The sequence below is a fragment of the Bos javanicus genome, chromosome 8 (assembly GCF_032452875.1).
Source record: "Bos javanicus breed banteng chromosome 8, ARS-OSU_banteng_1.0, whole genome shotgun sequence".
Taxonomy (NCBI): Eukaryota; Metazoa; Chordata; class Mammalia; order Artiodactyla; family Bovidae; genus Bos; species Bos javanicus.
The window spans coordinates 62,011,011-62,071,958 of NC_083875.1; the positions used below are offsets into that span (position 1 = coordinate 62,011,011).

Below are 60,948 nucleotides of genomic sequence, written 5' to 3' on the forward strand. Positions count from 1 at the left end.
GCAATGGTACCCTACTCCAGTACTCTTGCCTGGAAAATCCCATGGATGGAGGAGCCTGGTAGGCTGCAGTCCATAGGGTCGCAAAGAGTCGGACACGACTGAGTGACTTCACTTTCACTTTTCACTTTCCTGCATTGGAGAAGGAAATGGCAGCCCACTCCAGTGTTTTTGCCTGGAGAATCCCAGGGACGTGGAGGGGGGGCGGGGTGGGCCTCATGGTCTGCTGTCTCTGGGGTCGCACAGAATTGGACATGACTGAAGCAACTTAGCAGCAGCAGCAGCAGCTGGCAACTCCAGGAGACTGGCTTGAGGGGGATGGAGAGAAGGGAAGTGGGGTCATGTAAAGAGATGGGAGTTCCCACTAATAACACACCGCCCTCCCTGGGCTGCCCCTCATCAACATTTCTCTGCCCTCTGGGCCCAGGCCTGATGTCCACCTCACCTGGGGCCTGGAGCTCTTGTTGGCAGAGCCTCTTGGGGCCTAGATCAAGGCCAGTGACTCATTTCTGAACATTTTTGGCTGAATAAGACAGTTCTACCTCTCCCCTAAGCTATTTGTCCCTCCTCGTCACAGTTCAGGGTTTTGGCCACAAACAGTGGCAAATGAGAGAGGGATTTCCGGAGGTGGTTCATGGGACTTCTGCTGAAATAGCTGAGTGTACTTCACCTGCAGCCGGCAGGGAGATGCGCCGTCCCTCCAGCTCCACACTCTTTCTTGGCTTTAGTCGCTTAGTCGTGTTTGACTCTTTGCAACCCCGTGGACTATAGCCCACCAGGCTCCTCTGTCCATGGGCTTCTCCAGGCAAGAATACTGGAGTGGGTAGCCATTCCCTTCCCCAGGGATTCGTCCCAACCCAGGGACGGAACCCAGGTCTCCCACATTGCAGGTAGATTCTTTACTGTCTGAGCCACCAGGGATATAGTTAACACTCTTCCTTGGCTTGTCCTAACCATGGCCACCCTGGCCTTCCGGCAGTATGCCTGAGCTCCTCTCTGGCATCCCCCTCAAGCCCTTTTCCTCAGCAGGAGGAACACCTGGGCAAGGACAGGGTAGGATCCAAGCTTTTTGTGAGACCTCAAGACCCAGCTGGGGGGACACTCAGTAAACATCTTCTCAGTGAGGGAACCCCTGCAAGGGTGGACACCACCCCCATTTTTCAAATGGGAATACTGAGGGTCAGTAGGTGACAGTGACCTGCCTGGGCCAGAACCTACACATCCTGTTCCACATCACAGGGCAAGGCCACACCTCCTCCTCCAGGAAGCTGTACTCAGGTCTCCTTGGATGGTGCAAACTGATGGTTGCAGGGAACATGGAAGCCCAGCTCCCTTGCCTGGGCTTTTGAGAACCCTGACGTGTAACTTACACTCCAGGGCCCGCTGGGATCAGACTGAAGTTACCTTCTGCTGGGGGAGACCAGAAATGGCACCACATATGATGGACAGGGAAGCCTGGCATGCTGCAATCCATGGGGTCACAAAGAGTCTGACGCGACTGAGTGACTGAATTGAACTGAACTGGTCTTCTCCCTCCTCCCCACCTCCACCCCTCCTGGATCCCAGTCCTTTCCAGGCTCATTCTGGGAATACTTCCTGGATAAATCACTTGCATTGGAATCCTCAGCCAAGAGCTTGCTTCTGGGTAACCCCACGCTCAGCCCTGCCACACCCAAGTTTTGCTGCCGCCAACCGTGCAGCTGCCCTGGGCCTCCACGGCTCCATCTGTATAAAGGTGGTGCCCGGCTCCAGCCCTGTGTGAGCACTGCTGCTCTTCTGGTCCTGGATCCCTGCCTCCCAACCCTCCCCCACCCCTTGCCACAACTGAATTCAGTCATCAAGGAAAGAGGAGCCCTCCTCATGTAAGAATGAACAGTTCTCAGCTCACAGAACCAAGTATTCGGGCTGTTACAGCTCATTACTAAACCCCAGCCATGCCCTGAGAAAGATTACAGAAACGGCTCTGGTAGAAATCCCCAGCAGAAATAACCTGCTCCTGCCACAGGGAGCCCTGCAAATCTGTGGTCATTCCCCTGCTCATCTCCACCCAAGCACGTACAGGTGTTTGCAAGTCAGCGGGCTCGCAGCATCTGAGGGATGGTGCCCGCTTTTGGGTCCACGTGTAGGACTTTGCAGGCTTCCCTGGTGGTTCAGATGATAAAGAATCCACCTGCAATGCAGGAGACCCGGGTTCGATCCCTGGGTTGGAAAGATCCCCTGGAGAAGGGAATGGAAACCCACTCCAGTATTCTTGCCTGGAGAATGCTATAGACAGAGGAGCCTGGTGGGCTACGGTCCATGGGGTTGCAAAGAGTCAGACATGACTGAGTGACTCACACACACACACACACAGGACTTGGTACAGCTGCTGGGGGACTTCAAGCCAGATTGTCCAATGGAGGGAACCTGAGTCTGGGCAGCAAGAGGCCCAGGTTGGTCAGTGCTCTGCTTGGAGTCTGCTGGTGGCCCAAGCAGGTCACCGCCCCTGCTGACCCTCAGTTTGAAAAACGGGGATGGTGTCCACCCTTGCAGGGGTTCCCTCACTCATGGGGAAGATGTTTATTGAGTGTCCCCGCTGGCTGGGTCCTGAAGTCTTACAAAAGGCTTGGATCCTACCCTGTCCTTGCCCTGGTGTTCCTCCTGGTTTGTGGGGACAATGGGCAGGGAAGGCGAATGATGCAGGTCAGAGGGAGAAGTGGAGTCTGTTGGGCAGAGTCAAGTTAGCACATGGAGGGGCTGGCTGGTGGCTTGGGTCAGAGGAGTTGTGGATGTTGTGGTCAAATGCTGTGGTGTCACTCTGTCTTGGGTTTGAGGGCAACTTATGACCTTGGGCGAGTCCTTCTGCCTCTCTGAGCCTCCGTTTTCTTGAGGAATCCTAACAGCGCCACTGCCAGGCCTGTGTGGTGGTGAAGTTTACCTTGTTTCAAATCTGACATAGAGCTGAGCTCAGTGTGGATGGAAGTGACTTCCCTATACCCCAGGCTGGGGTCCTCTGCTCCCCAGAAGAGCAGGCCGAGGGACTGAGAAAGGGGCAGGAGGATTCCTTTGCTGGGAGCAGAGCTACAGCAGGGCTGAAAGTCTAGGGGCGATCGAGGTTTGCTGAGAGAACTGGGTCACCCCCATCCCTCCCTGTGCTCTGGTGAGTCCAGTCCCTGGAAAGCCTGTGGGGCAGGTCCTGCTAAGCTTCCCTCCCTTTCCCCCAGCCTGTAGCTCCACACACTCACCTCATCCCCCAGACACACCTCACTGGGAACTGAAACTCAAACACATTATCCAAGGGCCTGGGCTGGTCAAGAGGGCTGAAATGGGCCCTTTGCTTCCTCTCTACCGAGGGCTCAGGCCCATATGGCCATATCAGCTTCCAGCGATCAGATGCGAATCCACGCAGAGGCCAAGATGGAAGCCACACTAAGCCTAGCTTGGTGTGTATCATCAGGGGACTTCTTGTCCGTCTCTTGGCCTCAGTTTCCATATCTATATAATGGGCAAGTAAGAGATCTCTGAGATCCTTTCACCAGTCATTAGAGTCATTGTACCCTCTGGCCCAGAGAGGTAAAGGGAGCCCAGACTAGAACCCAGGCATCGTGCCCCCAGACCAGGGCTCTAGGACCATGAGCGTGAGCAGAGGGAGGCTCCCAGGTTATGGAGCTGTCAGGCCTTGAGATGATGTGGAGGAGCTAACTGCCCAGGCCTCTGGGTGACTGGAACCCCAGCTCCTAGCTTCCTACATATGCCCCATCACCATACACCCACTTCAAGCCCAAATCAGGGGTAGGCACTCCCCTCAGGGAGGAAAGGATCAGATGATCTCAATTCATTTCTGCCCTTTATCAGGTGTGTGACCTTGGACAAGTCACTTCACCCATCTAGGCCTCAGTTTCCTCGTATGTAAAGTGGGGGTGCTAAAATCTGCCTCAGTGGACTCTGCAGAGATTAAAAGATCTCATGCATATGAAATGCCTGGCATGGATCAAACACGAAGTGGAAGTTTCCTTTCCCTGGGGCCTCTTCCCTTCCTCCTGTGTCTTATTTGGCTCACCTTCCCCTTCCCATCTCAGCTGCTTGTACTTCTCTTCCCCTTGGCACACGCCCAAGCTTTCCACCTCTAGGCCCCTCCTCATGCTAATCCTTCTCCCAGGAATCCTTTCCTCCCTCTCATTGCCACCATTCTTAATCATATTGCTTTCGTTGTTCAGTTCAAATGCTGCCTCCTCCAGGAAGGCTCTCCTCCTCCGAGCTCTGTACTAGCAGACAAGGACACAGATACAGTGGCATCAGAAGGGACAGATCTCCGCCTGCAGTGGCTTAGGGTACCTCCTGCTTGGGTCAGTCACACGTGTGGAGCATTGTTCTCCCCTGCCCCGCAGTACACAAAAGTGTCCACTAGGTGGTGATAGAATGACAAAGTCGCAGCGGAGATGCGCAAGAAGGGAGGCCAACAAGGACTTGTGTCTTCATTCATTTCTTCAACAAATATTTCTGAACACCTGCCATGTGCAAGACTGTCGGATGACAGTGGCAAACAGAGGAACGAAGTCCTTGCTCTCAAGGCGCTTATGTTCTTGTGACAGGAGGTGAGAGAGCAGAAACAAAAAGCCAGGATAGGGGTGAAGGCTGTACAAAAAACACTGGGACACACTTGTGTTCAGACTTTTGAATGAGCATTTCTTCAGTGAACAGCAGAATCAAAGCACCACTTAGGGTCTCTGAGTGGCTGAGCTGGAACATTCCCCATCCCCTTGTTCTCTTAAGCATCACTTGACCTTACAGGAAATGCAGCTACATTACCTACATCTACTGAATCAGAATCTGCGTTTTAACAAGACCCCCAGGTAATTCATGTGCACATTACAGTGAGAAGCTCTGCTCCAGCCAGAGGTCAGGGGGTGACCTGCAGCCAGGGGCCAGATCTGGCCACCTATTTTTGTACTATGCCCAGGCAAAAATGAGTCTTGCTTAAAAAAATGAAATCTAGGAATTTTATGACACAAGAAAATTATATGTACAGTACTTCAAAGTTCAATGTTCATACGTAAAGTTGTATTAGCACACAGCCATGTCCATTTGCTGACGTGTTGTCTGTGGCGGCTTTCAGGCTATGATGGCCACAGCTGAGTAATGCAACAGTAATGTATGGCCCACAGAGTCTAAAATATTTACAATTGGGCCCTTTGCAGAAAAATTTTGCCGATCTCTGCTCTAGTTCTCTTTGAAGAATCAGGGCCCAGCGAGGGGCAGTACCTTGTCAGAGCTCATAGGAGCCCAGTTTATATTTCCATATTCCACGTAAGGTCTTGTTTGCACAGCCTCTGGTTTGGGCAGTTGAATTGCCTTTGTCTTTTCTGGTTGTGGAGTGATAACCTCACTAGAAAAGGTTCATGACTGATTTATGATATAATAAAGACATTTCAATGAAATTTCCATTTCAGATGAAGCTTGGTTTGGAGCCCAGAATGAGATGTGGGTACTCATGGAAACTGGGTTCTTTTTAGTAGAGTGTGCATGACTGATATGAGCCTTTTGTTGAGAAGGGAGGGAACCCTGGGCTCCTGAGAAAAGGAGAGGGCTTCAGGGGTCAGCGCAGGGAGCTGGAAGGAGACTTTCCGGCCATAACCCACCCACAGAGTGAGTGGTCCTGACCCTATGGGGTGCTCTGAGGCTTTGGGACGGGCCAGCAGTTGAGACTTTTCTTAAGTCACCAAGTACTTGCCTTCTGCATCTCCAGTAGGAGTTTAGGGGTCTTGCAAGGGTGTGGGTACAGAGAGGACACAGCAGAGAGGACAGTGGTCAAGGTCTGGACTCTGGGTAAAGAAGCAGCCGACTCTGCTGCATCCATGATTCCCACTGTCCTCATGCTTGAGGGCAAAGCTCAGCCTGCCGCAGCCCCTCCCTACTCGGACCAGCTGCCCAGAGCAGCTTGCAGCTCCCCTTTGGGGCCGTACCTCCCACATCAGGACCTTTGCTCCTGCTAGAGCCAGCCAATGACCGCAGTGCCTCCCTCTGTCCCCAGCTGCCTCTCCAAATCCTCCCCGTGATTCAGGGCCCCGCTCAAAGTCTGCTCCTAAAAAAACTTTCTGGTTTCTCCCAAGTTAGTTTCTCTGCCTCCTTCAGCACCTTGAACCTTTCTCAAAATTAGGAACACCATTTCTCTATCTCTTCTCAGCTGCTGGTTGGAGAACAGAGGGAATAAGAGCACAACCCACAGTCATATATACTTAGATTTAAACATCATCTCATCCACTTATTAGTTGTGAATGCTTGGGCAAGTTTCTTAACATTTATGAAACTGTTTCCTCATCTGCAAAATGTGAATAATAACAGCACCCACCACAGAGGGTTGCTGTGAAAATTAAATGAGATAATACATGTAAAGGACAGCCATGGACACACGGCTGGCACTCAGTAAATGTTAGCTCTCATAGCATGTTGGAATAATATTATTACTAGTTGTTTGTTGAATGAACAGCTTAGTGGCATTAATTCTGAATCAGAGATCTGATCAGCACCCATGGACACCTGTGCTGCACCCAGTACCGGTGGGCACTTTTCTATGTGGTGCCTCTTGCAGACCCTCACTGTGGCCTCTGAGGCAGCCACTCTCCCTGCCTCCCAGCCTGCAGCTGTCCCCGCGCTGTTTGGTATTCAGGTGTCTCTGGAATAATGCCAGGCTGTGTCCCTCTATGCCTGAGTGGGTGTGGGGAGGGCTAGGTTACAAGGTCAGCCCTGGGGTGCTACAATGGGACTCCAGCCCAGAGGACCAAGGCTGGACTCTAACCATGGCTGGGGGGAACAGTGGAGGAGGGAGGGAGACATGCCCCCAGGCCAGCTGGGCAGGGCTCAGGAGGGTCACTGGGTTGGCTCAGGCCCTTAAAGTTCCAGGTTCCAGAAGGCAGGAATAGGGACCAGCCTCAGAAACTGGGCAGCACAGAACAGAGGCCCAAGAGCCAAGTAGACCTCTCAGCCAGGCTGACCTGATCCAAGACCCCTGGGCTCTCTGCATCCCCTGACCAAGGGTAGGAGGGGTCCAGGGCTGGAGCAGGGGAAGGAGCTGCAGGGGGCGCGTGCCACAGCTGTGGGGAGTGAAGCCCCTGAGGACAGGGAGGCAGACAGTGGACATGGGCATGGCTGGGGCCCATTTTCTTCCGCTGGCCAAAGAGTGAGGATGAACTTTGGTCCAATTTATCAGCATTTCCCGCGCACCTCCGAGGCCCTGGCCCTGGGTTCAGCACACACCAACCACCATGACAGGGAATGGCTGTCCCCATTCTGTGGTTTGGAAACCAAAGGTCAGACAGAAGCGCTTTGCCTGATGCCACCTGGCCAGTACGCTGCCAAAGCAGATCTTGTGAGCCAGCCTTGTTCTCACAGAGCCTCACACACAGGCCTGACTCTCTGCTTCTAGGCCGTCAGGGGTGTCCTCACCCAGCCTTGGGTACGAGGCTGCATAACATGACTGCAAACCTAGTGGTTTCCAGCAACAACACCCCTTGACTATCTCACAGATGGCCAGTCACATACAACTACTTAGAAAGTTCCACAGAGCAGGGGATCCAATTCAGAAATAGACCCTAGAAGACCAACATTTACTATATGATAGAAAACGATGGTTTATTTCATAAAAGGTGTTGAACAATTTGCTAGCTATCTGAAAAAAAATGTGGATCAAAATTTCAGTAAAAAATTAAACCGCAAAGGTACCAAGCCTAGTATGTGTGTATATATAAATATATATAAAACTCCATGTGAAAAAGATTTTTTTGTGAAAAGGCAACTTTAAAACATAGCCCCCCAACTCTTCCATACTCTTCCCATCAAGAGGTGGGGTCTGTGTCACCTCCTGATTCTGGGCTCAGCGACTGTGTGGCCCAGAGAATATGGCAGAAGTGAGGCTCGGGCCTCAAGTGCCTGAGAGCTCCCTCTTCTGTCTCTTGGAATGGCCCAGGCTCCAGGCTGTGAGAACGTGCAGGCCACAGGCCGGGGGCCCTGCAGAGGGCCCAACTGATGGCCAGCCGCAACAGCCAGGCACTTGAGTGAGGAAACCTTCAGCTGCCTGCGGCCCAGCCACCACCCAACTTCTCAGGAAAAAGCAACCTGAACGAGACTCTCTTACTGAGCCCAGCCAACCTCCAAAACCATCAGAGATAATAAGGGAATGATTGTTGTTGCTTTAAGCCACTATGTTTTTAGATAATTTATTATGCAGCAATAGATACACTGTGATACACAGTGTGTGACAAAACCTAGAAGCCACAAGAATAAAAATGTCTTCATTAAAAATAATTAACAAAATCACATGACAAACAAACAAAAAAAAAAAACTGGGGGAAAGACCATATTTGCAACTCATTATAGACAAAGGGCTGATTTCCTAATGTACAAATAGTACCTACAAATCACTAAGGCAAAGATGCCCAGCTCACCTGAGTAGGCAAAAAATATCCATAGTTTATGGAAAAGGAAATGGCTCTTAAATGTATGAAAAGTGCTTGCTGCTGCTGCTGCTGCTGAGTCGCTTCAGTCGTGTCCGACTCTGTGCGACCCCATAGACGGCAGCCCACTTGGCTCCCCCGTCCCTGGGATTCTCCAGGCAAGAACACTGGAGTGGGTTGCCATTTCCTTCTCCAATGCGTGAAAGTGAAAAGTCAAAGTGAAGTTGCTCAATTAAAATTACAATAAGATACCATTAAAAATAATACGCTGAAGAAATAGGTGCTTTCCTATGTTACTGATAGGAGTGTAAATTGAACAACTTCTCTGAAAAGTCTTTTATCAGTATCTATCAGAATTTACAGCGCACATATTGTTTGACCCAGTACTTCTGCTTCTAGGAATTTTTCTTACAGATGTAATTACCCATCAGCAAAATGGCATTTGTGAAAGGCTCTTTTTGGTGGCACTGTAACAGCAAAGATGGGAAGCATCCTAAATGTCCATTAGGAGAGGACTGTTCATTGAGGTTCACTCCTACAGTGAAATAGTCCACATCCCTAAAAAGAATGAAGCGCCTCTGTGAGTCCAGATTCACAACAATCTCTAGGATACGCTGTTCAGTTGGAAACAAACAGGGTGAGGCAGAGGGTGTTTGCTACCATTTATCTGAAAGCTATATGCATATTACTGATGTGTTAAACACCTCTGGAAAGATGTGCCTGCCTCTGTGGAGACGATCTGAGTGGTGGGGGACAGGGTAGGAATAGGCAGTTTTCACGTTACACCTTTGTGTACCTTTGGGGATTTGTATCTTGCATTTATTGGGTTGGCCAAAATGTTTGTTTGGGTTTTTCTGTAAGATGTTATGGAAAAACCCAAATGAAATTTTTGGTCAACCCAGTATTCTCTATTCCAAAACTAAATAAAAATACTCATTTAAAAATAGTACTTGAATAACTGGCTAATCCTTTGAAAAAACAAAGGAGGAGAACCCCCCTCAAACTGTAAATACAAAATGTTCCAAATGTATTCAAGATTCAAATGCAAAAGTGAATTTATAAAAGTTTTACAAAAACTTCCTTTCTTACTGTCATTTTGAATTTTTGCATGTCCCAAATTCCCATCCCCCTGCTGGAGCTGTGGCCCTGACCCCCAGACCCTCAATACCCTCAGTACCCTCAGGCCCTGATACCTTTCCTGGGTATCTCCCAGGCTGTTGGAACTAACTAAGAGCTCCACGAATCTTAGCTGCCTGTTAGTTTGTTTTACCCTTGAAGCCTGGGAGAAAGAGAGCAGTGCAGAATGAGCTCAGTCAGTGAAGACTCTGCTTGCCAGAATGTCTTCTGGGGGAGGGTACCTCCTGAACCCTGAGGGATGGAGGAGGGTTTAACAGCTGAAGTTAGTACACTAGGTGAAGAGGACAAACAGGGGTGCAGGGAAACTCGACTCTGAGGAGTGAATTCACCACCTCCATGGTCCTGAGGGGCTTCCCTGGTGGCTCAGTGTAAAGAATCCACCTGCCAGTGCAGGAGACATGGGTTCGATCCTGGCTGGGGAAGATTCCCTGGAGAAGGAAATGGCATCCCACCCCAGTGTTCTTGCCTGGAAATCCCACGGACAGGGGAGCCTGGTGAGCTATGATCCACGGGGTCACAAAAGAGTCGGACACGACTGAGAGAATAAACAACAACCCATGAACTCAGGTCAGGTAAGCCCTGATCCCTCTCCAATTCTGATCCATCCTTTCCCAATTACTTCATCTCATGCGCCCTCAGTTGGCTCCATCCCCTGGCTCCCTAGCCACCATCCGGTAACCCTTACTGAGCATCAGTGGGTACTTTGCCTTGGAGGAAGGGCCCATTGACATGTCACAGCCCCTCCTGCCTCTGGTGGACAGACTTGCCCAGTGTCCTTGCCTGTCCTGGTGTGAGGGAGGAGCTGGACCCGGGTATCACCATTGATTAACGGATGATAGAGCCACAGGGCCAGAAGCCCTGACCTGAGGAAAGAAAAACACCTTGTTTCAGTGTTTGAGGTATTTCAGAAGTTGTCCTCGAGGTGGCCTAGCACTGCAGATAGCAGTCTGTGGGTAAGACATTGATATGTTACTTACAGGGGGAGATGGCAGGACAGAGCACGGTTCAGGGACCCAGGTGACCCAAGGATCCAGCTCTGGCCCCTTTAGTGACTTCTGTGCGAACTCAGGCCGGAGATGTCACCTCTCTGGGCCTGTGTCTCCTTCCTATCTGGGCCTTGAGGAGGCAGATTGGATTCAGATTAACATCCACAGAGAAGAGACCAACATGTAGGGCTTTGCCTTCTAGGAGCTCCCAAGCCTGGAAGCAAGTGTGTGCATAGCCTGTGGTAGAGACGAGCCGGCAGAGCTGAGGGGCAGGTCTGGGCACCTCTCACTGATTTACTCAGCGTGTGCATCTCTGACCAGCTGCTGTTGCTGGGGTGTGGGTTTCCTTGAATGTGTTACTATTTATTAAGCACTTGTGACATGTGTTACCTTGTGTGGTTAGGCCACTCACGGTGGCTAGTCTTTCTCTGTATATCTGCTGCTGTATATCTGGTCCCTGCTTCACTCACATGACTATCCAATCCTCTTAATTAGAGGGCTTAATTAGTCCCTGGTAATTGATGAGCCCACCTGATGCCAATTCCCTCCTGCAAACGGTTGCCTTCTCCCTTGGGTAGTAAAGACTGTTGCAATGTCCTGCAAGCATCTGTTTGGCAAGGTGTGGTTCCAGGACCCTTTGTGTATGATCCCCTGTCAAATAAACTACTGACGCCTCTGTCTCCAGGCTCTTTCTTCAGTTTCGAAGCTGGACAACTACAAGGCGTGTAGGCCTGAGGGGTGCAGCCCAACTATCTGCTGTTTGTAAGTACTGTACATAGTCATCCTCTCAACAAGCCATGAGGCAGGTAAGTACTATTACACCTATTTTACAGACGAGGAAACTGAGGCATGTAGAAGGTTAAGACTCGTCCTCAATGGGTCACAGAGCTGCGATTTAAACCCAGGCAATCTGGCTCCAGAGCCTGAACTCCTCACCTCTCATGGCCTCGGTGCTTGGTGACTATCAAACATGGCCCAGGGCCCATGCAAGTGTTGCCTGCTTAATAATCACAATAACCCTCAAAGGTAAGTGCTCATCACCCCATCTTGAAGCTGAAGAAACAGCCTTAGGAAGAGGATGTGAACGGACCAAGACTACATTGCTGGTAAGTGACAGAGCTGGGAGTCAGACCCTGTCCACCTGACTGCAATCCCAGTCTCTGCCCATTACCCCATGGTCCCGCATGGCTCCAGCATCTTGGCCCTGACCCCATGCCTGACCTGCTTTCGGCCAGTCAGCAGGTGTCCAGCAAACTGGGTGGCTTTAACTGTGGGCTTCTTATGGGAAATTGCACCAAGTATTAAGGAGGTCATTCTGGGATTCAGTCTGCCCTGGTCCAGGCTCCTGTGTTTGCACAATAGGCCAGGCTCAGAGTCCAGTCTGTGTGGCTAAAGACCACTGCCTGGAACATTGTGACCATGATGGGCAGACCTAGAGAAGATGGTCAAGGCACAGCAGACCCTGGGAATGGGGATGACCCTTGACCACACCCTTCTCCCCCAGCACAGGCAGCATACTCACAGCTGTAGGCACCTTTACAGGTACCCACACACATTCACACAGGACTCTTCCATGGCTGCCCCTTTACCTATCCCAACCCCTAAGACCGACCGGAGGCTCTGAGGCAGTGAGTACTCAGAGGTAGGCCCTGGGAGCCAAGGGCACGAGCCTGCCACCAGCTTCAGAGCCACTCTGTTTCATTAAAGCTTGATCACACAAACACAGAAATGCACAAGGCGCACACTCGGAGCCCGAGTAGCCCCCGCTCCGGAGCCAATCCACACCCTCGCCCCGCCTGCTCCGGCTCCGCCCCTCCCGAGACCCCTCCCCCTTTCCGGCCCGCCCCCTCTGGGCCCAATATCCGGCGGCTGTGGGGTCAATGAGGCCAGTGAGACTCATGAAGGTGTTCATCACACGCAGGATCCCCCCCGAGGGCAGCGCCGCGCTCGCCCGGGCCGCAGAGTAAGAGCCCGGCGCCCCCGGACCTCTCCGCGCGCCGATTCCCCTCCCTCCGGGCGCGCGTTCGGTGGGTGGCGTCGCGGGAAGGGGTTGCGGAGCCCGGGGCACCGCTCCTAGACCTCGGGCAGCCTGCACGTGGGGTGACTCAGCGTCTCCGGGCGGGCCGTGGGGCGGCCTCCCGCCACCCACTTCTTTTTGGTGGGGCGGACACGGCGGTCCGTGGGGCCAGAGAGAACTGGGATCCTGCGCTTGGGCCTTCGCCGAACTTTCGAACCCGTGCCTGGCTGGAACGGTTTTGGAGTTTGGGGAACCTTAGAGAAAGTGCTCAGGGGCCAAGCTTTCTCCAGGCCCGTTGCTGTGCCGCTGGGACCCGCAGTTCCCGTGGCACTTGCAGTGGGGGTGGGGTGAAGGCTGGAGCCTTCCCCAGTCGTGGGCGTGGGAAGAGGGGAGACTGCTCATGTCACAAGGTCTGAGCGACCTCTGAGGCCGCTTGGACGGGTCAGGGGCCTTGGCAGTCACTGGTCTGGTCCCTTTGGACGGTTAGCAGGGGGCCTCTGGTAGCACTTCTTAAACTGAACTCTGCACCTTGCCAGGTGCTTCTTGTAAGTGAACTCTTAATTCTTCAACGCTGTGAAATCAGTGCTGTGATTCCCACTTTACAGAGAAACTGGGAGAGGTCAAGTACCTTCACCAACCTCTATAGGTGGCACAGCTGGGATTAGAAATCTGCTCTGCGGCAGTCTGAGCACTGCAAGTATGCAGGTTTTCACTTCCCATGTCAGACGAGGAGAAGGTGGACCTAGCCTTAGAAACAAGTGCTAGGGGAAAATGAAATTTGTTTCTTTTGTTCAGTGCAATCAAAGTTTTGCTGAAGACTTGCCCTGTGCTAGGCATTGACGGGGAGGGAGGAAGGCAAAGACAGCAAGAACACTAGTACCAGCGCTCACACTGCTGCAGCCTGGGCCACTGTCCAGGAAAGGCGGCTGCGAGGAGGCCGGCGCCTGGGCAGGGCGTTGTGGAAAGCGCCAGCAGCTCTGTGTCTTGCACATGTAGATTTTCCCTACGTTTTAGCTGCACTGAATTAAATGTCATGGGCCAGAGGTTGAGCAGCACTGCTGGGAAATGTGCCTGGGGCCCAACAGCCGCTCTGGAAGCGCCCCCTGAAACTCCTCCCTGTTGAACTGCTTTGGTCTTGTCCATGGCTCAGATGGTAAAGAATCCACCTGCAATGCGCGAGACCTGGGTTCGATCTCTGGGTCGGGAAGATCCCCTGGAGAAGGGCATGGCAACCCACACCAGTATTCTTGTGTGGAGAATCCCCATGGACAGAAGAGCCTGGTGGGCTACAGTCCCTGGGGTCGCAAAGAGTCAGACACGATTGAGCGACTAAGCAGAGCACAGCATATGTACAAAGTCAAGAACAAGAGTTACTCCTTTCACTGACTCACAGGAGAAGATGCATAACCGGACAAGGGATCCAAGCCCGGCTGCTGCCAGGACCCCCCACCTGGCCTTCTCAATAGGCAGCCTGGCCCGGGAGCTTGCTGCCTGTGAGGCCTCCTGTGGGGATAAGAAAGCTCTTCTTGTGTTGAGCTGAGAATGGTCCCCGTGACTTTCTCCTTTCAGCTTGGGCCCTTTTCAGTCTTTGTTGGAGAGCTCTGCTCTGTGACAGCCTTCACCCTTCAGCCACCCTCTCAGGACAATTCTGAGGCCGCCCACACCTAACCTTGACTCCCCTCAGCCAGCCCCAGGCAGCTTGAGGCCAGGGCAAGCAGAAAACGATGTTTCCCACTCTGACAGGGTCTGTGGATGTGGCCGGAGAGCTTTGCGGGCCTGTGGGCACCTATGGGGCTGCCCCACTTCTGACTGGTCTTCCCTTTGTCTTCAGCTGTGAGGTGGAGCAGTGGGATTCTGATGAGCCCATCCCCAGAGAGGACCTGGAACAGAGAATGGCTGGGGCCCAGGGCCTGCTCTGCCTCCTCTCGGACCGCATAGACAAGAAGCTCCTGGACGCTGCAGGTGTGTGCGCTGTGCAGGCCTGGGCAGGGTTCCTGGGGTATCTTGGCCTGCTGCTGCTGGTTCACAAGCAGGTTTTTAGTGATTTCAGCGAGCTCTGAGGGTGTTCACCGTGGTCCTAGACCACAGCTTCATGTGGCACACACTTTGCCCCTCTCTGTTGGCTGTGAGTCCCTGGAGGGAGGCCTTAAGAGGGCAAAGACCGGGATGTAGAGGAGAGCCAGGGCCCTGGGCCCTTGTCCCGCTCTGTTCAGGCTTGGTTTATGACCTTCAGCAGGGCCCTCCGTTTCCCGGACTCGTCTATATATGTGGGAAGGCCTTGAATCCTTTGAGGAAAGATACAAATAATGCTTTTTATGCCCAACAGGAGCTAATCTCAAAGTTATTAGCACAATGTCTGTAGGTGTCGACCACTTGGCTTTGGATGAAATCAAGAAGCGGTAAGTGCAACTTGGGCTCTAGAGTAAAGGGTGACTACCAGAGAGGGAAAAAGAGGAGCTGAGTATCTATCTGTTTTTTCTTCATATCCCTTGACCATTTGGTGAAAATGTAAGGTAGCCAATGATAAAATCTGCCCACGTGTGCACAGGTCAGTTAAGTCCAAGCAGTCAGAAACAGTGGGTAACAATGTCCAGGTAATATCCTTTCTCATTCATTCTTTTTTTTTTTGACCCTCACATCAACCCCTTCAAGTAGAAAAGGCAAGTGTTATTATTTCCCTCTTTAGATGAGGAAATTCAGAAAGATTAAGTAATCATAGTTACTGGAGCTCCACACATTGGAGCCTGATCTTCCATCTTATATCCTTCTCAAAATGGGAGATGGTCAAGAGGGGATTGAGGGCTGGCCATTCCTGGGGGCCCACTTACAGCTCTGAGCTTCCCAACAGGCAGCGCAGAAGGAGCAAAGCCGCATCACAGCAGTGTCCCTGCAGTATAAATTGGGAAGGTGCTTGAAGCCGTTGTTACCACCAGCTCTTTGGTTCATAGTGGGATCCGTGTGGGCTACACTCCGGGTGTCCTGACAGACGCCACGGCCGAGCTCGCCGTCTCCCTGCTGCTTACCACTTGTCGCCGGTTGCCGGAGGCCATCGAGGAGGTGAAGAAGTGAGTGAAGAACGCCCAGCGGGGACGTTGGCTCTGCTCAGCACTTGCGCACTCAGTGCTGCCCCTGGCCCAGAGGTGACCCCAGCTAGTGAGGGCGACAGACTCAGGCAAGATACTAAGGTGCACAGCAGAGCCGAAACAAACAGGGCATGAAGGGAACTTGTGGGGTGCAGTGTGGACCAGGGAAGGCTTTGTAGGAGAGGTAGCTGAGTAGCTGGTGGGCACCCTCAAAGGGCCCTGTCCACCATCATGTGGATCCAGAAGGCTCTGAAGACTGAAGGTCGTTCCATGTCGCTGCAGATGCACTGATGTGTTTGATGCTGTCGAGTGTGTTATGTAGAATACAGCATATATACTTTACCCCCTTTCTAAAATCTGAAAATTAAAAAAATTTGACCTGGGAGTTTCAGATCGAGATGGGGGCCGTACATCCAGAATCAGGGAAAGCACTCAAGGTGGGGGGGACTGACCCGAGCAAAGCCCAGGAGGCATGTGGATGCAGGCGCTCAGAGAATGTGGACCAGGAGAGGGGCTTCGTGGTGGGGGTGTGGCAGGGGCGAGGCTGTGTGGGACTGAGGAGACACAGTGCTGAGGGTCCCTCCCACCCTCCTGTCCAGGGAGTTGGCCCCTTCGTCGGAGGTGACTCAAGATAGGCTGTGTTCCCCCGTCGGTCCAGGGCAGCAGGGGTGGGCCTGTGTTTTCCCTGGAGCACTGAGAACATTGGTTTTGGAATCCCACGTTCCAGGTTTGGTTTTGGAATCCCACGTTCCAGGTTTGCAACCTGCTGCTCTGCCCTGGCTATGTGACCTCACACAAGTTGCCCTTTCTGATCTCAGCCTCCCTGTCTGCAGAAAGGGAGGAGAACTTCTAAGGAGCTTTCCAGCCCTCAGATTCTGTGTCCCCAGTTGCTTTAAAAGAAGAGTCATTCCCACTGCTTATCCGCAGTGCCGAGTGGCTGTAGGTGTAACTTGTGGTCTCCTCCATCCTTAACTGAAGGGTGAGGTCTGTCCCTTGGACCACAGCCCTTGCCTGGGAGTGTGGGGTCTGTGCAGCAGCCCTCATCTTTGCCCAAAGCCAGGGCCTCTCACCCGCCCCTCCTCCCTCCCTGCAGCGGTGGTTGGACCTCATGGAAACCCCTGTGGATGTGTGGCCACGGCCTTTCACAGAGCACCGTCGGCATCGTTGGCCTGGGGCGCATAGGTGAGGCTCCGTCTACCCATTTGGCTTCCTGGCTCACGTGTCTTGGTTAGAATCTCCAGCACCCTGTGTCTGGATGTTGACAGTCCTTCTTTGGGAAGGGTCACCACACCTGTGTGCAGTAGGGATCTCTCCAGCGAGAAGACACAGCATTGTAAAAGATAGGCCAAAAAATAAAATGAGTTCCTTAAGAAGTCACTAAGTAATAGATGTGAGTTGTAAGAGCCAGGGTTCTTTATGATTATAGCTCCGTACAGAGCAGATGAAGCAGTGATGGCTGAGGGGTTGGGGAGCCCTGCTCCCCAAGGCCTGGTTTCTAGAAGGTATTTGACTTCTGAAGCCTTAACATAGAAACCAGAGGGTCCAGTGGTTACCAGGTAATCCAGAGCTTACCTGTGATTCTGAGACAGGGCAGAGCTATTTTTCTTCCAGTGGCCCCAGCAGTGGAGAAGTCTGGCATCCTGCCTGGAGCAGAGGCGAGGGTGAGGGTGGAAGTGGGCATAACTTGTCTGGTAGCTGGCAGCCCTGCCTCCCACACTAGGGAGTTGCTTGGAGGATCCCAGCAGCTTTGGGGCATGTTCTGAGTCAGAAAACCCAGCTGCCCAAGCCCGTCTTGGCAGCAGCGTATGTGGAAAGGTGTTAGAGGTGGGGCGAGTTGGCCGTGCCATCAAAAAGTCATTTGGGGTCGGTGGCTGCATTAACAGAAGCAGAGGGTCCAGAGGAGGCAGGGGACCGCATGGTCAGACCTTTCTTGGGCTGCCAGGTCCATGCGGTGCTCAGGGAACGTTAGAAAGTGGCCCTCAAGATGGCCAGAACCATGTGAGGACAGCCCAGGCCAGTCACAGCCACACAGAAGCTGTGGTCCCTGAAGGATGGACCCCTGAGCTGAGGGCAGTGTGGGGTGGTGGGGGCTGGGTGCACTGTGGCAGGATTAGTTAACCTAGGAAGGGACCTTGCCCCCCAGCCCTTCCCCCAGGGGCTCCCTGGGCACTGTTCCCGCCCTCGCCCTCTGAGGGCTTGGGAACAAGCGCTGACTCTTGACTCTTGCCACCAGGCCAGGCCATTGCTCGGCGTCTGAAACCATTCGGTGTCCGGAGATTTCTATACACAGGGCGCCAGCCCAGGCCTCAGGAAGCAGCGGAATTCCAGGCAGAGTTTGGTAAGTAAAACCTGGATTTCCGCAGGGGCCCCTTGGGCTTGGCCTGGTGGTTCTCCGTTTGCCATAATGGCAGCACTTTGGGGCAGAATGAAGGAGCTCCACAGGCCCGTGACGTGCCCTAGGCTTTATCTGACTTCCCTGCCCTGCCTGCAGAGGCCTATTCGGGCAGCGCAGGGACTCAGCCAGGCGACACCGAGTCCCCTCAGTATCAGAGACTCGGGGCTCCTGTCCTGCAAGGTCCCTTCTCACTGTTGTCCACGTACACAGAGCAGTAGCGATGGTGGTAACGTGTAGCGAATCCTCCGTGTAAGGGTGATACATGTAAGGAAGTGCTGGGAACTTTGGCTCACAGTTTCCATAATAAACTGGTGAGCGCTGACCCTCAGCCTTGCCTCTGGGTGAATCCAGTCCCCTGGCAGGTGCATATCTTGGTGAGCAGAAGCCAAGCTGGATTTCAGCCACTCCACCCTGTTGGCGCATTGGGCCTTGACAGAGGTGAAAGCAGTGTGGCCTAGATCCCGCTGTGTGACCCCGAATAAGCTTCTGCTCCTCTCTGGCCTCGGTTTCCCCACCTTTAGAGCAGGGGGCTGACTGAAGGATGTAACACCCCAGGATCCCGTGAGTGGCCACTGACTGTGCAGTTATCAGAGCTGTCCGGGTGGGGACACTGCCTTTAGGAAGCATCTTGGGAGTGTCCATTGAGGGAGGGAGGGAGGGGTCAGGTTTCCCACCCTCTAGCTGTCCTTGACCCGGGACACAGCACCTGACAGAGCCCTGCGCACCCCCAGTGTCCACCCCCGAGCTGGCCGCCGAGTCCGATTTCATCGTTGTGGCCTGCTCCTTAACACCGGCGACCAGGGGGCTCTGCAACAAGGACTTCTTCCAGTGGATGAAGAAAACAGCTGTGTTTGTCAACATCAGCAGGTACCCTGGGTCACCGGGTGAGCCTGGAGAGGGGCTGCCCCTGCTGTTGTGATCCCCACAGGCTGTCGATGAGACTCAGGCTGAGTCTACTGCCCTCCATAAACCAACCAACCACTCAAGTCAGGACAGTAAGGGCCCGAGAGCACGTCCCAGCTGCTCAGAGCAGGGCCTGGTCTGGTTCCCAGCAGTACCTTGACCTTGCTCAGGAAGTGAAGGCACCATGGCAGCAAATTAGGTAACTTTGTTCCTCTAACCACAAATGGTTGGACTTGACAGTCTTTACAGCCTGTTAGAGGCCAGCCTTCATGGCCCTGAGCCTGGGTTTGTCTGTGTGAGTCAGTGAGCTTAAACTCACACACTTCCGGAAAGACAGACCCAAAACCCAGGTTGTCTTGAGTCCTCAAAAATGTCCGCAGGGTGCCTCTAGTCCACTGAGCATGTTATGGGAGACCTTCCCTCCCAGCCACTCCAATCCCTTCTTAGTTGTTAATAGTGCTTCAGGACACCCCCTGTCATTCCTAGGGGAGAAGTGGTAGACCAGGATGACCTGTACCAGGCCCTGGCCAGCGGTCAGATTGCAGCTGCCGGACTGGACGTGACGACCCCAGAACCACTGCCTACCAACCACCCTCTCCTGACCCTGAAGAACTGTGGTAAGAACCGCCCTTTGCCAGAAACACTTCTCCCGGCAGTGGCTCTTCCCATCGCAGCTGATGAAGCCGGGTGGCAGTTCTCCCAGACACTCGGGTTAGGCACTGTGCCCCTCTGAGCCACAAGCCACAGCCATCTGAGGCAGGAGGCAAGCTCCAGAGGCCCTCCCTCAGTCTTCTGAGTTTTAACCACCCCATCCTCTCTAGCTCAGTGGGTAAAGAATCCACCTGCGATGCAGGAGACCCCGGTTCGATTCCTGGGTGGGGAAGATTCACTGGAGAAAGGGATAGGCTAGGCACTCCAGTATTGTTGGGCTTCCCTTTTGGCTCAGCTAGTAAAGAATCCTCCTGCAATGCGGGAGACCTGGGTTGGGAAGATCCCCCAGAGAAGTTAAAGGGTACCCACTCCAGGATTCTGGCCTGGAGAATTCCATGGACTGTATAGTCCATGGAGTCCAAAGAGTCGGACACGACTGAACGACTTTCACTTCCCTTCCCTCCTCTCCCCCATCCCCTAGCCCCAGGGGAGGTTCGGCATTGCTACCCCCGTGATACCTTATGCAGTGGTTCTCAACTTCTATGCTATCGGTCACCTGGAGGGACTGACCAAATGCATGGTGCCGGGCCCCCTGGGCATCCACCCCAGTAGGTCTCGGGTGGGGTCTGACAACATGTGTCTAACATCTCACACGTGGCTGCTACTCGGCCCAGGAGCACTGTGAGAACCACTTAGAGTTCCTCTTTAGCTTCCTCAGTTACTGTTAACAATTCCGTGCTGAGTTGACAATTCTCTGTATTACGTTCTGTCTATTCAGGTAGGTGGTTTGGTTTCCGTCTCCAGACTAATACGTAACTGTTACGGCCATAGGCCGTCTGGGCCAGTCCTGCCCTTTGCTCACCCTCTGGAATGGAAAACCACAGAGAAGGCCTGTAGGCTGCCTTCCCCTCCTTAAATGCTCCTGTTACCACAGCCCTTGGAGGCACTACCATCCCCACCCTGTGCCTGTGTGAAGGGAGCACTGGCTGTGATGGCCAGGCTGTTGCCCAGAGCTGGGGAAACTGTCCCATTCCCGAGGCCTGGCACTGGGCGCAGTGCCCTGGGGATTGCTTTCAGAAGGCACTCTCTGGGAACCGTTGAACCTACATGCTCTGCAGTGGGGTCAGAGGGCACTGTGCTGTCCAGCCTCTCATCTGTTATTTTGGGAGATCAGAGGCCTGGGGCCTTCGTGGGGGCCCATGGTGTGGACGAGCTGGTAAACTGGCACCTCATGTCGCTGTCTGGATTCTGAAGGGTGGGTCTAGAGAGGCTCCGGGACCCCTTCTGGCCCTGACACTCATGCTCAGGATGCCTATTTGTCACCCTTAAGTCTGGGTTTGGTGGCCCCGGGGAGAGGAGTGCTTTGAGACAGGAGGGAAGGCAAATCGAGAAGTGAGGGAGGTTCTCCTTATTCTTTTTCCTGGCAAACACAGCCCAAGGTAAGGCTCTTGAACCACCCTTCTCATTTCCCGTCCTTCCTCTCCTTTCCAGTGATCCTGCCCCACATTGGCAGTGCCACCCACAGGACCCGAAACATCATGTCTGTCTTGGCAGCTGACAACCTGCTGGCTGGCCTGCGAGGGGAGCCGATGCCCAGTGAACTCAAGCTGTAGGCACACGGGGACTCTGGGGGCCAGAGGAAAGTCTGATCTGTACCCATTCTGTGGAGGGAAGACTGGTACTAACAGATGTGCTGCACTTTTGTGGTTGGAAGCATCTGAGCCCCAAGTGTGTAATTTTATTAAATAATTCTCAGAGACGACTGGGCATGTAACCAGAAGAAACTGACAAAAGCATCTGCTTGGGTTTCCTAAGCCAGGGCCTCTAGTGACTTCAGGTTCTGCTTCCAACCCCCATCCCCACCCCCGAGCATTTGAATTCCTAGAACCTGTCCAAGCCACCTTCAGTTCAGTTGCTCAGTCATGTCCAACTCTTTGCAACCCCATGAATTGCGGCACACCAGGCCTCCCTGTCCATCACCAACTTCCAGAATTCACCCAAACTCATGTGCATCAAGTCAGTGATGCCATCCAGCCATCTCATCCTCTGTCGTCCCCTTCTCCTCCTGCCCCCAATCCCTCCCAGCATCAGAGTCTTTTCCAATGAGTTAACTCTTTGCATGAGGTGGCCAAAGTATTGGAGTTTCAGCCTCAGTATCAGTCCTTCCAATGAACACCCAGGACTGATCTCCTTTAGGATGGACTGGTTGGATCTCCTTGCAGTCCAAGGGACTCTCAAGAGTCTTCTCCAACACCACAGTTCAAAAGCATCAATTCTTCCGCACTCAGCTTTCTTCACAGTCCAATTCTCACATCCATACATGACCACTGGAAAAACCATAGCCTTGACTAGACGGACCTTTGTTGGCAAAGTAATGTCTCTGCTTTTTAATATGCTATCTAGGTTGGTCATAACGTTCCTTCCAAGGAGTAAGCGTCTTTTAATTTCAAGGCTGCAGTCACTATCTGCAGTGATTTTGGAGCCCCAAAAATAAAGTCTGACACTGTTTCCCCATCTATTTGCCATGAATGATGGGACCAGATGCCAAGCCACCTTAGCCTCAGCCAAAAGGCCTCCAAGTTTCCCTCACTGAGGACAGGACAGTCACAGCCCAGTGGTGACCACAGTAATGGGACCTGCTACCTAGACTGTCAAGCAAATTAAATACATGTGGCAAAGTGAACTAGATAAGGTCACAATACTCACTTTTTGGTCAAGAATAATCAGGGTAGGTAGGCTTGTTTTTTTTTTTTGGTAGGTTTCTTTCATTTTAACTTAGTTTTAGCCCCTCCCCTCCCCTCCCACTCCCAGGTGGGTGCCCTTCACTAAGCACCTCCTCACTCCTCAGGCCTGGCTGCCAGTAGTGCCAAAGCCCTGCGCCTGCTGAGGGACTCGGCTCCAGCTTTTCCCCGCAGCCAAGCCAGACTGAAGAGTGGGGTTTCTCCCCTAGGAGGCAGGTAAGGGAGCAGCAGAAAGTACACAATTTGGCAAGCCCTCTAGGAGGACACCGCCTCACCCCCATCCACAGCACAGAGGGAAAAACAACCAATACTTGTTACTGACAGCATCAGAGTATTTTCTAAGATGCCTGGTTTAAAACAGAGTACTGGTAACAGCAGGGTTAGCATAAAAAGCAATACTACTTCACTCTTTTGTTCAACCTTAATAACCCAAGGTGAAGAAAAAGAACACACAGTTAGTTAGAGGCATTAATATGACAAAGCTTTTATTTCAGAGTCTCAAATTTTGACCAGCATAGCACCACTGACCCAGGTGCCCTGATAGAACTTAATGATTTGGTCACCAGAAATGATTATGCCAAGCTATAATTAAGGCTAACCAATCAAAATCCAGGTACCCAATACCAGTTAAAATTCAGGTAGAAACTACCAGTTGTAGGAACCCTGGGACTGGTCTTCCAGGGAACCTCTGAATTATTTAAGTGCTACAGCATGTACAAGGACACTGGCCCACAGGCTTGCTTCTCACACACAGAAACTGATTGACTAAGAGGTAGATGAGAGATTCCAGATTCCACTGGGCAGTGGAGAGGCGGGGCTCCAGCCACTGTGTCAGTCCCCGAGGCAAGTCCACTGAAGCCTGAGCTCACGTCGGGGGCCACCTCCTGGCACCTCTTCCTCAAGGTGGAAGGGGAGGAGGGCGACTGCTGTTATGTGCCGCCAGCTCCTCTTCCCAGGCCAGGCAGGGCCTCTCCTCCTCCAGGCTGACCCACGTGCCTCCCAGGGTTGATCTCACAAGTCACTGGTTCCACAGAGGGGTGGACGTAGAGCCTCATCACTTTGTCAGAACATGACTACTAACAATTTTCCACACATACCAAACTTCACAGGTGATCCCATGGCCTCCACCCGCCTCCCCACCTCTCCCCTCCCCTTTCAGGAGACGGACCAGAGGCTTCCCTTTTGGTTTTCCTCCCTGGGAATCAGTTCATACGAGATGCTAAATCTGACAGTGAGCATTATGAGTTTATCCACAGACAGACTTGTAACTGCATATGCTAGATTAAGAGAAGACACATGATGACTACTTTCCTAAACACAAGAACTGAAGGATTTTGCTCAATTATGCACAGTGGTTTGGGGTGTCTCAAATAAACTGTATAAAAAAATGAACTCATGTTCATGTATGAATTAAACTGACTTCATGAGCTCTACAGAGACATATTAACCTGTGCTGTTCCCCTGGAAGCTCTCAAGGCAGGGCTCAGCCTAACAGATGCTGCCCAAAGGGTTGGAAGGCCACAGGGATGGCCCAGAGAAGGCCAGGTCAGTCACCCAGGGGTCTCCTCAGACTGTCTCAGATGCTACCTGGTGGCTTCTATGCTCTGGGCTACCCAATCCTCTTATAGAGATGGGAAAATATTCACCCATGAACACTGCTGTGTCTGGATTTTAAACCTTCAGTATTGGGCTGGGGCAACAACAGAAGCTCAGGGTCTGTACTTTAAAACCACAGAATAGAACAGTAATAAAGCCCACGATGGAGGGGGGTCGACTTCACTTTTGGTTAGTTTTTTACCTGAAAACAGTAATCTAGGCCCAGGAAAGATGCTGTAAGTGGCATGAAAGTGTGAAGAAGCGAAGCAGAAAACGGGCTTGTTGTTGGGTGAGATGTGTCAGGCTGGACCGGCCCCCGAAATCTGCACGGAACAAAGGGTAAACGCGCCGTAGAAGACCCCACTAAACAGGACTGCACGTCATCAGAACAAAGACGACACTAGCTCTTCTGACTTCCAAACTGTAACGTGTAATACAAGTTGGTTAAAATACCGCTAAAACAGCACATACAGAAACAACACCTTACTTGTCGCTCCCTATTCATAAGTACACACTCCTTTTACAACTTTGTCTTTAAAACTGGGAAAAATTGTTAAAACATCTATCTAACAATGATGTTTTCAAAAGTATATACACACCTGTTAGTCCAGAGAATGCTCGCTCTGGACCCAGTGTCAGCACCATCAAAGTGCAGCATCTGTGACTGCAAATCAGACAAAAAAAATACAGTACTTTCTGAAGCCTAGAACCAGCTCATGATAAACTTTAAAGCATTTCTGGCAGACAGGCGTGTCCTCAAGGGTGTTCCTTTTAGACAGGCACAAAGTTGCCACTGGTTACACGTAAGTGCGTTTTGCATCACTGTATACAAGTATATAATATTCTCATCAGAAGGTATATAGGAAATTTAATTAAATGCTTCAGTTTTACAAAAATTGCTAAAAAATGTTTTTGCACTTCAACGTTTAATTTTTCAATGTGCCACTTCTAACATCAATTACAGACTACTTTCCGACTGCATTACTCAACCCTAAGGAAGAACGTGGTTTCAGGGACTGGATCCCTTCTCTGAATGTGTGCACTGCACTCAGAAATGCAGCAGCACAAGCACTACACCTATGAACTCTCCACTTACTAGTCTTCGAAATCTGCAAGAGCCACTCACAGCCTGCAGTCTTAAACCCCATGGCATTAACCACCAACCAACCAGAGATTTTAGTTCCAGTCCTACAACTGGCATCGGCATTATCTCGAGGTCAGGCTAGAGCAAAGTGCTGGGGAGGTTGCTGCTCTGCCAGCGCAGGCAGGTGGTCTTCGAGTGTTTGTACAGGTGGCTGGACTGACTGAACCTCTTGCCGCACTTCAGGCAGGCATAGGGTTTTTCACCTGTGTGGACACGGATGTGCTTCTTGCAATCTGTCAAGGTCAAGAAAGTCTTGCAGCAGATTTTGCAGGCGTACTTGCGAGCCCCCTCTACAACCAAGACATTGTGCTCCGATAAGGCCTTCTTGCACTTTGACAAGACATCAGCAGATGCCCTCGTCAGCTGCGGGGGGCCGGGCTGGGAAGGGAGGCCGTTTTCAAATGAGGATGTGGCAGCATTCATCATTAGCTGGGAACTGGCAGAATTCTCTGGGATCTGTGAACTCCTGACAGAAGTTACCACTGGCATTTTGGGAGCTATGCGGCGGTAGTATGGAAAGTTACTGGCTCCTCCTCGAGGGGAACCCATCATTACCCTGGAGAAGGAGGAGTGCAATCCCAAACCGGACCTGGAAAAATCCATCCCAAACTGTTCTCCTCCTTGGTAGCCTGAGGTCTGCACACACGGTAGGCCCATCACATCCTGCATGGGCCTGACAAAGTGGGAGTCCGCGGGCTCGCTGAATGGGTTCTCCACATGAGCACCAGGGGCCGAGGAGGGCCCGCTCGCAGGCCCAGCCTCTGGACTCAACAAATAAGGGGCCTCCCCCTCCAGCCTGCAGTCACTGGTTGTGTTTGGGAGATTATCGTCATTGTTCTGATTGGTACTAAAGTTACTTCCTCTGCTCTTGTTAAGAAAATTTGAAATACTAAAGGTGGATTTATGTTCGAGGTTATTGGTGACTTCCAAAATGTGGATGTCCCCTACCCGGTCAGTGCTAGACTGGGGATCTGAAAAACTCCGGTCGCTGCTCTCTGGGCTGAGGTCTATCTTCTCAGCACTGACCACCACCCCCTCCACCTCTACCGACTCGCTGCCTTCCGCTTGGGAGGTCACATCACTCACTTCGTCCTGAGGCTCAGGAGAGCTCAGGGGCTCAGATTTGACCACCACCCTCATGTGCTCCTTCTCACCAAGGCCCACCTCCGGGTTTTCACACTGAAAAGCACTCTTCTCAGCTGTGGTTTCCTGCTCAAAACTAGTCTCGACCTGAGTGGCACGGGAGGCCATGGAGAGCTGGGCCATGTTGCTGGCGCTGTTGTCGGACTGGCTGGGCACCTGGGCATCTTCTTGAGCGCCGAAAGACTGGTCAAACATGATGGTGCTGTCGTCTGGGTTGTCGGCCATCCCATCCGCCTTAGGGTTGTCCACGATTTTCAGAGAATCTGGAGAAAAGAACTCCTCCCGGGAATGAACCCCCGGCCCGTTCTCTGGCGTCACGTCGGAGATGGCAGACTCGTCCAGGGTGGGTCGGAGGCGCTGTCTGGCCCGCTCCTCCGCAGACTGCTTACGCTTGTGCAGGCGGCGCATGGGGAAGGGTGTCCGCTGGTCCAGGTTACCGCGCAGCGAGGAGCTCATGGGGGCTGGCTGCTCCTCACCGCTCTGGCTGGAACTGAGGGCGGAGCTCACAATGCTCAGTCCCAGCTGCTGCAGCATAAAGGAGCGCTGCATGCGGGCACTCTGCTCCTGAACACGCTCGCTGGGGGGAGACATGGGCAGCGTCCGTGTCGTCAGGTAATGTTTACATGCCTTAACAACAGAGTTCAGGTGCAGGTGAGAGGCTGCCAATAAGACATCCATGACATTGCTCTCCCCCAGCATGAGAGTGGAGGTGTACATCATGTCAATCAGTGCGGCGAAGGCCTCTGCTGTCACCACTTCGCTATCCAACTGGATCATGTTCATGGTCTGATCTCCCTCTGCCACTGAGAACAGGGCTCGGAAATGCGTGCTGCATGCTGCTAGTACTGAGCGGTGGGCTTTGAAATGTCTGTTCCCCACTACAATGACACAGTCACAGAGCTGGCCATGAAGTCTCTGATAGTTCAGCTGCTGGAAGATCTGTTCAAAGTGACCAGGAAAATCCATGATCCTACAATACAAAGAAAAAAAGAATTAACATGCAGAACAGCTTAAGTCAAAGTCAGAGCACAGAGCGGGCACTGACCAGAGAGGCATGAATGGCCAAGCGTGGACCTTTCAAAGCTTGTGGTGTTTCTGATGGGGGCACACGACTAAATACCTGTCCAATAAGGAGCAAATGCTGACTCAGCTAACAGCCTCGGAAATCTACATGGACACGCGCAGATCAGCAACTGGCTGTTTACAGGTTTCCCTTCATCTTAAATGACCCACTTTTAACACTTGGGGCCATTGTTAGAAAAGACCAATATGTGGGTGACGCAGCATCTATACCTGAGAAGTCAAGAGTTCTGCATTCCTGAGAACAACAAACTCCAAGAAACTCTAAACTGAGACTTTTGGCGACCTTAAACGATGAAAAGTGCAAATCAACATTAGTGGGAAGATGTCCAGTTCCAAATGGTAGTAGACTGCACACATGCATTTACCCTCTCCACCCCATACATACTCCTGAAACCCCATTAAAAAGACACCAATGTTTCTTGATTTGTTGTTGTTTTAAAGGTAAAAACTCACAAGAAAAAAAGAATGGGAAAGAGGTATTAATGGCATTTTGGAAACTGGTGAGCAGTTAAACAAATGTGTGCTGACTTAGCACACCCAGAAAACTGAACCCTAAGTTACAGTCCATGGAGTCACAAAAGAGTCGGACATGACTTAGAGACTAAACAACAACAATTAAAACTGGCAGTGGTTAAATCTGACTTATATATATAAGTCCCCAGCCACCCAGAGGCTCAGAACTGGCTGCCACGGTGCCAGAGGAAGTGCAGCAAAAATGATGCCAAGACAAAAGGACTGGCTAGAAGTCTACTCAAAAAAAAAACAAAAACGGAGGTTCCACACTGCGGCACAGAAAAGGTAAACGCACAGATACAGAGAATAGATTAATGGCTCTCTGGGGCTGGGCTCAGGGCAGGCCTGCAATAAGTGACTTTCAGGGACATGATGGAAATGTTCTAATATGATGATTACGCATCAAATTTTCTAAAAATACTTGATCTGTACACCTAAAATGGGGAATTTTAAGTCGCTCAGTTCAGTTGCTCAGTATGTCTGACTCTGCAACGCCATGAATCACAGTACGCCAGGCCTCCTTGTCCATCACCAACTCCCGGAGTTCACTCAAACTCACGTCCACCGAGTCGGTGATGCCACCCAGCCATCTCATCCTCTGTCGTCCCCTTCTCCTCCTGCCCCCCATCCCTTCCAGCATCAGAGTCTTTTCCAATGAGTCAACTCTTCGCATGAGGTGGCCAAAGTACTGGAGTTTCAGCTTTAGCATCATTCCTTCCAAAGAACACCCAGGGCTGATCTCCTTTGGATTGGACTGGTTGGATCTCCTTGCAGTCCAAGGGACTCTCAAGAGTCTCCTCCAACACCACAGTTCAAAAGCATCAATTCTTCAGCACTCAGCTTTCTTTATAGTCCAACTCTCACATCCATACATGACTACTGGAAAAACCATAGCCTTGACTAGACAGACCTTTGTTGGCAAAGTAATGTCTCTGCTTTTGAATATGCTATCTAGATTGGTCATAACTTTCCGTATTATACCACAGTAAAACTCAATTAATTAAACTTCAAAAAAAAAAAACGCGGAAAGAAAAACAGGAGATGAGCAAGGTCTAAAACCACCATTTCAGACTACGTTTTGAACTTTAGGGCTTCTCTAAAACCAACGAGGGGCTTCCTTGGTGGTCCAGGTGGTCCGTGCTCCCAATACAGGGGGCCTGGGTTCACTCTCAGGTCAGGGAACTAGATCCCACATGCCACAACTAAGACAGTGCAGCCAAATAAATAAATATATATATTTTTTAAAAAGACGAAAATAAAACCAAACAGAGTGCTTAGAACATCACATATATCTTTGATAATACTATGGAATTACTAGGTTTTTTTTTTTTTACCCCTTATGTGTGATAATGGCATTCTGATTTTTTTCCCCAAAGGAATAGTTTTTAAAGAGAAAACACTAGAATATTTACAGATGAAATGACATGACGTCTGGCATTTGTTTCAAAGTTTATTTTTCATACATTGGAAAATTTTCATAAACGTTAAAAGGAAAAAAGAGATCACATCACTAAGTAGAAAAATTTCCAAAGCTGAGTTTGGAATCATTAAATATCTGGACATTTTCATCTCCTGGACTCATTAGAAACAAGAATTTGTTCTCTCCTAAGAAATTGGTATACTTCCCAGGAACTACGTGTCTGCTGATTCAAAGTCTGTGTCCCCGATGCGTGCTCAGGACACACACTCACTGTGTGGTTAGAAAACAGGGTCAATATCCCCAAAGAGGCGTCTGCGCCCTCTGCCCACAGACTCTGTAGAAGCTGAAGGAGCCACAAAGTTTAAAACCCTGTTTCATCCTCTCCAAAGAAGGACCCTCTGGTCTTCTGGGAGGGGGTGAAGCAGAATCTAGTGGTTAAACTCCAGAATCCAAGCACATGCAGACAGAGCACCTAGTGTGCCTGGTACTAGAGATAAAATGATCGACGAAACAGATGGGATCTCTACCCTCAGGGAGTAGAGACTAATCAATGTTCAAATACAATAGAGTACTGCAAGTGCTAAGGTGGAAAGCATGAAGAGGCCCCTGCTCTGCCAGGGGATGTGGAAAGGCGTCTGCAGGGAAGAAGCCTGCAGACCCCTGCTGGGCTTGTGTGGCTGAACCAGAGAAACTGTACTCAGGACAGCATGTGCTTGCGAGGCTGGGACCAGCTGCTACATCCACAAGTGGGCATGAAGTTAAAGTCGGCATCAGAAGGCAAGACGCTTCCCCTCACCCCTCTCCCCACCAACAGAAGACTAGCAGCTGGGTTCATATGCCCGGGAAGTCCCTCCAATAGCTGAACACTTGGGACCCCATCAAACTTCCTCACGGTGAAGCCTCCAGTCCTCAAGGCCTATTAACTCAGCTTCCAGTTACTCAGGAACACCACAAACTGGAGGGGGGGAACTTCTAACATGAAAAACAAAGTTCTAAACAAACAGAAACACATCTGGAAGAAACAGAACTAAGAAAGAAAAGCACCTATAATTAACATCCTCAGAGAGCTAAGATACTATATCCACAAAACAAGAAGAGAAAGTTTTTAATTTTTTAAAAAACATTTATTTAGCTGTGCTGGGTCTTAGTTGTGGGATCTTTAATTGTGGCATGTGGGATCTAGTTTCCTGACCAGGGATCAAAATCGGCCCCCCTGCATTGGGAATATGGAGTCCTAGCCATTGGACCACCAGGGAAGCTCCTGTTTTTAATTTTTTTTTTAAAGAGATATTCCAGAAACAAAATTATTGGAAATTTAAAGTTGCAAAAAAATTTTGTTGTTGTTGTTACTAGAAGGGCTGGAAGATTATATGGCTGGAGAAATGTGGCAGACGAGGCAAAGGAGAAATAAAAATGAATGAACAAGGGAAAAAAAGAATTAATGAAGTCCAATGTCTGAATACAAAAAGAGAAAAGACAGAAAGGACAGTGATAATCAGCAAAGAATAATTCCCAGAACTGAAGAAGTTACTTATTCAAACTAGAAAGTTCCACCAGGTACTCAGCAATATGAGTACAATGGACAAATCCCCACGTTTGGTGCATCACAGTAATGTTTTAAAACACTTAGGATAAAGATCTGGAAAGTTTGGAGTGGGGGAGTTAACAAAGAATCAGGAATAAAACTGGCATTAGACTTTTCAAAAGCAATATTGGAAGGTAAAAGGTGATAGTTCCATTAAAATTCTCCAAGAAAATTATTTCCAACTTAGACCATACCCAGTCAAACTATCAATTAATTATGAGGGTAGGCTAAGGCATATTCAGACAAACAGGAACCCCAAAGTTTACCTCTCACATACCTTTCTCCGGAAGCTATTAAAGGTTGTGCTTAAGGAAGCTGAGAATAAACCAAGAAAAGGAAGACAATACAGAAAGTTGAGACCCATCCTGGAAAACAGGCAAAGAGAATTTTTAAAGATGCTGCTGAAGCCCAAGGTAACAGGTAGGCAGCAGGGCAGGGGAGCAGACTGGAGCAGGAAGCTGAGACCAGAGTCCCCCGCAAGGGAAGAGGGGGCAGGCAGATCACATGACACGGCTGAGGGTGCTAACAAGTTAACAGTTCTGTAACAATGTGAAGACATCATATAAAACAAGAATTTCAAATGCTGCTGCTAAGTCACTTCAGTCGTGTCCGACTCTGTGTGACCCCAGAGACAGCAGCCACCAGGCTCCCCGTCCCTGGGATTCTCCAGGCAAGAACACTGGAGTGGGTTGCCATTCCCTTCTCCAATGCATGAAAGTGAAAAATGAAACTGAAAATGGGACAATTTAAAAACTTAATGGTTGTTTAGTTGCAATACCCTGTGTAGTCTGTTTACAGAGTCCTAATGATGTGAACACAGAGCCACATTTGAGATACTGGAAGCATAAGAGAAGGCCAGTGTGCTTGTGGGCCAGGGCAGAGGAAAGCAAGTTAAACTGCCACCTTCCCTGTTAGTCAAGAAATACTATCTCAAATACTACCTCAAGAAACAGTAATATAAGAATGTTATTTGGAAATACGTAAGTCGGTAGTGGGAAAACAAACTGAAACAAGTGAAAGTGGTTGCCTCTGAGGAGGGGAATTTGGAGGGAAAAGGTCGGGATGGAAGACTGCTATTTTTAGCTCTAAACTTTATGGAACTATGTGCCTTCTAAAATATAAATATATACACACACACAATAACTTTTATAAAATGCATTCTTTTTTTTTTTTTTGGCCAACCAAGGATTGAACCTGACCCCTGGCAGCAAAAGTGTGGAGTCCTGACTACTGGATCACCCAGGAATTCCCAATATAAAATGAAATTTTAAAAAACATGGTAGATCCTTGACATTCTAAAGGCACGCACCCTGAGATCTTTGCACATCTCCAAATTCACAGATACCGTTATGGCACTTTGCAAGGATTACTGCAAGCAGAAGGCAACATGGATGCCAAGCTGCACACCAGGCTTGCCCACTTGCTCTAGTGGCCCAGCACCACAGAGCAGGCCAAGTCTTCTTGATTGAGCGAAATGACAAGTAACCAGAGAACACACACCCTAAGATCCTTGGGAAGTAACAAAAATGACAAACTCTAAATCCATCAGAACCAAGGGTCTACAGTGCCATGGGAGTATTAAGCCACAGGCCTTTGCTGTACCTTGAAAATTGCTAATGGTAAAATGCCTCAAAGCAGTGGCCATGAGTTGGCCATATTCATTGTTGAGTGAAGGGTCAACAACGGTAAGCGCAGCACACGTGCTCATACCCCTACTCAATCAATCAGGGACCAGAGAGCTCAAGGCTTTGGGGAGATTAGTTAGACAAAAAGCCATCACTGCTCACAAGTTGACAGCCCCTGACTTGGAAAGTAAACACGTATACTAATAAGTGTCAAGTTCCAAGGAGGTGATTATTTTATAGCAGTAACAGGGAAGAAACATTCTGGTTCAAGTTTATTCAAAAGAAATAAAACAGGGAGTTGTCTTAGGAAGCTGCACTGGCCTCAGAGTCACTCTGAGAGTTTAACTGAGACCATGTCGACTGGGGCCCTGTTAGGTGAGAGCAGGCAGCACCAGACACTGAGCTTACTGCTTTCTCTCCTAATATGGAGACCAGAACCAATGCTGTAGTAACTGCTGAAGTGCCATCTTAAGTACTTTTCACTTATTTTATCTCTAATCTTCAAAACAACCCTGCCAGGTACGGCTTATTAATCTGACTTAACAGATGAGGGGAACATAAAAGACTAACTCCCCAAGTAAGTGGTATTTGGATGCAGCATATCAGTTTGAAAGAATAATGATATTCTGTCCAATGCCTTTCTTTTCAACAAGCAGCAGAAATATAACTATCTGAGGAAAAATAGCCTCCTTATTTTTTGAAATGTCAGTTACCTTGAGTATAACAAGAAACCACCACTCTTTTCCACAAAAGGTCATTCACTAAAATGTCAAACACTTAATGTTCAATCCCCTTTCTATAGAAATGGCGTAAGTAGGAAGGAAACTGTAGTCTCAAAAGTACCATTCTGAGGAAATTCCGAGGGCTCAGAAACCTATGTGAAGAGACTATTGAGGTGGCTAAACATGCCCTGGAAAAAAAGCCAGAGATTTAAATAATGTTGGAAAATAGGTAAACAGTCCATATAACTTGATATCACTTAGAGATTGTCAGCCCTACACTAGATGCCCCAACAAACAGTCCTTGAAATCAACTTGAGTACTCCAGGCTCTTCTCAAAGCACCTTAGGGACAGAACTATAATGTTCTGCTGTGCCTTACTGTCAGGGCAATACAGGATTCCTTACTTCCTCCTCCTCTTCTTTAAATTAAATTTTTTTTTTTTTTTGATGCGAACCATTTTTTAAAGTCTTTATTGAATTTGTTACAATATTGTTTCTGTTTCATTTTTTGGTCAAGAGGCATGTGGAATCTTAGCTCCCCAACCAAGGATCGAACCTGCAACCCCTGGATTGGAAAGCAGAGTCTTAACCACAGGACCACCAGGGAAGACCCAGGGCTCCTATCTTCTTAAGGGGCTCTAGAAGTTGTGAAACTAAATCGTGACATTAGAGATGATCAAAACCTGGAGAAACACTCATTCTCTATAAATTAATAACTGTGTTGAATTGCCCATTTAGAGATAACTCCAAACTAATTTCTCCTTAATGATAATATTCTTTTATCTCAATATCATGTAATCAGTCAATTTATGATCATTTAGATTAGCAATAGAAATCAAATCCACTACGATAAAAGCTAATTTTAGCCATAAAACTGGCCAATTAAATTATTCTACTGTTCTTTCCAGTATCTAGAGTGTCAGGAAGCACTTCAGGATAACTCAGAGCTCTTAACTGAATACAATAAGTTCATTCAACTGATTTAAGGAGAAGGGGATTTATGATTAAAGGATGTCAGGAAGCTCACAAAATCTCCAGGAGGGTGCGAGAGCAGTACTGGAATGAAGCAGAGCGTCCAACCACATTATGGAAATCATTATTGCCACGGCCACTCGAACTTTGCATGGACCCTGCTCTGGATTAGCTGCTCAGAAAAGTAGCCGCCACTGCACCTTCTAGACTAGCACTATCCAGTAAAACTTTCTACAGTGATGGAAATCACCAGCATAGTTGCTGTGCTGTCCACTAGTCACTGGCGGCTACAGAGCACCTGAAATGTGGCTAGTGTAACTGAGGAAATGAGCTTTTAATTTTATTTAATTTTAACTAATCAAATGTCTCCTGGATGGGCCAGAGTAATTCTAAATGCTCAAATCATTCCATATTGCTCACATCTGCATCCAGACCCCACTCAGGTATCTATGACCAAGGGAACCTAGTTCTCCTATCTGCACTGTAACTATGATTCTACCTCGGAAAATGGGACTCACGATTTACAGCCTATCCAGATGTAAAGGCTGGGGTGTTCAAGGCTCTGGACAGCGGCTACTCTAGCATTCCTCTGACAGTCTGAGCCCCTATCCACGCGTGCCATGTGCAGGTGACTTTGTAACACACTGCTCTACACGCAGTGGGGTGAGGTGATCAACCTGAAAACGAGAGAAGAAAAGTAACAGAAAGTCAAAAGAGCTGGTGTCACAGCACACGTGCACAGACAGCGCAGACATCTTTAACCAGCATTATCTTTTTATATTTTTTTGCTGCCCTTGGTCTTAGTTGCAGCATTCGGGATCTAGATCCCCAGTTAGGGGTCAAACCCACTGGGAGCACAGAGACCCAAACACCAGACCACCAGGGTAGTCCAACTAGCATTTACTGAGCCATTCCATAGGCCATGATAAGGAAATAAAGCTCTAGGGAATTTAAAAACTGAGGCTACTTAAAAACACGTATTTCTAAATTAATTTTAAAATAACAGTATATAATTACATATTAATTTATGAAAAATAGTATCTCCCACCAAAAAAAATGAGAGGAATTGTTTTACATTTTTGCATTAACAGAAGACAGCTAGATTCTCATATATGCTTTTGCATTCAGGCTTTTGCAACATCACACACAAGTGTACACTCATGAAAGATGTTATACTGCAGCCTGGATGAGAGAGGGGGTTTGGGGAGAACAGATACAAGTATATGTATGGCTGAGTTCCTTCACCGTTCACCTGAAACTATCACAATACTGTTAATCAGCTATACCCCAATACCAAATAAAAAGTTTTAAAAGATAAAATAAACAGTAAATTAAATAATAATGAGGAGAGAGGCATTGTTTTACATTTTTGCACTAACTGAAGACAGCTGGATGCTCATATTGCTTCTGCAATCAGGCTTTTGCAATATCACACACAAGTGTACACTCATGAAAGAATGACAGTGAAAAAAGTAAGTTTTTGTATCATTATGAAAATAGTTTTAACCTCACAGACTCCTTGAAAAACTCTCAGGGGCCCCTATTGGTCCTTGGACTATACTTTGAGAACTGCTGATCTAATGAAAATTCTAAGTATAGTGGGCGATGGAGGAATGGGGAGTGAGCACTGAAATGCACAGGGCAAAACTAGTAGGAGAAATTATAAGGAGAAATTATAAGGAGAAATTAACAGACTCATAAAAAGACAAATTCTTATCTCTAACCAGGGGAAGTCAATAGACTATGTTTAAACTGAAAAACTGAGTAGATCCAAGCATAGCTTTTCATACATGTATATAAATATCAAAAGAATTAGCTAAGAGTTGAAAGTGGGAGTCTTGGGGAAGAGGAAATGGGATGCAGGGGGGCCAAGGCCTAGTACTTAACAAATCTTGTTGGATTATTTGACTTATGTGTATGTACTTAGCAAATTACTGAGACATATATATATATCTTTAGTAAAATTTATTTTTAAAACTATAAAAAGAGCCTGAAGAGACCACAATTACCCCCACCCTAACACACACAATTAGAAAAAAGTTGCAAAAGAATTCAGTTCAGTCGCTCAGTTGAGTTCAACTCTTTGCGACCCCATGGACCGCAGCATGCCAGGCCTCCCCGTCCATCACCAACTCCTGGAGCTTACTCAAACTCATGTTCATTAAGTCAGTGATGCCATTCAACCATCTCATCCTCTGTTGTCCCCTTCTCCTCCCGCCTTCAATTTTTCCTAGCATCAGGGTCTTTTCAAATGAGTCAGTTCTTCGTATTAGGTGGCCACAAGTATTGGAGTTTCAGCTTCAACATCAGTCCTTCCAATGAACACCCAGGACTGATTTCCTTTAGGATTGACTGGCTGAATCTCCTTGCAGTCCCAAGGGACTCTGACGAGTCTTCACCAACACCACAGTTCATAAGCACCAATTCTTCAGTGCTCAGCTTTCTTTATAGTCCAACTCTCACATCCATACATGACCATAGCCTGGAAAAACCATAGCCTTGACTAGAAGGACCTTTGTTGGCAAAGTAATGTCTCTGCTTTTTAATATGCTGTCTAGGTTGGTCATAACTTTCCTTCCAAGGAGCAAGTGTCTTTTAATTTCATGGCTGCAATCACCATCTGCAGTGATTTTGGATCCCCAAAAAGTAAAGTCAGCCACTGTTTCCACTCTTTCCCCACTTATTTGCCATGAAGTGATGGGACTGGATGCCATGATCTTAGTTTTCTGAATGTTGAGCTTTAAGCCAACTTTTTCGCTCTCCTCTTTCACTTTCATCAAGTTCAGTTCAGTCGCTCAATCGTGTCCGACTCTTCGCGACCCCATGAATTGCAGCACACCAGGCCTCCCTGTCCATCACCAACTCCTGGAGTTCACTCAAACTCATGTCCATCCAGTCAGTGATGCCATCCAGCCATCTCATCCTCTGTCATCCCCTTCTCCTCCTGCCCCCAATCCCTCCCAGCATCAGAGTCTTTTCCACTGAGCAAGCTCTTCACATGAGGTGGCCAAAGTACTGGAGTTTCAGCTTTAGCATCATTCCTTCCAAAAAACACCCAGGGCTGATCTCCTTTAGAATGGACTGGTTGGATCTCCTTGCAGTCCAAGGGACTCTCAAGAGTCTTTTTCATCAAGAGGCTCTTTAGTTCTTCTTCACTTTCTGCCATAAGGGTGGTGTCATCTGCATATCTCAGGTTATTGATATTTCTCCCAGCAATCTTGATTCCAGCTTTTGCCTCATCCAACCCAGCGTTTCTCATGATGTACTCTGCATACAAGTTAAATAAGCAGGGTGACAGTATACAGCCTTGACATACTCCTTTTCCTATTTGGAACCAGTCTGTTGTTCCATGACCAGTTCTAACTGTTGCTTCCTGACCTGCATACAGGTTTCTCAAGAGGCAGCTCAGGTGGTCTGGTATTCCCATCACTTTCAGAATTTTCCACAGTTTATTGTGATCCACACAGTCAAAGGCTTTGGCATAGTGAATAAAGCAGAAATAGATGTTTTTCTGGAACTCTCTTGCTTTTTCAGTGATCCAGCGGATGTTGGCAATTTGATCTCTGGTTCCTCTGCCTTTTCTAAATCCAGCTTGAACATCTGGAAGTTCATGGTTCACGTATTGCTGAAGCCTGGTTTGGAGAATTTTGACCATTACTTGACTAGAGTGTGAGATGAGTGCAATTGTGCAGTAGTTTGAGCATTCTTTGGCATTTCCTTTCTTTGGGATTGGAATGAAAACTGACCTTTTGCAGTCCTGTGCCCACTGCTGAGTTTTCCAAATTTGCTGGCATATTGAGTGCAGCACTTTCACAGCATCATCTTTTAGGATCCGAAATAGCTCAACTAGAATTCCATCACCTCCACTAGCTTTGTTCACAGTGATGCTTCCTAAGGCCCACTTGACTTCACATTCCAGGATGTCTGGCTCTAGGTCAGTGATCACACCATCGTGATTATTTGGGTCGTGAAGATCTTTTTTGTACAGTTCTTGTGTGTTATTCTTGCCACCTCTTCTTAGTATCTTCTGCTTCTGTTAGGTCCATACCATTTTGGTCCTTTATTGAGCCCATCTTTGCATGAAATGTTCCCTTGGTATCTTTAATTTTCTTGAAGAGATCTCTAGTCTTTCCCATTCTATTGTTTACCTCTGTTTCTTTGCATTGATTGCTGAGGAAGGCTTTCTTATCCCTCCTTGCTATTCTTTGGAACTCTGCATTCAGATGTTCATATCTTTCCTTTTCTCCTTTGCTTTTGGCTTCTCTTCTTTTCACAGCTATTTGTAAGGCCTCCTCAGACAGCCATTTTGCTTTCTGCATTTCTTTTTCTTGGGGATGGTCTTTGATTTGTTACACAGCAATAAATAACTGAAACAGTGTGAAACTTTGCATCTCCCAACAAATCAATATTCAAATACAATCCCCAAAGGACACTTTTATTAATATCTGGGGGGGAGGGGTGTCTGTCTATTAAAATCTTTGGGGAAAATCACTTTTAAACCATTCTTAGTCCACATGGAACAGATGAATGCCCCCAAACCTCTGAGTTCCAGAAGATCCAGGGAGGTCTGGCTAATTTGGTAACCACTTCTCTTGACTACAGTGATTGTTTCAGAGATGGATATGTGACCCAAGCCATACCAGAATTAGAGTCTGTCCTGGGGACTTCTGCTGGTACCATTAAAAAAAAAAAACAGATATTCTTGTGCTTGCTTTGGCAGCACACATACTAAAACTGGAACCATACAGAGAAGATTAGCATGGGCCCTGTGCAAGGATGACACACAAATTCATTAAGCATTTCATATTTTTCACTCACTGGGATCCTTTTTTTGGGGGAAGGGGGGGCTGTGCCGCATGGAATTCTGGATCTTAGTTCTCAAACAAGGGATCAAACCCACACTCTCTGCACTCAGAGTGGGTTAACCACTGGATCTCCGGGCAAGTCCCTCACTGAGATCCTTATCAATGCCAGTGTTAGAGAAGAGAAAAAGGAAGGACTATCTCAAAAAAAATGAGAAAGAGAGAGGAAAAGAAAGAGATATTCTCTTCACTCAGACTGCAAGCTGTAAGGGAGATGTAAGTCTAACACTGATGGTGTCGATTTTTGCCTATTTGAGAATGAAGCCAACACAGAAGGAAGCAATTCCAAAGACAATGTACTGATGACATCAAGACCCTGGGATCCAGCCATGACAGTAGTTGGTATGATTCTAGGACTTTCTATTTCATGAGCCAACAAACTCCCCTTTTACCTTAACCAGGTTCATGTTGGATCTCTGTCACACAGTAAAGCTCAAATCATAATCTTTATAAAAAATATAAATAACATGGCTATATTGAAACATTTTTGGATCTAAAAAGAGTATTTTAAAACTTCAGTCAGTTTGGGAGGTGTGAAATGTGATGGAAAGGAGTCATGAATCAAGATCATGCTTATTCAAAACTCAGAAGCATCTCTAACAAACTCAGAGATCCAGTCTAAAAGCTATAAAAGAGCTCATGCTAAGAAGATAAGTGTTCTATGAAAAGTTGCCTGTCTGAAGCCTTAAAACCAAGGAAAAAAGCTTCATATCTTTTTAAAAGATTTCAAAACATGACTGCGTTTATATGGCAGCAGATACCGCAAATAATTTACCAATTTCTAAGATAGAAGGAGGGAGGAGAAGGGGACAACAGAGGATGAGATGGTTGGATGGCATCACCGACTCGATGGACATGAGTTTGAGTAAACCCCAGGAGTTGGTGATGGACAGGAAGGCCTGGCGTGCTGCAGTCCATGGGATCGCAAAGAGTTGGGCACAAGTGAGCAAATAAACTGAACTGTGTTTGACCCGAAGCAAGTGTACACTACAATATTTATCTGTAGGAACAGATTGTTAGTAACCTCCAAACTAAATATAATTAAGAAAATACACTTATACCACTGCTTATTACATTAGCATGATCAAGAGCTAACTGTTTTCTCAGTAGATTCCCTTTCCTAATAGTGCTTTACTTAGACTAATAAAAAAAACTTCATTTGTGTTCTAGGAGAACAAGCCAGTTAATAGCACATTTTAAACTATCTGATTTATATACTGACCTACCCACATGCTTTTCAACAATATACTTAGTTTGTAAAGAAAAGTACACCCATACTCAAACATCATCTACCACACAGCAAGCGATCTGCTGCCCATCTGCCAGGGAGGACCTGCAAGGCTCCACCACTAAGAAGCATCTTAACATTCTAAGAACTCTTATGTTCAGTATCCCTAATCTAGATAAAACCCTAGCAGAAATATAAACAGAACTTTCCCTCTACTTGTAGAGATGACAAAAGTGAAAATGAATGTATAAGAGTACAAAACAGGCAAGGTCCCAGTCAAGCAGGCTAGAATTTTGATGGGGTTCCAAGTCCTGGAATCCTACAATTCATCCATATTCTGATCTGACCAACTGAGTGAGACTAGCCAGGCACGCAGGTGCCCAATCAGCCTACTTTCTTTCTTTCAGTTTGGCTGTGCTGGGTCTTTGTTGCTGGGCATGGGTTTTCTGTAGTTGCAGCAAGCAGATTTCTCATTGTGGTGTCTTCTCTTGTTGGAGAGCACACGCTCTAGGCGTGCAGGCTTCTCTAGCCTGCGTGCAGGCTTCAGGGATGCAGCCCTGCATGTGGGCTCAGCAGTCATGTAGCAAGGGCTCAGTTGTGCCACAGCATGTGGGATCTCCCTGGGTCAGGGATCAAACCTATGTTCCCTGCATTAGCAGACTGATTCTTAACCACTGGATATGACTAATTTCATGGTATCTCTGGTTCTGTTGTGTCAGGGCTGGTTCAGAAATTGGACTTGTGTGCTAAGACTTTTCAGTCATGTCCGACTCTTTGTGACCCTATGGATTGTAGCCTGCCAGGCTCCTCTGTCCATGGGATACTCTAGGCAAGAATATTGGAATGGGTTGCCATGCCCTCCACCAGGGTATCTTTCCAACCCAGGGATCTCTCCAACCCAAACTCGTGTCTCTTATGTCTCCTGCATTGGCAGGTGGATTCTTTACCACTAGCACCACCTGGGAAGCTGAAATTGGACAGATTAAGTCTATTAAAAAGGAAGTCCATAAATAACTGAACATGAGCATGACTGGGGATGTCAAGCTAATGCCAGAAGCCCTTACCATCTCACCCTACTCTTCAATGCTCCCACTTCACCACCTTGTTTTCCAGTGGAAAACCCCTAGGAATTAGCTGACCTAGAACTTTATAATTCAGTCTGAATAAGTTATTAGCACCCTACTTATACTCCAGTGCAAAGTCAAAATGCTTCTGCTAAAACCACCTGTGGAGGCCAGGGACTATATTTCCTCTCTCTCTCCCAAAGTGCCTGATATAAACTCAATGAAGTATTTGTAAAGTAATTTTAGATATTTTATTGGCCCCTCATGCAGCATGTGGGATCTTACTTCCCCGACTAGGGATCAAACCTGTGCCCCCTGCATTGGACGTAAGGCATTTTAACCACTGGAATTTTGTATATAGATGAAATATAACACCATATTACCCAACAAGTCATTTTCCTGAGAATCACAACTATCCCTAAAATCAGCCAGAAGTCAGAAAGAAGAAATCTCAGAAATCCAAAACAAAGATCAAAGCCTACACATATATGAAAGATTTCCTCACAGGGAAGTTCTGAAGCCCTCACAATAGTCTTTTGTTTCAAACAAACAAAATTCAAGTTTTTCTAGTTTTCTAATTAACTGAAGACAGGCACAAAAAATTCTAGAATGAGAACCAGAGGCGGCTGCATGCTGACAGCTGCAAAAAGGGACAGCTGACCCACTAAGGGGGAAAAGGGGCCCAGCAGCATGTACTAGAGAGGCTATTAAACCTAAAGATCTTAAAAGCCAAGGAAGGTGCTTGTGAATTTGATTTACAAATTCATTCATCTAACATTTTAAAGCTCCTACTTTGTTTAAGATTAAGCACTGTGGATCAGAGAATTTCTAGGGCACAGTCAGTCTTTACTGTCACAGGGGCTTAGTGGGCAACAAGACATACACAGATAACCATAGCTCAAAGAGAAAAGCATTAAGTGCCACCAAGAGATGATGGTACTCAGGAGCTCAGAGAAGGCAAAGGGTATTTTCAGCTTCATGGTGGTTCTGATACCAGAGCTAGGAATTATTGGTTTGGATTTGGATAAACTGTAGATATAAAGTACATTCTAGACAGAGGTAAAGGCAGGGAAAGGTTTGAGGTGGGGGAAGCAATGCATTCACTCTGGCTGCAAACTAGGTTAGGCTAGAAAGACAGGTACTGGAGAGTGAATGCTCATAACTGATATTAATGATTACCGTGAGTCATCAGAAAAGCGAACCATGAGAGGCACACAATTTTGAACTAAAGACTATTATCATTTTTTCAGATAACTTTTGTAAAAAGCACTTTTTTTTTTTTATGTATTGTTCACAGTATGTCAGGGCTCTGGGTTGCAGCATAAAAGTAAGTTGCTGAGAGGTTACTGGTCTGCTCACAGAACTGATGGGAAGGCTGGCCATCTAAGCTTGAACTGGGCAGCAGGAACCACCTGGCCAGAACGCAGTCTCTGTCTGTGTTGGACAAGCCACTAGCACAAGGAAGCTGACTCTACAGGGTATCTGATCTCCCTTTCCCTTCTTCTATCACTAATTTTTATTCTTGAACAGGTTTTTTTTTTTTTTTTAAGAATACATGGGATGAAATGTGAAGTGCACTTGAAGCAATTGTAGTGCATACTGAAATACGTTGTCTCAAGGAAAACTACTTGTGTAATTTTTGAGACATAAGCTGAACTGTTTTCTTCAAATACCATTTTTACTTGGAAGAACAAACAACAGACAAACTATGGTTATTCAGACTTGAGTATCTGCCAGACATTTTCTTAAAAATGAAATGAGCCTGTCATTTCAATGAAAACAATCTACGGTATTTGCTGCCTATGATAAAATTTGAGCTTTCAGGTGAAAACAAACCTTTTGGAAAATTTGTGTTTGCCACCATAGGCTTCAAAGCATCCCAAAACTCAAAGTCTTCTGACAAGACCATTGGTAATGTTAATGTCATGTGATTTTTAAAATACTGTATAACAAGTGGGTCAACATTTGAAAGATCTGCATAACTCAGTGAAACAATATTTTCCAAACATCCAATGTTGTAATCATATCACAAAATAATGTATGGGTAAAAAAATTCAAAGTGCAAGATATAAACTAATATATTTTAATGCAACCATATGATATGGCTTCACATCCTACAGCAACTAAACACTCAAGAAAATTATATCTGTCAAGTTTGTTACAGTATCAGAAGAGAATATCCAAGTTCATCTGAAAAAGCTACTAAAATACTCTTCCTTCTAACTACACATTTGTGAGATGCTTGATTTTTCTTTCAGGCTTTAATCAAGAGTATAACACAAGGGACTTCCTTGATAGTCCAGTGGTGAAGACTCTGCACTCCCAAGGCAGGGGGCACAGGTTTGATCCCTGACTGGGGAACTAAGATCCTGCATACCGCACAGTGCAGCCAAAAATAAAAATAAATATATCACATCAATTAGAATATTAGAAGTATGAGAATCCACCTGTCTTCTATTAAAGAGATTTGCAAAAAATGTAAAATACTGCCATTCCAAGCACTCTTGGTACCTAGAACTTGGTTTCAAATACAATTCTCTAAAAAAAGAAACCAGGGCTCCTTGAAGAAGTGGATAGTTCTAGGACTGGGGCAGGAAATATACAAAATAAGCCTGCAGCATCTCACAGTACTAAAGTGTAAGGAAGTACTTCAAGCAAACAAACATGATAATGGAAGTAGGTGAAAGCTCTTACCCAACAGGAGTAAGAGCTCTCAAAGACCAAAGTTGGAACAATTGAACAAAAAGATAAATAGTACTGGATTATAACCCAAAATATAAATATCCAGAGGTCAATATTGATATAAATGAGAGAGGACACAGATCTGCTGTGCAGACAAATTCCAAATAATTTATGTAGCTACTCTGCCCTTAAAGGGGCTGGAACATAACTCTCCACTCCTTAGTGTGACTTCCTCCCAGGGTAAGGGATGGAAAGGGAGGGGAGGGGAGGGGAGCGAAGGGACGTAACAGTGGAGAAATCCGACCAACACTGTCTCGGCCAGGTGACCAAAGGCAACATCAACGGTGATAAATTATGTTGATAGTCTCCATCTTGGTATGTACCATATGTTCCTGTCATGAGGATGGTCTTCCCCGAAGACACCCATAACCTCCGTCTAACTGTGGGAAAAATCAGACAAATCCCAACTGAGGGATATCCTACAAAGTATCTGACTGGTACTCCTCAAAACTATCAGAGTCACTGAAAACAAAGAAAAGTATGAGAAACTGTCACAGCCAGGAGCTTAAGGTGACAAAATGACTAAATGTAATGTCATTATATTTAGCAATGAGATCTTGCAACAGAAAATTGACAGGAGGTAAACAACTAAGAAAGCTTGAATGAAGAATGGACTTTAATTAATAATAAAGTATTGATAATGGTTCATTAATTATAACCAATGTACCATACTAATGTTAGATGTTAATAATAGGGAAGCAGGGTGTGGGTTTATATTTATGGGGACTCTGTACTATCTTCACATTCTATACATCAAAAACTGTTCTAAAAAATAAAAAAAAATTTTTTTTAATGCCACTCTTTTCACTAGATATTTGTTTTGGAAAACAGTTTTCATAAAAATATGTTATTTATGTTAACATGTAATAGGTTTATTTTTAATGAACACTTAAAATTTTCCCTCAATATTAATTTCTAATATGTTAAATATCATAGCTATAACTCACAAACTCTTTGGAGTCATCAACAATTTTTAAATGCGTAAAGGAATTCTAAGGAATTCAAAAAGTTTGAAATAGCACTGAAATAGGCTAAGTTTCACATATGTGGAAAATGCATATATGTGGAATCTCACTTTAAAAAATAGAATAAATGGAACTTTAGTGTAAAGGTAGCCTTCAATTTATACATATATTGTGCTACTCAAATTTACAAAACAAATTACTTAGCATTTTCTCAGCAATATTACCTTCCAAGTTCACTCATGAAGTATGCCTTTTAACCTGTTATGATGGTAGAAAACAGTCAAAGCATTTGTGCAATTTAAGTAACACTGCACTACACTTACCACTATACTTCAATTAGTTGGATGAAAGGGTGGAATGCCTACTAAGAGCCAGGTCCTGTGGGTACATATTCTCTCCTATGGATGGATGGTCAAGCAGTGACTGTCATCCCCATGTCTAGGGCCAACAACACCTGACTAGTACAGTAAGTGAAGGAGAAGAGGTATGAACCTAGGTCCAACCACAAAACTTCAGCCACCAGGAAGACACAGGCCCAGTGGCTGATAAGAGAATATCCAGAGAGACAGTACACAATTATTAATACTAGTGTGACTCGCTAGTAAAGTAATGCTCAAAATTCTCCAAGCCAGGCTTCAGCAATATGTGAACCGTGAACTTCCAGATGTTCAAGCTGGATTTAGAAAAGGCAGAGGAAACAGAGATCAAATTGCCAACATCCGCTGGATCATGGAAAAAGCAAGAGAGTTCCAGAAAATCATCTATTTCTGCTTTACTGACTATGCCAAAGCCTTTGACTGTGTGGATCACCACAAACTGTGGAAAATTCTTCAAGAGATGGGAATACCAGACCACCTGACCTGCCTCTTGAGAAATCTGTATGCAGGTCAGGAAGCAACAGTTAGAAATGGACATGGAACAACAGACTGGTTCCAAATCAGGAAAGGAGTACATCAAGGCTGTATATTGTCACCCTGCTTATTTAACTTATATGCAGAGTACACCATGAGAAACACTAGACTGGAGAAGCACAAGCTGGAATCAAGATTGCCAGGAGAAATATCAATAACCTCAGATACGCAAATGACACCACCCTTACAGCAGAAGGCAAAGAAGAACTAAAGAGCCTCTTGATGAAAGTGAAAAAGGCAAGTGAAAAAGTTGGCTTAAAGCTCAATGTTCAGAAAACTAAGATCACAGCATCTGGTCCCATCACTTCATGGCAAATAGATGGGGAAACAGTGGAAACAGTGTCAGACTTTATTTTTCTGGGCTCCAAAATCACTGCAGATGGTGACTGCAGCCATGAAATGAAAAGATGCTTGCTCCTTGGAAGAAAAGTTATGACCAACCTAGACAGCATATTAAAAAGCTGAGACATTACTTTGCCAACAAAGGTCCGTCTAGTCAAGGCTATGGTTTTTCCAGTAGTCATGTATGGATGTGAGAGTTGGACTGTAAAGAAAGCTAAGCGCTGAAGAATTGATGCTTTTGAATTGTAGTGTTGGAAAAGACTCTTGAGAGTCCCTTGAACTGCAAGGAGATCCAACCAGTCCATCCTAAAGGAAATCAGTCCTGAATACTCATTGGAAGGACTGATGAACTCCAATACTTTGGCCACCTGATGTGAAGAAATGACTCATTTGAAAAGACTCTGATGCTGGGAAAGATTGAAGGTGGGAGAAGGAGACAACAGAGGATGAGATAGTTGGATGGCATCACTGACTCAGTGGACATGAGTTTGAGTAAACTCCAGGTTGGTGATGGACAGGGAGGCCTGGCATGCTGCAGTCCATGGGGTCGCAAAGAGTCGGACACTACTGAGCAACTGAACTGAATTGAACTGACTGTGAGCAAAGGTTAGGAATAAGGATTAGGAGATTGGAGGGATGAAGCTGAAAAGCAAGGTCAGGGTCAAGAACTGGAAGTTGAGTGAAAAGAAAGGTGTGTAAAATAACAGCTAAGGAGTGAAAATTAGAGTAAGGGTTCTGAGAGAGCTGGGAGCATGGGCTGCTCTTCTCTTCCTCAAATCCTCCTTTACTGCCAATACTACACGCTGCCAGCACCAAAGACCACACTGCCAAGCCTTTGTCACCGCCAAAAGACCCTAGTTTGGAAGGTCAGCAGGATGCAAGATAAGCTTTTTCTTCTCCTTCCACTGCTCTTGCCTATCGCTCCTCCCAACCCTGCCCTCCAAGAGGCTGGTGCCAAACAAGAATCAGAGAGCACAGCTTTGTGGAGAAGAAGGGCTGAGTAATAGAATGCATTCCCCGTGGCAGGATCACCTGCTAAAAGGGGAAGATCTTGATCTGCCTAAACCTGTCAGGGAGATGGTCAGCCAAGATGGTGGCCCACCAGCAGGATGCTGTCTGAAAGACGGGCATGCCCAAGTCAGTCAGTTTCAGGACAGAGTCTGATAGTACTGCACTTCAACTTCAAAATAATTTACAACAAACTTCGCTGCTTTATCCTGTTCAGAACTTTACACCTGCACTGTATTGTCCCAGAAATGTTCCTTTCTCAGGTGCTACATTTTCCTAAAATTTACAATGACTAGCCAGCCAACTGATTATCCAGATAAAAAAACATCTGTAGCCACTTAACACTCAGACGATGGTACAAACTTCACAAAGGTATGAAAAAATCTATAGAAACCATTCATCAATGGCTTCTTTTAGCTGCTTGTATATTTGAGACTATATTTTAACATTTTTAAGAAGTCTAAATATATTTTCTGTTATTTAGAAAATGTTGCCTGACACCCATTTGAGTTGCCCTTGACACACACAACCTTTTCAGCAATTTTTAAAAACAGCCTTTATTGCCTTTTACCCCTGACAGATCAAGATACATATTTCTTAAGAAAAAAAACTAAACTTTTATCAAGAAGAAAGCCATTCTGAAGCACTGGAGACACTATTATTGATGGTGCCTTTTCAGGAAGAAGATGAAAAATGGATTTAATTCATTTATTATACCAAGTTTACTTTCAAAGCAGTATATCCCTTCATTATGAATTATTTATCAAATCAAGAGTATTCAGCAAGCAACTGATACTTCACCTGCTGAGCTGCTTTTAACATTCTATTCAAAATAAAATACAATGTATGTTACTAAATGTGCTTAGATTTTTGTATTATCTGTGATTCTTCTCAAAACAGAACCCCCAAACAGTGGGTTTTCTTCTGCCTGTACTCCTTTGGCAGATCCTCTCTGCAGTAGAGACGAAAACGGAAGGACTACAAAATTGAAGGTCTTGCATTTTTAAAGAAAGACAGCTGAGTGGATTTTAAATTATAACTCACTAATTAAGATGTATTGAAAAATCAATTACACCAAGTTAACAACATCTTGTACAGAAGAAAGGGGGAGTGATTCACCCTGATTATTTTAAACTTTTAAGAAGCAGGAAACAAAGCATTTGTAAACTGTTATCAAGTACACAAAGTAACAAGCACCAAGCATAGTCTCCAAAAAGCAGACCCAGCACTCAATCATCCTTTAAAATGTCAAAGAAACAAATCAGTTTGCTAGTTTCCATCTATATAAGGAAAAATATTACTTTCAATGGGATTCTTTTCAGTAACAAACTTTCTTTTTAGTGCAAAGGCAGATTTGGAAACTTAATTGGTCACAATTAACATGGAATTAATTGGATACAAAAGTCTTTTAATAGTACCATGTTTCATTAAATCTAGGATGATAGTGCTTTTAAAGTGCAACCCCATTTAATGTAACATTAGGGGGGGAAAGCGCTGCCAATTAAACTATGGCAGAATGCTCACTTAGGGCACCCCACCCCACCTCCTGGGTCGTTAATACTAAAATGTGAACAGAATGCAGTTTAGAATCGAGGAAATACTGGAACCTTAAACATATCATTCAGATATGTTAGAATATCACAAGGAAAATTATCTACAGATAAAATAATCTTAGATACTAAAACCGTAATCTATCTATATTACACTAAAATGTCAGTACTCTAACACAATTCCTAATCTGTTTGAGCTGTCAGAAAGGTAACTCAAAGCTTTTAATAAATGTATAATTAGTCAAATGCAAGGCACCTCCTAAAATTGGAATCTGGAGATTAAAAGCCACTATTCAGTGATGGAAATGATGAAAACAACTGTAAGAGCAATAGTTCACTCAGAAACAGCTGGTCTTTTAGCCTCAGTTCACTTTATATTTAGACAAAAGGTGCCTTGTAGAGTTACATTCCATCCCACCTGCTACACTCATAAAATCTGGCTTTACTGGACAGCATCCATATTTGAGAAATGTTAAATACGGTAAAAAAAAAAAAAAAAAAGGAACTCTTGTTCTTAAAACTGACAGACAGGAAAAGTATCTGTTTACAATAGACTTACATTAAAAAAAACAAAACCTTTAGACTAATATGGAATCAATACCTTGGGCTTTTCTTTCCCCATTCCAAAGAGAATTTGAGGCAGATTCAAGATTCTGTACAGCACTAGAGCAAATTTTGTCATTTCTCACTGTACATAAGATATTTTTAAGTCTTGCCCATACTAAAGAACTCCAACATAATTCACGCTAAGTACTTTAAATACTAAACATTTACCCATACATACATTCTGTACCCAAGTATTTTTTTAATGACTTCAACTTCTCGTGATAGTCTTGAGACAAAGCCTCTTTTGAGAGCACTGACCCCCTAAGTTTAGCAAAACACCCCACTCTAAAATGCTTTTCTTCCAAATCTGATCACTTTCAGGATTTTGCTAGACACTTCAAATAGCCAGAATACAGCTTGCCAGTATCCCCTGCGAACCATGTTTTGACACAAATTTTAGGAAAGAAAAGGGAAAGCAAGAAAACATGTTGATTTCAGGACTCTAAAAGTCCTGGTTCATTTTATTTAGCAAAACACAAGAGCCCAGAACAAGCCCTTAACCAGTTAAGTCTTACCTGGCAGGTCACCAAGCCAACAGTGGTGGCAAAGCCAGTCTTCCCAAATTTCCTGGGATTTCCAGACCAGACTAAAGCAGTAGAAGGAGGCCTTCCCTTGGTTTAGGGGCTTTTTTCCAAAATCCTCTCTCTCTCCTCTCTCCACCTGGTCTCTTTCTCTCTCTGCTAATCTTTTAGCTTACCACGCTCACCACGGAAACCACAAAAACAGAACGCAGTTTCTCCAGAAAACAATGAGACACCTAACCCACCTTCTTTAAATTAATCTAAATCACAACAGCCAGTACAAGGATAACAAATCATCAGTGATGTCTAAGGCACAGCATTCTCTTCAACCTCTAAAGAAAGATCCCAACGTACGTAATATCTTCTACCTACTACAACTGAAAGGTATATGAGCATATTTTGGATTTTTGCTTCAATTCTTGAAGGTGAAGGGTTTCTTACTTTCATTCGTTAAAATTAACCAGAACCCAAGCATACTACTTAGTATTCAAGACTTTGCTGCGCCTTTACCTATATTTTTTTCCTCCAAATTATTAAGAATTTGGGTCCTATTTAGAAATTAGCTTCCACAGTACCCTCCACGATGCCAGAAAGCAGAATGACTTAACGACAAAGGACTTTCTTTAGAAGGAAACAACCTAACCCTCGACCCCGCCCCCCCCCTTTAATTTACTGCCTAATTTAGTATCTAAGTAGTATAAATCTTTATGTCCTCCAAACGAGGGGATGAGGGGGCAAGGCTGTTCTTCCCACTGCATTCCCCACAGCTCCTAGCACGAAGCTTGGAAGCAGAGGCCGTCCAATAAATGCCTATAAACACTTTAGTCCTCTGATAAGTTGGGGCATTCCAAAACACTAACTCCATCCGTGCAGGGTCAGCCTCCGGTTCCCGATTCCAGACCGCCTTGGCCTTGCTCTGATGAAATGAAACCTCGTCGCTCAAAAAGACCCAGGATGGGGGCAAGGGAGCCACCCGACCCCATCCCGCAGATCTTCTATTCACCTCGCCAGGCTGTTGGTCGCAAGCCGTTCCCACCCGAGCCCCGTAACCAACGTCGCCCGCCGGCAGATGCAAGTGGGCAAGAACCCCCGCCCCACCCTGCGGACAGACAGCCTGGCGTCGGGACACGGGGGACGCCTGCGCAGAACACGCCTCCCACTAGCCTGGCCCCTCCGTTCCGAGGGTTAACAATACTCCCTCAGAAAGACAGACAGGGTAGGCGGGGGTAGGGTGTGGAGGGGAACCAGTACGCGTCTGCGCGCGTCTGGACGCCAGGACGAGACCCCGCTCGCGCCGCCCACCCAGCACCCCTAGAGCTCAACCGTCTCCACGTGAGCGCGCCCGCGCGCGCCACCATAGCTCGCGTTGACAGGGTCGCCTCACCTGAGCCGGGCTCCGCCCCCCTTCTCGAAGGAGGAGGCGGTGACCCTTCTCCGATCCCACCCGACAGTGTCGGAGGACGTGGAAACGTCCAGGCTGGCGCCTCCGTGATGGGATTCCTCCCTTTTCCGCCCACCCCGCCTCTAGTCCCTCAGCTCCTTCAGCCAGTTCGCCACCGCACTCTGAGAATACCGCGGCGGCTGCCCACAGCAAACGGAAGTGACGCAACACGACTCACATACTCCGCGGCTTTCCTCCTCCTCTCCCAGCCCGTGCTGCAACCAATCAGAAGGGGAGAGGGCGGGGCAGCGTCAGAAGGGCAGCCAGTCGATGCTCGGAATCCGGAGGAATTTACTCTGTCCCCGGAAAGCTGACCAATCCAGGGTCCCAAGAACCTCGCTGTGTTTACTACCGACCGAATCCGTGAGCCCTGCGACCAATAACCGTTTGCCTTACAACACGTAAAACTGTTATCAAACGCCTTTTAAGGCGGTATTTATCACCAAGCGGCTCTAGGTTTGGACTACAGAAAAGCGACTGTGTGCCGAGGCCAATCGAGAACCGTTGTGGTGGAGGCCAGCAGGTTTTCCGCCGAATCCCACCAATCACAACCACTACTGCCTGATATCTGAGCCAGGTGTGAGCAGAGCCCGCGAGGTAGTGGGTCCCACTGCTGCCTGGACCCTAAGGATTCCTCCATCCTCACGGGGCCCGGTTCCCTCTTTGGTGATCCCGGGCCCCCTCGACTGCGAATTCCCTTTGCGGGGCTCACACAGTCACCGGGTCCGAGGTTGAGATCCCACCTCGTAGATTTTGGAATAAAATAAAGTTCCAAGAAGATGTTTAGGTTGAACTAAGCCGAGATCCAGGCTAAAGACGTTGAACTGAAAATGGGATGGATCCATCTGACCGCAATTGAGTCTGACACTGTCCCACAGGCAATCCCGGTGGCGACGTCGCGAAGCGCTGGCGCCCAAGTAGTCTGGCACTTAGCGCGGTATTCCGTGTGTTGTGTGTGTCGCTCAGTCGTGTCGGACTCTTTGCGACCCCATGGACTGTAGCCCAGCAGGCTCTTCTGTCCATGATATTCTCCAAGCAAGAATACTGGAGTGGGTTGCCATTTCCTTCTCCAGGGGATCTTCCCGACCAGGGATCGAACCCGAGTCTCCCGCATTGCAGGCAGATTATTTACTGTGCAGGTCAAATGAGCCTGCAGTCTCCAGAACCAAGCCTCCAGAGAACAGAATTGCAAACGTGGAAGGATTGCGGACTTCGGTGGGATTTTGTCAGAAAAGGGTTAGCTCTGGGCGGCTTGATGGAGAGCCTGGGCCCAGACGGACACTGGCCCAGGCTCTTCCGACGGCGCGGGGCCCTGGGGCAGAAAGAAGCTCTTCCTCGGCAGGAGCGCTATGTGGCTCCCGAGACAAAGGCAGGCTGGGGAACGCCGTTCTTTTTAGGGGGTAGTGGGGAGGGCGGGGGTGTATTATTTTTCAAAGGGGAACATCCCACTTCAGCACTCAACATCCAGTTATCATTACATCTGATCCATCCCTTCAGACCATATGCGTTGTTAATGTTGGTTTTGGTTTTCTTTTTTTTCTTTGAGGCCTCAAATGAAGTCTGATGGTAAATTGTATTCGTTAAGATTCTCTGACATTTTATAGCCCTTGCTTGTATTTTACTGCCAGATTGGGCAGCTTCGGGGGAAAAAAGGGGAGGGGGACGCTGACAATAAGCCAGTCGTTTCACATGTGTGACCCTTAGAGACATACTATGAGCTAGATGTTGTTTCAAACTTACAGACTGGCAAAAAATATAAAAGATGTGTATATTCAGTTCTCAGGGGAGTGTGAGAAAAAAGTCCCATCCTATACTGCAGTTGGGAGTATCATTGCTACTTCCTGAAGATAACTTAGTATTTCAAATTTTAAATTATATGTTCATTCCCTTCTAGCTGGCAATTCCTTTCTAGAAATTCTCCTTAAATAAACAAATGTGGGAAAGTATGTACAAGATTGTTGAGCACAGCTTTATTAGTGGCAGACAAAAATGTGAATGTGCATCTATAGAGGATTACAATACATGGATATACACTGTATATGTATTCTGACTCCTTTATCACTAATGATCTCATATACATACAAAACAAAACGTAAAAACCTGTGTGTGGATGTACACATAAAAGCTGGTAAATGTATGGCTGAGTATGAAAAGATACCATCAAACTGTTCATAGAAATTACCTCAAGGTACTGAAAAGGAATGAAAGGAAGTTGGAAAGGTGATAAGGAAATACTTTAAGAAGGCCTTATTAATTTTTTGCCTTTACATACATCTGTATCAATTTAATTTTTTAATGAGCTTTATTATTTTAATAGTACTTATGAAAACCAGGAATTTTAGATTGAGTTTTCAACTCATTGACAAAATTATTCCTAAATTAAGCTATAAATTTCCTAAGAAAAGTATAATTAAGATACTTTTGGAAGCTAGACATTGATTCTAAATTCATAAGAGACGCTAATACTACAAGAATAGCCAAGAAAAATCTGGGGGAAATTAACAAGGCAGCCATTGTTGTTGTTTAGCCGCTTAGTCTGTCCAACTCATGGAAACCTCGTGGACTGCAGCACACCAGGCTTCCCTGTTCTTCACTATCTCTGAGAGTTTACTCAAACTCGTGTCCCTTGAGTCGATGATGCCATCCAACCACTGTCTCCCCCTTCTCTGTCTCCCCTGCTGTACCCCCTTCTCCTGCCCTCAATCTTTCCCAGCCTCAGGGTCTTTTCCAGTGAGTCAGCTCTTCGAATCAGGTGCCCAAAGGATTGGAACTTTAGCATCAATCTTTCCAATAAATAGTCAGGGTTGATTTCCTTTAGGATTGACTGGTTTGATCTCTTTGCTATCCAAGGGACTTTTAGAAGTCTTCTCCAGCACCACAGTTTGAAAGCATTAATTCTTTGGCACTCGGCCTTTATGGTCACTTTCACATCTGTACATGACTACTGGAAAAACCATAGTTTTGACTATACGGACCGTGGTCAGCAAAGTGATGTCTCTGCTTTTTAATAAGCTATCTAGGTTTGTCGTAGCTTTTCTTCCAGGGAGCAAGTATCTTTTAATTTTGTGGCTGCAGTCACTGTCTGCAGTGATTTTGGAGCCCAAAAAATAAGATATGCCACTGTTTCCAGTTTTTCCCCATCTATTTGCCATGAAGTGGTGGGACTGGATGTCATAATCTTAGTTCTTTGAATGTTGAGCTTTAAGCCAGCTTTCTCACTCTCCCCTTTCACCCTCATCAAGAGGTTTTTCGGTTCCTCTTTACTTTCTGCCATTAGAGTGGTATATCATTAGCATATCTGAGGTTATTTGTATTTCTCCCAGCAATCTTGATTCCAGCTTGTGATTCATCCATTCCAGCATTTCATGTGGTATAGTTTACATATAAGTTAAATAAACAGGGTGACAATATACACCCTTGACATACTCCTTTCCCAATTTTGAACCAGTTGGTTGTTCCATGTCTGGTTCTAACAGTTGCTTCTTGACCTGCATACAGGTTTCTCAGGGGACAGGTAAAGTGGTCTGGTATTTCCACAGTTACAAGTGTATTTCATAATTCTTTATTATGTATTTTTTTAAAAATATGGGAGATGGAGATTCTGGGAAGATGGGAGAGTAGAAAGCACCAAGAATCTGTCTTTCCACCCAGATAATAACTACACTGGCAGAATCTGTTTGGTGTAACTATTTTGGAGCTCTGAAGTCTATTGAAGGTTTGTGACTCTGAGGGGAAGGCTTGGATGGCAAATTGCAGTTGATTTTGGCCAAGCCAGCTCTTCTTCGTTCAGTAGGAGCTACTGATCCCCTGCCTCTCAGTAGTATGACAGGCACCTGTGCACAGGTTCCTGGAGAAACCTGCACCAGCTTATAGAGCCAGGATGGGCAAAAAGGACCCTGTCCTCCAAATATTAGGGTTCACTGATTGCTGCTTTTGATCTTAGAGGTACAGATGAAGAGGTAGATGTCTATTATCCACCTTATCCACCATTGTTTCAAACTCCCCTGGTCATCACCACCTGAAGTGACTTCTGGGCATTTTCAAGCAAAAACTGACAGAATTGAAGTGAGAAATAGAGAATTCTATAATAATAGTTAGAGGTTTCAATATTGCATTCTCAATAATGATTAGAACAACCAGACAGAAGAAAAGTAAGGAAATAGAGGACTTAACACAATTAACCAACTAGACCTAAGAGACATATACAAAACACTCTATCAAATAAAAACCATATACATATACTTGTTAAGTGCACCTGGTACATTTTCCAGGATAGACCACACCTTAGGCCACAAATTAAGTCTCAACAGATTTTAAAAGATATTGTACAAGTTAAAAAGCAGTAACAGAAGTGAAAGTGGAAAATTCACAAAGTTGTATAAATTAAACAATAAGCCCTTAAAACACCAACAGATCAAATTACAAGTTACAGAGGAAATCAGAGAATACTTAGAGATTATTGAAAATGAAAATACAGCAGACCAAAATTTATGGAACACGGCAAAGCAGTGCTAAGGGAGAAATTTATAGCTATAAATGCTTACATTAAAAAATAAGAAAGATCTCAAATCAACAAACTAACTTTGCAATTTAAATACTAGGGAAAAACTAAATTAGACTCAAAGCTGCAGAAGGAAAAAAAATAGTAACAGTCAGAGCAGATATAGGTAAAATAAAGAATAGAGAAACAAAGTTAATGAAACTGAAAGTTGGTTTTTTGAAAAAATAAACAAAATTGACCATCCATCAGATAGATAGACTAAGAAAAAAACAGAAGATGCAAATTACTAAAATCAGAAATGAAAATGAGGACTACCAGTTCTGTAGAAATAAAAATAATTGTAAGAATATTCTGAACAAGTGTGTCAACACACAAAAATTAGTTATATTTCTGTATACCAACAGTGAACAATCTCAAGAGGAAATTATGAAAATGCCATTTACAGTGTCATCTGAAAGAATAAAATACTTCGGGATTAACCAAAAGTGAAAGACTTGTACAAAGAAAATTATAAAATATTACTGAAAGAAATTGAATTCATGGAAACACATTCTGTGTTCATGGATTGGAAGACTTAAGTTAATTTTATTAGGATGTCAATGCTATCCAAAGCAATCTATAGATTCAATGCAATCACTATTAAGAATTTCAATGGTGTTTTGCCAAAATAGAAAGCCCATCCTAAAATTTATATGAAATATTTCCCAAACAGACAAAACTATCTTGAAAAAGAACAAAGCTACAGGACTCACATTGCCTGATTTCAAAATTTACTAGAAAGCCACAGTAATTGAAACTGTGGTATCGGCATAAACATATAGACCAGTGAGATGAAACAGGGAGCCCAGAAAGAAACCTTTGCATATACATGGTTCTTTGCATATACAATGAGTTTTGAAAAGGGTACCAAGACCATTCAATGGGAAAAGAACAGTCTTTTCAACAATTGGTGCTGGGAAAACTGGATATCCACAAGCAAAATAATGAAACTGGACCCTTATATAAAATCTCATACAAAAATTAACTCAAAATGGATCAAATACTTGAATATAAGATCTAAAACTATAAAACTCTTAGAGGAAAACATAGGACAAAGCTTTGTAACAATTGTCAATAATTTCTTGGCTATGACACCGAAGTCAGAGATAGCAAAAAAAAAAAAAATAGACAAACTGAACTTGAAAATTTTAAAGACAAAATCAACTGAGTGAAAAGTCAACCCATAGGATGGGAGAAAATATTTGTAAATCATATATCTGATAAAAGATTAATATATAAAATATATAGAGAGCTAAAACTCAACAATCAAAAAACCAAAAGACATAACTCAAGAGTGAGCAAAGAATCAAAAGTGGATAGTCCTCCAAGGATGATATACAAACTGCCAATAAACACATGAAAAGATGCTCAAAACCTCTGATCATTAGGAAAATGCAAAGCAAAACTTTGAGATACCACTTCACACCCATTAGGATGGCTATTGTCAATAAGATTAAACACAAGTGTTGGCAAGAATATGGAGAAAATGGAACGCTTGTGCACTGTTGGTAGTAATATAATATGGTACAGCTGCTATGGAAAAAACAGTACAGTGGTTCCTCAAAAAATTAAAAATGGAATTACCATATGATCCAGCAAGTCCACATCTGGATATATACTAAAATGATTGAAGTGGTGTCTCAAAGAGAGATTTGTACACGGAACAATAGCACCGTTGTTCATAATGGCTAAAACATGATTAACCCAAGTGTCTATCAATGGATGAATGGCTAAGTAAAATGAGGTTATATTCACATTGAAATATCATTCAGCCTTTAAAAGGAAGGTAATTCTGACATATGTTACAACATGGATGAACCTCGAAAACATTATACTAAGTGAAATAAGCCAGTCACAAGAAGACAAATACTGTATGATTCCACTTATATGAGGTGCTTGCTGCTGCTGCTGCTAAGTCACTTCAGTTGTGTCCGACTCTGTGCAACCCCAGAGACAGCAGCCCACCAGGCTCCCCCGTCCCTGGGATTCTCCAGGCAAAAACACTGGAGGGGGTTGCCATTTCCTTCTCCAATGCAAGAAAGTGAAAAGTGAAAGTGAAGTCGCTCAGTCATGTCCGACCCTCAGCGACCCCATGGATTGCACCCTTCCAGGCTCCTCTGTCCATGGGATTTTCCAGGGAAGAATAGTGGAGTGGGGTGCCATTGCCTTCTCTGATATGAAGTGCTTAGAGTAGTCAAATTCATCTGAGACAAAAACAGAATGGTGATTGCTGAGGCTTGGGTGAGGTAGGAATGGAGTTATTATTTAATAGGTACAGAGTGTCAGTTTTACAAGATGAAAAGGACTAAGGAGATGGATGGTGGGGATGGTTGCACAACATTATGAATGTATTTAATGCTACTGAACCTGTACACTTAAAAACAGTTTAAATGATAAATTCTTATATGTGTATTTTACCACGATAAAAAAAAAAACTATTTGATACTGAATGACAGACCAATCAGTGGTTCAAAACAGAGGGTCCAGAATAGACCTAAATATAAAAGACTTTAAAGTATGAAGAAGTTGTTATTTCAAATCAATGGAAGAAATATAATTTTGGTGTGTTTTTTTTTAAGAGATTGTGAAACTAGGAAGTCTTTTGGGAAAAATATTATGTTGAATACCTTCCCAACTTCTTACCACAAATGTATTATCAAATAAATCAAATAACATATTTTAAAAACTAAACTATAAAAGAAGAAAACATAGGACAGGCTATCCATTAGAAACCTATTTAAGTATAAAGACACAAATAGGTTAAAAGTGAAAAATGTAGACACTCGCTTCTTAGAAGGAAAGCTGTGACAAATCTAAATAGCATATTAAAAACCAGAGACATCACTTTGCCAACAACGGTCTGTATAGTCAAAGCTATGGTTTTTTTAGTAGTCATGTATTGATGTGAGAGTTGGACCATAAAGAAGACTGAGCACCGAAGAATTGATGCTTTCAAACTGTGGCGCTGGAGAAGACTCTTGAGAATCCCTTGACTGCAAGGAGATCAAACCAGTTAATCCTAAAGGAAATCAACCCTGACTATTCATTGAAAGGCCTGATGCTGAAGCTGTAGCTCCAATACTTTGGCTACCTGACTCAAAGAGCTGACTCATTCGGAAAAGACCCTGATGCTGGGAAAGATTGAAGGTGGGAGAAGAAGGGGACAACAGAGCATGAAATGGTTGGATAGCATCACCAACTCAATGGACATGAGTTTGAGCAAATTCTGGAAGATAGTTAAGGACAGGGGAGCCTTGTGTGCTACAGTCCATAGGGTCGCAAAGAGTTGGACACGACTGAGCAAATGAACAACAACAATAAATACAGAAAAAGATGTATCATGCAAATACCAATCAATAGAAAGCCAGAGTGACTATCAGCCCAGGTGGGCTTCATGACAAGTTCTATTGTAAGAGATAGAGGACAATTCTAATGATAAAAGAGTTAATCCATCAAGAAAAAATGACAACCCTGAATAGCATGATCCTAGTAACAAACCTTCGAAAGAAAGAGAAGAAAACTGACAAATGAAAAGAGAAACTCTAGAGACTTAACAGTACCCTTGAGTGTGCTTTTTTCCATTTTTGTGTTCCTTCTAGGAAGTTAATTTCTAGGATAGGTTCAATTCTGGTATAGCATATTTTCATTCTTATTTCTCCCAAACTGCCTTAGATAGTGTCAGACGACAGAGACAGGATTTTTAAAACATCTGAAAATCCTTTAGAGAAACATTTGTATATTAACAATCTTTTTTATTTATTTTTTATAGGGCAAAACAATCATATAATTTAATGTTGAATTAAGCAGTAAGCTGAATGTCTGGGTCTCCAAATTGGCTTTGAACCCAAGAAATCTTTTTTTAAATGTTCATATTCTTTCATTCATTAATGCAAGTCTTAAAACTCTATCCAAAGGAATCCATCCAAAAAAGGAGTTTTATGCTTTAGAATTCACTGAAATGTTCCACATAAGAGTGAAAAACGGGGTGAGGGGGAGGTTCCCTGGGGGTCCAGTGGTTAAAAATCCACCTGCCAGCGCAGGGGACATGGGTTTGATCCCTGCTGCAGGAAGACCCCACATGCTGAAGGGTAACTAAGCCCATGCACCACAGCTACTGAATCTGTGCTCTAGAGCTTAAGAGCCGCAATTACTGAAGCCCCTGTGCCTAGAGCCTGGGCTCTGCAACAAGAGAAGCCACTGCAATGAGAGGCCCTCCCACCGCAAGGAAAAGGAGCCCCCACTCGCTGCAACTGGAGAAAGCCCACACGCAGCAATGAGGATCCAGGGCAGCCAAAAAAAAAAAAAAAAGCCAAGTTTAAAAAAAAAAAAAGTGAAAAATTGGGAACAGCCCAAGTGTTCACTTACAGGATTGTATCTATAAACTCTGTGAGAACACTGAATGTAGTATCATGAGAGATTTGAGAAAATGCTTACAAGATAATGTTAAATTTTCTAAAAGGAAGATACAAAATTGGATACAATATTATATCAGTTGTATAAATATACATATGCACATAGAAAATCTAGAAAAAAATAAAACAATGCTAACAATATTGCCTTAGGTGGGCAAGGGACCATGGGTCACTATGATTGTATTCTTTATATTTTTCTGTGTTTTCCTCAACACTGGACATCAAATATGTATTGGTTTGATCATTTTTTTTAAATCTCACAAATGTTATTGGGGAAAATTACTTCTCAGGTGGCTGGCTCAATGGTGAAGAATTGCCTGCCAAGCAGATGTGGGCTCAATCCCTGGGTCAAGAAGGTCCCCTGGAGATGGAAATGGCAACTCACTGCAGTATTCTTGCTTGGGAAATTCCATGGACAGAGGAGCCTGGTGGGCTACAGTCCATGGGGTTGCAAGGAGTTGGACACGACTCAGCGACTAAACAACAAAAATATATGAACAGACTGAATCTAACACAATTAAATTTAACAGTCCTTCATTCAAGGTCTGAATCTTTGTTTTTTAAAAATTGCAGGGATGATGGGACTTAGCAGAAGCGAAGTCAAGAATTTTTGTT

The 60,948-nt window shown here is 46.0% G+C and overlaps 2 protein-coding genes and 1 non-coding gene across 7 annotated transcripts; 2 read left to right on the forward strand and 1 right to left on the reverse strand.

Annotated features, from left to right (window-relative positions):
• Nucleotides 1-12,369: 12,369 nt before the first annotated feature.
• Nucleotides 12,370-23,731, forward strand: GRHPR (glyoxylate and hydroxypyruvate reductase). The gene is made up of 9 exons (XM_061425694.1): nt 12,370-12,512; nt 14,398-14,528; nt 14,893-14,965; nt 15,515-15,631; nt 16,743-16,831; nt 17,883-17,987; nt 18,776-18,911; nt 19,434-19,564; nt 21,090-23,731. Exons 1-9 carry the CDS (start codon nt 12,430-12,432, stop codon nt 21,209-21,211), a joined length of 987 nt encoding a protein of 328 aa, XP_061281678.1. The 5' UTR covers nt 12,370-12,429; the 3' UTR covers nt 21,212-23,731.
• On the reverse strand, nt 22,799-52,768 carry ZBTB5 (zinc finger and BTB domain containing 5). 5 transcript variants are annotated; one of them, XM_061425684.1, is made up of 3 exons: nt 51,325-52,768; nt 34,660-34,818; nt 22,799-27,192 (listed from the first exon to the last, which is right to left on the reverse strand). In XM_061425684.1, the coding sequence occupies exons 2-3, from the start codon at nt 34,761-34,763 to the stop codon at nt 25,158-25,160; spliced, it is 2,139 nt and encodes a 712-aa protein (XP_061281668.1). In that variant the 5' UTR covers nt 34,764-34,818; nt 51,325-52,768; the 3' UTR covers nt 22,799-25,157. The 5 variants fall into 5 exon arrangements, with proteins under 5 accessions (XP_061281668.1, XP_061281667.1, XP_061281671.1 ...); XM_061425683.1 differs by having other exon boundaries at nt 49,935-52,768; XM_061425687.1 differs by lacking the exon at nt 34,660-34,818 and having other exon boundaries at nt 50,944-52,768.
• On the forward strand, nt 38,846-38,952 carry LOC133253580 (U6 spliceosomal RNA). The gene has a single exon (XR_009738355.1). It is a non-coding gene; the product is annotated as a U6 spliceosomal RNA (small nuclear RNA).
• Nucleotides 52,769-60,948: the final 8,180 nt, after the last annotated feature.

Coding starts and splice junctions, on each gene's coding strand:
- GRHPR (XM_061425694.1), top strand. CDS start 12,430: ATGAGGCCAGTGAGACTCATGAAGGTGTTCATCACACGCAGGATCCCC. Junction 14,529..14,892: donor GAAGCTCCTGGACGCTGCAG/GTGTGTGCGCTG, acceptor TATGCCCAACAG/GAGCTAATCTCAAAGTTATT. Junction 15,632..16,742: donor GCCATCGAGGAGGTGAAGAA/GTGAGTGAAGAA, acceptor CCCTCCCTGCAG/CGGTGGTTGGACCTCATGGA.
- ZBTB5 (XM_061425684.1), bottom strand. CDS start 34,763: ATGGCACGCGTGGATAGGGGCTCAGACTGTCAGAGGAATGCTAGAGTA. Junction 27,193..34,659: donor ATCTGGATAGGCTGTAAATC/GTGAGTCCCATT, acceptor TTTGTATTGTAG/GATCATGGATTTTCCTGGTC.